Raw genomic sequence first — 72,089 nt, forward strand, 5'->3', positions numbered from 1 at the left:
TTTGAGAAACCTTGGAAAAAAGACTGTGATGGGAGAGAGTCTTTCCAAAATCTGTGTACTTGCACACAAGCATATTATACAATTGTTAACATCTTCCAGGACAGAAATCTTGCTAAATGCCAGGAAGTATTGAGGCAGCATAGGAACCTAGATATAAATGTGCTTTATAGTCATAGTATGTTTGTTTGGGGTTGTTTTTGGAAGGGCTTGTGAGGAGGTGCTGGTGAATGTTTAACAGCTTTTGGCTTCTTTGTAACTGTGTGACTTTGTCTTTAGGTTACAGTGAACTGGATCTGTAAGGCAGGCAGTGTTGGCATTTTCTTATTTCAGTTTTTCCCCTTTCTGTTTGTTGTCCCTGTAACTTCGGTAACAATTTAAAATATTATCAAAGAGAGAAACAATGAAGGCTTTTTGTTTCTCCAACAAAGATGTTGAAAACATCTCCATCTTTTGCTATTTAAGAGTTGTTAAACTACCCTAGGGAAGAAGCTTGACTTGCTCAGTATGGTTGAATCTCTTGGATTGGTTCAGTTCACAGGAGGCTGTTTCTTGCATAACATAATGAGTGATGTAATCTGTATAATTTAATTTCTTCTAGCACGGGTGTTTCTGCTCTGGAGCCAGATGTATTGGTCATAATTACATTGTTTCTGATACATGGCAGTATATCCCTCCCACCTCTTGCAGTGTTCTTGGGGTCAGCACACCTAATATAGTGCTTTCATCATCTGGGCCTTGTGTTCTCTGGATGCCAGTGAAAGCCACTGTTCTCTGGGTCTTGAGTTTTGGAGTTGGTTATGCAAGGGCTGCTTGGTGTTTGTATCTGCAGGTACAGGCTTGACATTGCTTGTCCAGGTTTAGCAAGATCTGCTGAAGAAAGGAATTGATGACTTTGTCCAAGAGGATGCATCAGATGAATAGCAGGTTCAGAGAGGAGTCATGCATCCCCAATGCTTTATTCCAATTTCTAGCTGACCTCTGTCCCTGACAGCAGTTAGGCTGTCAGCTCTAATGCAGGAAAGAGTAACTGGCATTGCACTTCATGTCTTATTTATGAACAAACCATAATAACCTGCACTGACACTTAAGAGGAACTTGAAATATCAAGTCTTTCTTCTTGTTCACAGACCCTGATATTCTCTTTTACTGGGGGTAATTTATATGTACCCTCAGTTACCCTCTTCCATCATCTTTTCTTTGTGCTGAAGCTTCTCCTTGCTGCAGCTGGCTAAACATATGGACCTTGACTGCCTTCCACCTTGTTAGTTGTGTAAGAATGCCAAAAATCAGTGACTTGTTTGAGAAACGGGTTTTCAGCAAAAGTTTCTCTTGCAGTTAAAATTTGCATGACTTTTTCTTCAATAAAATCTAAAGGGGCTTATGATAACTCATACTCTGTTTTGCTTCAGTGTTTTGGTTAGGTTTGGTGTAAAAATTTGGAGTTTGAAATGCACAGTTTCTGTTTTACTAATGGAAAAAGAACAAGTGGGCAATAATTACAAGGTATCCTTGTCTGGGCAGATAACACTTAGCCCTTTTTTGCTTCCTTGAGGTGCCCGATGCTTTGTGTAAACAGCATTAATGGCAGAGTGAATTGTCAGTGTAGCCCTGAGGGGTGCAAAGGGAGTTTTTGATTCTGAAAACGTTGTGGTAGCTTTCTTCTACAAAACAGACCTGCATTTCCCTATTTCTTTTTCTCCAGTAAGTGCTTATGTCCTCTTGCCTTATCAAACATTAAGAATTCTGATGAATAGCAAGAATGCTTTTAAAGATGGCAAGGGATGTCACATTTTCTGCTGTATTGACTAAAGATGTTGCTTAGTGTTAGAAATACTGAAACTCCAGTCTCTTTGTGATGTATTTCTTGCTTCCTTCTCCCTTTGTTCGTGATCCTGTTCTGCTCAGGTTCTTTGACCTAGTGTATTTTGACAGTAAATTGAGCACAAGAGCAGCTTGGATAACTGTTTTTGGTGTTTGATAGATCATCCTATCAATGTGGGTAAAGCCTCACTAGTGTGAGGGAGGAAAATCAGAGAAGGATGTTTATCTAAGCTGTCTTGAGATCTGAAAACAGAATCTCACAACTTGGGACACAGAAGAGAAAGGTGATTTCAAAGAACTAGAACAATAAACCCTCACCATCTTGGTATTTCTTGCTATACTTGCTGACTATGGCACCTTCAGAAGGCAGAATCTCAGAGAAGCTGGTGTTAACCACTGCAGTTTGGACACAGGAAAGGGAGAGTGGCTAAAATTTATGGAAGCCTTCGTAAAATATTGGGAATTGGTTCAAGAACAGGTGTTTTGGAGAAATGGAAGATAGGAGAAGGAAGGCAGGCTTGGAAGATTTTACTGCAGAGCTGATAAATCTTACTGGATCTTGGAACGAAGGTGGCACTTCTGACTGAACTGAAACCACTGTGCAGAGTAAACAACACTTGTAAAATACTCAAAGTTCAATCTTGAAGCCATCAGAATTTCTGATTGCACTGTGATTCATTTTCATTCACATAGCATGCACGATTTCCTCAGGATTCATGATCTTGAATTCCCCAGGGCTTGTCATGCTCAGAGCAGGTGTTTGCCAGCTGGATCTCATGCCAGTTTCTTCCATTCTGTTAAGCTCCCATGTTCCTCTTAAAGCTGAAAACTGACTTGCAGTCATGCTGCCCATCTTGCAATGTTCTTAAGTGAGTGCTGAGGAAGCCTTTTGCTGCTTCTATTGCAGGAACCTCCCATATTTTTCCCTGATGACGTTCACTACCTTCCTGTGTTGGTGGAAATAAGATATTTTCCCATAACTGATCTAATGCATTTTTAATAACCCAGAGGTGGTTTTATAAGCTGTGCACAGGACAAAATTGAAATACACGTGCTCTTAAATTTGTGTGAATGAAGCGCAGATGTGAAACTGCTGGCGTGGCAGTAGATCTGCAGAGGGGAGTTGCTCTGGCCTGTCACCAGTCTGTCAGATGTGTTTCATCCCTCAGCTGGGTATTCTACACTGCTGTGGCAGTAGGAGGGGAATTTGGTCCCACTCAGGAAGCTGGAACTGGAAAATGCTGTTATCTTCCTGGTAGCAGGGCTCATAGGGGTTGCAGTATTTTAAGGTGCTTAAGCTTTCAAATGTATGAATCTTTCAGCTGTCTTCAGTAGGGCAGAGTCTCAGATGCAAAGCTGGACTTTGCTGAGAAGCTAATGTATAGGAAACTGCCTTCCTGGTGGTGCTGAAGCAAACTGTGAATGAAATTTAGAGTGAACGTTGTGCTTGCTAGTTGAAACAAACAGTGCAGGATTTTATCGAGGCATAAATAATCCTGTAGGGGAAGTACCAAGGAGGGTGAGAATGAATATCCTTTTGCTTATCACCAGGATCTTGAATATCCTTGAAGGTAAGGGTGTAACAGCTTTTCAGTTAATTCCGATTATGCTTCAGAGGGGGTCTGTGGATTTTAACTCCTTTTCCCTGGATCATTGTGTAAGGCTAGGCTCTTTATAATTAGCTTAATTCCCGATTAGGCTTGTGTGCACTAGATAATGTACTTCCCAAGGCAAAGAATATAAAACTTGTTTGCCCACATGTCAGTTTTTAAAAAATTCATAGATTGCTTAAGTCTAAAAATACTTTGGATTTCTTATAGTACAGCAGGCTACAATTTAAACTATTGAACTTGAATCTTCTGGGATACAGAAATCATACTCTAACTGGTAGGTACAGTGCTGCTTGATAAGGGAGTTTCATTGTTAGGCTAGTGTGATCTTTCCTAGTAAACATACGTAAGGATTAAGGAGGTTTTAGAGAACTTAATAAAATTCCCCATTTTCAGGGAAGCATCTGCCAGACATGCTGTTAAGTTTTAGTGGTTTTTTTGATGATGTTGTGTTTCAGTGAAACAAATGAAACCTGGACTTGAGAAGGTGGCACAGTAGTTACCGTTAGGTAGCTAATGAAATACAGAGAAGTGTTGCTTGTCTTTTAATTTAATTATCTGAAGTCTTCTAGGCTATCAGTATGGTTTTCTTGAAGATAATGTGTTGTCTTTGCCTAATCAAGGATAAATGAACAAGAGCCCTTCCTAGAGAACTGAAAGGTCTCCTTTTCAAGTATAATTTGCAGCACTTGGTGGAGGATTAAAGTAATCTAATTAAATGGCCTCATTTAAATTTTGCAGTCACCTAAGAGATGGTAGACAGATGTGAAAAGGGAATTATCCATAAAGCATGCAAGTTAAATTAGCAGCTTTCTAATTTAACTTTTTCAATTTGGAAGATTTCTTCACAAGACTTGCCTTTTTGTTTAAGTTATCTTCTGAGGGATCTGCAGTATGATGCTTGCTGGGAATGAATTCATCAGCATGTTAAAGGCCATTTTTTATTCATGGAGTTACTAAAAAATGGTGTACTTTATTGTACGTAGTTGACATAAAGATGTTTGATGTTGCTATTAAAGCCTGATGATATTTTTCTGTGCAAGGTATGCAGGTGCTCTGTAGGTGAGAAGTCTGACATTAGACACTTCAATCCACATGCAGGCAGGTATCATACATGGGGAGTGAAATGTTCTGCTGGTCCCAGGGGGAAATACCTGTGTCCTTCTTTGCACACCTGGGTGAGGACAGTGTCTCTGGTGTGCAAGAAATCACTCAGTCTTTGCAAAGTCAGGGTCTGTGTATTTCAAAATGGAAATGCACACACCAGTTGCAGAATGTGGATTCTGATGTTTTCACAAGTTAGGAGCCCCTAAATGCCCTGTCTGTAGTACCTTTCTCTTTCTGTCTTTGTAATGTAGATCTGCTTCCAGAAGTACTGCTCTGAGGCATCCTATTCACTGACAAATCCTAAGGGTATTTCAGTTTGTATGAATTCAATGTGACTTCGATTTTATCTTCGATTGTATCACCAAGAAACTAAGTGTTTCTTAGTGAGGTCTTGCAGCTTGGGGAATGACCTGCTTTAGGGTAATGCTTGCTGTGGTTGCACAAGGTACTTTCTGTACTTTGAATAAGTAGAACTTTTGAATTTGCTTACTAACACTGACCTTATGCAACTGTTGGACTGTACTTCGGGTCTTGTAAGTGAATAATATTTTCCAAAATAGACTACAGTCTCCATACAAAGGAAACAATGACTAGGAATCTTGATTTGGGGATATTCATAAGGCCTGGGAACAAAATGTTGTGGTGAGATGCGTGATGAGTGGTTATTTCCTATATTTTAGGCATTGGGGAAACTGAAAATTATCTCAAAAAGTTAGCTTTTAGTCAGATTTTTACATTATAGTTTTTGTAGGTTTATGTTTCTGACCACAAGTTTTTGCTATGTCATATTTGTGGCTTTTTAAAAAATACTATCTTAAGTTTATAGCTTAGTAATTGTAACACAGTTGAAAAGTTCAGTTTGTTGCTGAAAATAGGTAAATGAAAAAAAAAACCAAACAAAATCATCCAACCCCTTCTCAAGTTTATTTTATAGATTACAAAGCAAAAACAAAGGAATGTGGTTTATTTAGAGACTGAAAGTTGGGGGTGGGAGCTGTGATTTGAAGGCCATATTACTGCCAAATAACTGCTGGAACTCTGGAGTTCACAAAATGTGTCTGGGTTGCTTTTTATCAGCGTGGTGCATTTAGGCACAGAAATCTAGGAAGTGTATAGCTACAAATGTATAAAGCTGTGTTTGATGTGTGGTCGATTCAAGTTTAATGTTGTTTTATTTTTCTTTCTTAGATCCAAGCACCCTTTAAGGACCAATGTACCCAATAGCTCATGGAAGAAAAAAATCAAAACAGGACATCGTTGGTTTCCAGGCTACCGAAATATGGAACGAAAACTTTAGGGAGTGTTTTGCACCCCATGCCAAATGGGACGGCTGTGAGCTTAGCAGGGAGTAATGGTGGCAAAAATTTCAGCAAGCATAATGGCACTGTTGGAATGTCTTCCTTTGCTTTCAGCTGGAAAAAATCAAATAAACATCAGCTTAATGATCAGAATGGGAGAGAGACCAACACCAAATGCAACGCTAATGAAAAATTAATCGATTCTGAGAAGTATCCTCAATATCAAGGAGCATTGGGCAATGATGAGCTCAGGGTGGCTTTGAACAGTACAACTTCTGTTGTGTCAAAAGCAGCAAAGCAAACCAATATGTTTGTATCTCCTACTGAGGAATTAAACCCAAAGTCTATACCTGGACTCTCTAGTTCAGCTAAATTCACCAAAGGTACCTTGTCAGGAAGGACATACTCTGGACTCAATGCTCCAAGATCAAATTTAAATGGATTTTGTGGAAATCGGTCGGTGGTAGGTTTGCAGAGACCTAGAGCTAATTCTGGTGCCACAAGGACAAGTTCAGGAGAAAGCCTGGCACAATCTACAGACAATAGCAAGGCTTTTTCCTGTGACAAAATGGTAAGATCACAAAGTTTTTCACATTCCATTCAGAATTCTTTCCTTCCCACTGCATCTCTAACCAGGTCACATTCCTTTAATAAAGCTGTGGATCTTACAAGGCCTTATCATAGTCAAAATCTAGCTGCCAGGACGTCTCAGAGGTCTACTCTGCTGTCAAGAGCTGCGTGTCAGTTGGATGTACCCAATGGAAACGAACCGACGAAGTATGGATTTACCAGACCGTACTCGGCTGTGTCAGCTCCTTGTTCCAAGAAACCCCCGCTGTCAAATGGATCTGGGTCAGCACCTTCCTATGGATACAGATTAAGTCGGCCTCTTCTGCTGAAGCCGACCAGGCAGAGGTTTGCCGGGAATACCGATGTGGATGGCGGCAAATGCGCGGCTGCGGACGCGCGCAGCGTGGAGAACGCGGACGTTTCAGCAAATATCAATAGAGCCCTCGAGAAAAACAGTGTTCTAGAGAGCAGGGCTCAAAGAACACGGCCTGCTGAGGGCCTGCATGAAAGTCTGGGAAAACATGGGTCAAAAGTGATGTGTATGAGCGATGATGGAGATGAAATATCTATATCTTCTTTGTCATCTTCTGAGAAAAATGATTTGAGTGAAGACTTCAGTGATGATTTCATAGATATAGAAGAGGCAAACAGACCTGTACAAGTCCAGCAGGAGAGCTGCCTTCAGGAATTAGAGCGTGGGAGCAGAACGTCCATTGAGCCATTCACATCTCTCAAGGAAGGTGGAGGATCTTGCTGTAATGCTGATGACTGGCTTGATATAAATGTGTCTGGTAAATACCTTTTTTATGTTCTGTTTGAAATTTTAGGTGCTAAATCAAAATTCTGTAAAGGTAATGAAGTTATTTAATATAATTGCCCATTGCTTATGAATTGTTTCAAAATGGAACTGCTCTATACTGGCATATTTGTTTGCTTGTACCTTTTCTGCATTACAATTTTTTTCCCAAGCATGACTTTGAAGAGCTCTTTGTGATAAAAATGAAGGTGACCTCCTTCAAATACATTTGTGATGTGGTTGTGGCATTCCCCATATCCTTGCATTGCCATTCATTTTCTGAGTTGATGACATTTTAAGAAAATTTCACCTCGTGCTCCCTCCACCTCTGTAGGCAGAGAACAGCTGTAGCTGCTTCTAAGTAGTGGAAATAAGTGTAGGATGTGTAGTTGAATTGGATCAGTTATAAACAGGATTGTTACTGGATCTTTTTAGTTTTTTCTGATGCATATTAATTCTTTAAATATTAGTTGAAGACATGAGAAGATGCTTTTGAAGGCCACATTTTCAAATCTTTGATGGGCTTTTCATGATAAAAGCATGTTTGAGAGATGTTCCAATTGAAAGACATAAAAAGTATCCAAAGGAATATATTTTTGGACCCACCTCCTAATATGTTAAAGAGATGCAGATTTATAGAAAGTAACTTCTACAGTGAGTGAATTAGGGCAGTATAAAAGATTAGCAAAGATGTAGGTTGGAAGATTCCTTGACTGTAGCTGCCGACCTAGCCTGAGCTTTTCACCCTTCTGGGATGAGGTAGCAATACTGTAGAAAGCTTTCAAGTATTTCTGTTACAATACAGCTTCAGCAAAGGTAGCACACCAGTAACAGGCATTTAAATGTTTATTTTTTGAGCAGTGGATTGTTTTTGGAGTCTTAACTGATGCTGTTTTCCTTAAGCAGTGGATGACAACAGTGAAAGCACAAAACACACCACTGAGAATGTCATCTCTTCAGAGATGAACTACAGAGCTGGCTCCTCCTTTGAGCTTTCTCCATCTGACAGCTCTGATGGCACATATATGTGGGATGAAGAAGGGCTGGAACCTATAGGAAGTGTCCATCCATGTGGAAGTTACGACTCTTCAGAAATGAACAGCATAGTATGTATCTGTATTCATAACTTGCATTATTATAGTGTATTGAGTTATTGCTTATTAAGTGTATTTTTAAAATGTTAGTGCTTTCTAAAAATGTTATAGCTGTTTCCTCTTTTCTCTGTAGTTCATAGGTCTGTGAAGGTTCTTGTTTAGGAACTCCTGTTTCTGGATAGGTGACATTGATCAGGTTGTTTGCACACTTTTTTTTTTATTTTTCCTTACTCTAAAGTCAGGACAAAACAGGTCCTTCCTTATGCAGTCTCATAGCAGTGCTCACAAAGAATAAAGGAATTTGATTTCTGCAAAGGATAGGTTTAATACATCCTGCTAATCTTTAAACATGGGAGTGAAAAAGCCAGAAAATAGCTGCCTCTGTGGCTTCTTACATCTGTTGTTTCTGTACTGTGTGTGCTCATAGGGCCCGTGTGAGCTGAAGCAGATACTTGTTTTCTCTTCATTCAATCATAACATCTTTGAGGTAGAGAGCTAGCTGTAGCTCACTGTTAGCAGGGCTCTTCATACATCTCCAGTGGGATACACAAATGCAGCACAACCTTTTTCTCACTGCTAAACTCAAACTGGTCTGCAAGAAGCATCAGTAAATATGAGGAGAACGGATAGAGAGTTGTCGCTGTTTTGTGATCCTCCACCTTAGATCAGGTACCCAGCCTTGGAATTTCAGTGGGCCTGAAAAAAATCCCGTCTGTCCTGTTCGTATTCCTTTATCTGCACAGACTTCTGAATTAGCAACTTGAATTTTATTACCATGATATTAGCAATCAGAACATTTGACAAAAGCAATTTGCTTTGATCGATGTGTTGTGCTTCGTGTGTTTAAGGTGTGTTAGGTACAGTAATGTAGATTAGTAATGTAATTATTAGTAATGTAGATACCACTTTCAAACTTGGACCCAGATACGTAATTATATTCTTTGTGTGTAACTAAATATGAATTCATGATACATTTTCAGCTGCTTATGGTATTGTTTGCTGTCCATCTTAAATTATGATGTTGGGATCTAGTGCTTGAAAGAGTTTAGCAGTGGTTATTAGCTTTTTGTGGCAATTGTGACCAGCTTGAAAAAGCTGTTAGAGATTTTTTTGTAGTATGAATTTTGTAACTTTATTAGTGTTTATGGGGAAAACCCAGTTTCGTGGAGGCCATTGCAAAAACAAACACCCTTGTCCCCAGATTCATGCATGCACATGCCAAGAAAAGAGGGAGGTTTTTAAACTTGGTCCTTGGTAAGTTTTTAAGGTTTTATATGTATTTTGATACATATTCTGAAATATAACAAACAAATGGGAGACAGTTCTTTTACTGTGCTTTTGGAGTATATATCTAGGTTTTGATACATGTAGCCCTCATGAATTAATGTGTGCATGGGTATGAGTTGCCACTGAATGGATGTGCTGCTTGACAGAAGCTGTTGTAGGCCATGTGGAACAGAGGTACATTCGAAGCCTTTGATATTCTTGTTCACAGTTTTGGATTATTTCTTTGTTTACTGAAAGTAAAGTTTTTAGAGAGTTTTAAAATGAAAGAAGGTATTTACTAGTTTTTGAGGAAGCGGAGGAAGGAGGAGATTTTAAGACTTGATGTTGAATCTAGAAGATCATGTGTTGTTTCTGCCCATTTTGATTTTTTTATCCTGTTAGTGCTCTTCCAGAATTTTAGTGCTTACTGTACTGTGACTTTTATCTAAATGAGAAAAGCATCAAGGGCATATTTTATTTTTGCAAGGCAGAAACGCATTTTCAGTAGTTTGGGTTTTGAGGGGGAAAAAGTAGCTCTAAAGTGTTGAATTGCCTCTTAGTAGTGCGATTTTTTTTTTCCAGTACTTGTTGGTTTTGGTAGAAATTATGATATAGTTAATTTATTTAGCCTGAACATTAAACAATTGTCTTTTCTAATCGGAAGATGCAGAAGAATTTCTTACGCAGTTTTTCATTCATTCTGAAAAATTGTGCTCTTGAATAGGTTACTGTAAGCTTTTGTTTCGTGTTTTTCCTTTTCTCTGCAAGCAGGGAGTATAAAGACAAAAAAAGTGAAGGCATTTGGAATAATTATTGTGATTAGTCAACACGTCAGATGTTTTGATTGCTGGGAGATACGTGATCAAATTATGCAGTTTCTATCCTCTAGTGTGGTGAGTTAGAAGCAGTTCATATCTGTGTGTCAAAATCCAGTTGATGAGAGTCAGATTTAAGAATTCTGAGTGCTAATGCCAGCTTGCCTGCCCCTTGGATTTAGTATTTCCAGGGCAGTCACCAAAGCAGTAGTTCTGGAGTTCCTGTGGCACCAGGCTGGGGTGAGTAGAAGCAATGTGGCTGAGTAACAATTCAGGGAGCTATTTGCTGAGTAGTTGGTCACGTTTAGTGCTCAGTTTGCCTTTTTCTTCCTCATTTCCATTCTGCTGTTGTTTTGTTAGTCTTTTAAGCTGTATCCTTCTTAGTATCAACAAATGCTGAATGCTTTTCCGAAGAGGTTCTGTAGATGGCAGTGCAGCTCCCATTGGGTGATCTTAGTTTGGACCATCCTTGAACGGGCAGCTTTTGCAAAGGGGAATTTAATGAGCTTCTGAAATGAGAACCAGCATAGGAAGGCAACAGCAGGAACTTGCTGGCCTCTGAACCTCATTGTTTCTTTTTATGGAGCAGAAAAGCTGATATCTTTGCTATTCTCAGTGCATCTTGTTTTTAAAGACATGGGGACAAAGAATAAAATAAATTTGGCCTCTTTCAGTGCAGTTCTTCTGTTCTTTATTACATGAACAGCTGTGAAGAAAATGTGTAATCCAGTGTTGGAGCTTTGAGTCATACAAATCTAAATAATATCATAGGGGGACTTAGAGCTTAGTAGGAAATGTGTGTGGTTTTTGTAAGGATCAAAATATTTTTGTCTAACTGCATAACAGAAAATAACTAATTCCACTATCCCTGTTGCTGTTCCATTTACCCTTTAGAAGTCAACAAATCACTTGGATAAATTTCTAAGTGCTAATTTTTTTTTTTTTTTGGTGCTCTCTGTAGTCTTTTCAACAGCTGGTCTTTGCTGCTGAGCACCAAGTTCAGTTCTGTGTGAGCAGACTGATGCTTAGCAGAGCAGTTGATGGCTCTGTAAATGAGCAGGAAGGGCAGTATTTATCTCTAGGTGTTCTCACTTGATTTTAGCTGTGCTGTTTGGGTTTTAGTTGCTGCCTGTAATACCTGGTTCCTTTACTGCTTCATGGCAGAAAGCTGCTCAGCAGTGCGAGGTACAACCCCTGGTTGTAGTTTAGTCTTGCTAGATTTTTGTTTTCATTCATTTTTGTCTGAAAATACTGTTCAGCATATGTGTAAGCAATGTAGCCTCAAACAGGCATCCTGACTGCAGTCTCATGGCTCCTTTGCTTGCCCTCTCTTGTAGCAGGGTTTGAAGTGTTTTCTCATCTCCAGTGCATTAAGTAGACACATGAGAATCAGAAGCTTTTAGTATGTTTGTTCAGAGGAAAGCTTTGAATGTTTTTGGCAGGTGCAAATCCTTATTTACATTGAGAAGGATAGGTAGTACAGCTGTGATTGCTCTGTGGTATCTGCTTGTTTTTAAAGATGCTACAGTATTCTAGTGCTCAAAGTCTGCAAGAAGTAAAAACTTAAACTGAAAACATTCCAGTAACTTTGGCTTCTTTCTGTAATATTCTTGAGAGAAGAAGTTCTTCCCTTGAGAGGTGATGTGATTTGGGGTTTTTTTTGTTTCTTTTAAAGGAATTTCATTTGGGCCAGTAGGTTTGGACAGGAAGCCTTCAGAGTGTTCCCTGTACTGTCACATTGAGTCCTCTGCTCTTTTTTTCTTGTAGGCTCCAGCAGCAGTGTGAATCTTTACTCTGTGTTAATTTTTCCTGAAGTAAATAAAGCCAGTATTTTTGGGTGTATGCAGAGTGAACATCAATGTAATTATAAGGGCATAGGATTATGGAATAATGATTGAAATCTGGCTTGAAGAGACAGATGGGTTTTAACTGTTTTGCTGAGAATTTAATTGCTCTTGGGATGAAATCTGGGTTTCACTGGGATGAATCAGTTGGACACATGGCCAGAATTTTAGCTGGAGTATGAAATAGTTACTTTCTCTCTTCTTCAGGCAATTTTTAAAATCTTGTAAGATTTCTGTTGTTGTTCCTTGTTCCATTTTTTCCCCTTTGTGACTGTAACTTGGGCAAGGCAGTTCTGAATTAGTTTTTGAGACTTGGCAGAATGCTTTCTGGTTCTTGAAGCATTGGTACTCAGTGAAATATGCTCTACTTAGAGACAATGAACTTGCTAGAATAGAATTTAGTTCAGTTATTAATTTCCTTCAGTAGTTATTTACAAGTAATTTAGTGTCAATTACATTATTTTTTTAAATAATTCACGTCTCAAAATGACTCTATAGTAAGGTTTAAATACCAATCTCATTTCTCACATGAGTAATTTATTAATGTGAATTCAGACTTGTAATGTATGTAGTTCTTATACATTTATTTCCTTAGAGTGTTCTTGTTATTGCCTTCTACCCATCTTCCTGTCTTTGGTTCAACTTTCTTTTCAGGAGGTTCATGCCAAAACCCCAATTCTTGTTCTGTGAGAAGCTGGGCTTTTTAAATGTTGCAATGTTTGGTTACAGAGTTAATGAAAATACAAGTGCAAACAAGCTTAAGATAATGTAAAATGTATGTAATCCTTTCTCAGCACAAACTTTTCTTTTTTTACTATAACTTTCTAAAAGAGTAGTCATGAAATGGGTCCTTCAAGTGCAAGCTAGTTACAAGAAGCACATATTAAAAGCTTTTCATCTAACAAGCCAGTTGAAATTCAGTTCTTTTTTCTCTTTTCTCTTTGTTCTCTTGCAAAGAACAATGAAGATCTTACTCAAATCAGAGAAGAGCATTAAAAAGACATGTATTTCTTGACAGGCTGTACTCAAACAGTGTTGACTTACTGCATTTCCTCCTTTCATAGAATATAAAAGGTGAGGTTAATAAAGAGAATTAATTGCATTTTGTGCTCCCATGATGCTTCCTAAAAGTAATTTGTGTACTTCAGTTGAGCACTTCTTTAAGAAGTATCTGAGTTTGTTCTGTGCCTGAAAGCAAAGGATGATTTCACCTTAGTGCCTTTTTGGCTAAAATTCATTATGACATCAATAAATGCACACTTCAAATTTTGTATGTGGTAGAGATCTTTTAATTATTTTTTTCTTTTTGCTAGTGAATGTGATACAGTGCGAACTGATGACACTTAGATGCCCAATACTCTAGTGAGGATGCAAGGTTGGAAAGAGAGAGAAGACATTATTCTTGTGGTATAATTATTTAATGAAGGATAATTGTTCTGGTCTTGGGAATTTTGTTAAATGCGTGTGTTGGGGTGATTTGAGTTTTGAAGTATCTGTTGCCTTTTTGCTGCCTACCAAGCCTGTAAAACCTCAGAGATTTTAGTCTTTCTTGCAGCTGCCAAGTTTTATCTGGCCACTGTTGTCACCAGGACCATGGAGGAGGAAACTGGGCAACCTGTTCCTGTAGGTGTGTGAGGGGATACCAGGATTTATCAGTGGTCAGAGGAATGAGACTGTGAGAATGTACATGTGACCGTAGTGCCAGTGGAGGGGAGGTGATTTTATCTGCCCAGGAGGTATTCAGGCAAACCAAGGTAAATGAACTTGAGAAGTCTCCTCGTGCAGGCGTGGAGGTTTGTATGGGCAGTGATGGAAGTCCTCAGTGGCAGACAGTCCTCACTGGGTGGGATAAACTGCAGTACAAAGTGTCTGTGAACCTCCTGGGAGTGACTGAGAGCAAACCCAGAGAGAGTCAGGTACTCTTCAATTTGTGTTGTCCCTCCTTCAACGTTTCCTTCCATGCCCAGCATAGTGCAGAGCACCTTTAATGGATAGAGAGCACACTGCACCACTAATGTGGAATGGTAGCATAGAGTTCAGTTTTCTGCTTCTGCTCAGAGAATTTTCATTGTTTACCTTCATCACCGAAGAAATTCTGTCCTGTAGGACAATTTGAATAGCACATTGGTCCTTCACACTCCTTCACCTGAAAACCTGACCTTTGGGTTAGGCCAAATATATCTCTTGGCAAGAGATATCACAATAGCACGGGAAGCCTTCTGTGAGGTTTTAATTTTTACTGATACGTTCTAGAAAATGGCAAGCAATGTGTGAATTTTTACTTGGGATACAGAAAGATTTCTTGGGAATACATTATCTGGGAAGCTGCCATTTCTGTGGTCAAGCTTCCTGCTTAGGTGCATATATAGTGATTCTGGGTTTGAAATCTAATACATGTATCAGCCTTGAAAGCTGTTTTTCATTGGAAGCTGCTTATTGGAAGTTGCTGTAGTTGGTAACCTCTATTTAAGCTCCTAAATTAGTGTCCAGGTTCCAGGCTCTTTTTTTGTCCCAATATCTTCATGTCATGTTCCAGAAGCAGATGAAAATTATTCTGATTTACTTAAATTGTACAGTTCTAACTTCATAGTTTTCATTTTTCCAATAATAAAAGTACAGAAATCTGTGGCATTTGTTTTTCATCTTCTTAATTTCTAAGAAACCTATGCCTAAAAATTTATGTTTGGAATACCACTAGACTGCTTGGTTCTGATTTCAAAGCCTCAAAAGTCAGTGTCATCTTTTTGCCTTTAATCTTCATTATGAACAGATAATATTTGTCAACTTACTGAAGTAATGGTATTACTTTAGTCATATGTATTACTTGAGAGATATGTCCACCATTAAGTTTTTAGTAGAAAACTGCAACTCCTATGAAAACTTCAGTCTGTATTGTTGCCTGTCAATACAGAACTAAGAAGGCAAACTGATTTCAGTGTGTTCTGTCAGCTCCTCTGCCATTCCTTTGGCAGGCAGTTTCCTGCTCATGGCAGAGAAAGGAAATGTCATTAGATTAGAGACTGATTTTAGAGTGAAAATAGCCACCATCTACTGTCCCACCTCTGCTCCAGTCTTCAACTTCAGAGTTAAACTATAACAGCAAAGGGAGGTGGTGAGAAACTGAGTTATTTAATGAGATGGCACTTCTGTCTGTCCTGTGTTATGTAGGTGTCCCTGCTGTCAAACATTATTAGGAAGTTATATGACTGTATTAAAGTTCACAACCTCTTGTGATACTGGTTGGAGAGGCATGACATTTTGTGAACAACCTTTTATAGCAAATTACCTTTTTTCCTTTAGGATGGGAAAGCTTTATATGCCTTTGAGAGATGCATCCTTCAGAACTGGCACAGTAAATTTTCTCATGCTGTTTTGGCTGGAAAAACCAAGGAAGGCAACTTCACTTGTACTTATATGTTCTGTTCATGGCATCCATTAATTGCACCTTTGGATTTGTGTTGTGGAGAGAGGGAAGAGAGCATGGCAGCTGCTGTGATGGTGTGTGAAATATGAGAGCAAACACTGATAGAAGTTAGCACTTGGTTCATTTCCTAGGCTTGTAAGGGACATTTTCTGGATGAGTTGGTAACTGCATATCCATGTGAGCTGGTTCTGAGCTTTTGTGCTCTTGGGTCACGCTGTGGAAATGTATCAGGATAATACAGCATAAATACACTTTAGCAGTAGTGTGGTGAGTGAGGGAATGCTTCCCATGTTGTTAGCAGCTCATGGAGAGATTGATCAAAATGGAATCATCCCAAAGTAGTTTGGAGGTATATGAGGATTGTTTTGGTTTTAGTTAGAAACAAGTATATTAAGCTGGCTGTGTGAGAATAGGACACATTAATGCTGTGTAACATGTCATATTCAGGTTACTCAAGAAGTCTCACTAGGGTAAAATTAAAACTCTTGCACAGAGGAAACAACTGAGCTCCTGGTACAGCCATGCTCATGCTGCTCCTCTGAGGTTATTGTTTGGTTCCTTTCTCAGCTGGGAATTATTCGAAGCATCTATATTTTCCTTGAACTGAACATTGTACATTTAATACAAGTGCAAGTCAGTGGAGTGAGACTCATTCACAATCATTTCTGCCTGTTAAGAGTAGCTGTAGGAATTACACACTGCTTAATAGAGTAAAATGCTCCATTGTTGGTCAGATAAACTGTAAAACAATGCTGAACCTCTGGTATGGGGTAGCCTTTTTGTACAGACTGGAAGCAGTGAGCAGGAAGAACTGCTTTTCCTCCTCCTCTGCTCTTCCTCTGTCACTATTTATGCTCACTGCTGACTGCTTTCTGTGATTGTGCTTAAAAGTAAACAGGAAACTCTTATTTAAATCACCAGCCTATTAAAAAAAAAACCCAAAAAAGGAAATCTTCTTACATTTTGCTGGAATTTTATAGAAAGATGGTTACAATGCTTCTTCCTTTCAGCTTTCCTCCTTGCTGGAGGCTAGGTGGCAGTCAAGGAATGCTGTTTGTGGCAGTGGGTGTAGCTTGGGCCATGTGTTTGAAAGAGCTGTTGTTTATGAATTGGTGATGTCTTAACAGAATGGCTAATATTTCTGGTTTTCCTCTTCTTTCCTTGTGTTATTGAGTTTCGGGTTTTTTACTCAGTCTGACATCTGATTTTATATTAAAAGAAAACAATTAAAACCAGCAAGTACAGATGCTTTATAAAACTTAAGGTAATAATGAATTCCTTTATACCTTCAGTAAAACTAGGTAGAACATACAATGCCTCTACAAAAGTGTTTTCAAGAGCAGGAAATCTTTAAGACCATTCTACTTAACAGTTAAACCAAAAATGTTTTGGATTTTCCAAACCAAGTTCTTGTTACATGTGTTGTCACAGAAACCTTCAGCTACAGTGCATGGGCAAAATTGCAAAATATTTGTACAGCTGTTTGGCCTAATTATCTTAATGTGACTTGTACAGTGTTACTCATTTGCCATCCTGTCTTTGGTAACCTGCAGAGTTCTATCCCACCTCTTCCCTCGATGGTTTTCTGTTTCAAGGACTTCATTTACAGTGGGTTTTTCTCTCCAGCCCTATAGTATAGTATGTGCTTTTCCCCTGTCTGCGTTTCCTGCCTTCACTTAGAGTTCTGTTCAGTTCCTGTAAAATGTTGCCTTTTTGGAGACTTCCTATTTGTTTATCTTGATCTCAGGTGTTGTCAAATGCTGAAAATAGCATTGAGAAAGACCCTGGAGTTTTCCTTCTTTTCTCCTTTCAGCCTTGACTTGTGTTTAATTTTGGTGGCTGTCCTTAAGCTGCCCCTCAGATAGCTGATTTACCCAGTCTGTTTTGTGTTTGTTTTTAAAAGTCTCTTCCTTTTTTTCATTCCTCAAGCACCTGAAATGATGGTTTGTTAGTTTCTGTGCTACTCTCAAATGCTTCACTTGAGTTTTTTGGTAAGATGCTCCTGTAGTTCTCTCCCTTTACCCTTTACACTTAGCTTCTGCTGTTTCATCCTCATCAAAAGCAAAACCTAAGTCACTAGGTCAGTAATAAAAACAATTAGTTACTTTCTTTTAGCTGTCTGCTTCCTAAAGGTGGAACAAGTGAATGAGGTCTGAGATTGTGAGTTATGGAAACAGGTGAAATGTTGTCCTAATACTCACCTCCAGACTCCCTCAGAGAATTGGCTTTTCCTGCAAAATGTCCTAACCTGGCATTGGTACTTTGAGCTCAGACTCTTCTCAGTTCTGGTAACAGTCTCTGAAATTAGTTGTTTGAGGGCTTTGCATTTCTGCACTAACCTCAATGCCGGACTTAGTTTTTTGTTTTTGTTTTTTTTTTAATTCCACTGTAATATACATTGTGTTATAAACTTCCACTGGTCAACATTTTTATGTTTAGTCTGGAGAAAATAAAAATATCTGTCTTCTATTTTTAGCACTTTATGCTTTACTTTGGTTGCATTATAGCCTTACCATGCTCAGTGCAAGAAGTGGGAAAGCTGAGAATCAGCTGTTGTGGGCAAGCTGTTGGTGTGTGCTTGCTGAACCTGTGGTAAAACACAGCATCTGAGGATAATCACTCCAGAAAGGATTTGCAGAACACTGAAGTGAACTTGCTGAAAGTGGTGTGACACACATGTGGTGTTTCTTGCCCTTTTAGCCTTTTCCCTTCTCCTTATGCAGTATGGGGGTTCCCTGCTATTGGGGTGCTCCAGTTACTCAGTTCTTACACCAGGACTCTCAGATCATCCATCTCACCTCATGCTTTCCCTGTTCTATTGCAGGAAGCCAGCAAAGCACCACTGCCCGTGTCCAGTGGAAGAACTTTGTGGAGAGAGAGCTTGGGTACTGCACTGTAGTTGGACCTGGGATTTCACAGTCCCAAACTCAATCTCTTCCTAGGTTGTACCAGCTTGAAAATCTAGTGCTGAATCAGCCTTATGAAAATTATACCCCTTTTAATATGCATTACTCTTTTCACCTATACAAATAGAAAGGGATTCTTCTTTTTCTCTAACTTGTAGTAATTGGTGTAACATGTAATTTTCTGTAGGGTTGGAGCTGATGCAGTTTGAAAGAATTTTTTTATATCCTGTCCTGTTTGAGCTCATTGCCCTGAATCACTTCATGATGCTAATTGCTGTTAAGCACACATTATTAACTATGTTATTCCCATGTAATTACCTGCAGTTCCTTATGCAGTGGATAGAATAACAATGGAAGTGTCTGATTTTATTTTTTTACTGCACTAATGTGCTGATGAAACTTGTACTTTATCTTATGGCTATTTCAAGATGACATGGCTGACATCTATTTGTATATTGTGTTTCCCAAGTAGCTCAGAGGGGGAAATACTCAAAGTGCATTCACACATGGCCCAGTGATTACAGAGTCTTGGTATTTGCAGTTGTGGGGCTTTTTTTTGTACCATGGAGTTTCCTTTCCTCAGTGTGGTGAAGAATGTGTAATTAGGGAAGCATAATGAAATGTGCTGTTGACAGGAAACTATGTCTGGAATCTCAAATACTGACCTTCTGCGACACCATTAGACTTCCAAAGTTCTGATTCAAAGACAGTAAGGTGGCATATCTACATTTGTTAGTAAACATTCTGGCATATTGTGCTTTTATACTGTGCATTTTTAAATGCATTTGCACAGCGATGGTAAAGCTTCTCCACTTTCTTTTGTGTTTGTGGCCACTTTTTCATTTTTTTTTTTGTAATGCTCATTAAAGTTCTTGCAGTAGAAGAAAGTAATGCTTGTTCACACTAATTTGGAAGATGAAAGCATGGCATAGAAATAATTTATTAAATAGCAAACCGAAACTGCCTCTCAAGCATGCCTGTATTTTGCAGAATTGTTTGAAATAATATGCATTAGTTTAAAAACACCTAGTTCCTGGAAAAATGTAAATGGTAGCAAAAGTAGCAAAAATATACAGGCATTTTGTTGTCCCAAATCTGAAATCCATGTTTCCTTTAAATGGCTTCCATTTTTTGTGAAGCTTTTCCATAGTTGGGTTTATTATTTTATTCCCAATGCCTTGCTGTGTAGGTTTTCCTGATATTTTTTTTTTCCCTGAAAATGCATAGAATGCTATTTGTGAACAAAGCAATTCAGAGAGGACTTTGAAATATGACAAAAACAGGTGATTTTTGTCCCAAGTATTCCATCTTTCCTTGATAATTGCTCATATTTTACAAAGTGCATGTTAACTATTTTCATCTCGTGCTCTCCCTCCTAAGTCAGTAAATCACTTGTAAAATGTTTAATGTTCTTTGTCACAACCCAATCCCCCCCCCCCCCCCCCCCCCCAAAATCTTGAAATATACTTAGCTCTTGTCACCATTTATAATATAATACAGTAGTGCTTTGTGAATGCTGTAGGAAGGCTGCTGAAGAGCAGCTGGAGCAACTTTCAGACAAATGCCTCTTGAAGGTCTTCCTTTTCACCTGTGCATCTGTGACAAAGCAAATCTAACAAATGATAGCCAGCAAAGGGGTGGCTTTGTAAGGGAATATTGTTGTGCATTATGTTCATAGCCTGAATGCCAGTATTCATTTAAGTATTTAATGATCATGTTACTATGACAAATAATTAAAAACACTTATTTGACTTAATATTTGGTAAATTATTCAATGTTGGTGCCAGGCATCACCTTTAGGGGTGGCTGATAGACCTAAGAAAAAGCTGTGTTTCTGCCATGAGGAAGGAGGCCAGTGTGAAGTGCCTGAGTCTGGTCTCAGGCCTTAAAAGCATGACTTTTACTGGGAACTCAGGAGCTGGAGCTGGGTATCTGTAGGAGTTTCCTCAGGCCTGCTTTGTGTGATAGTCCCTTGGTGTTAATGGGTCTGGTTTTCTTGGAGTAGTGGAGTGAAAGGGTGTCTGGGTGTTGTGCCCAGGCTGCTGTGGCTGTCCAGTGTCTGACTGTGCTGTGAGCTGGGTGTTCACAGCCTTGACCTCAGTTGCTCCTCTTGGTTTTCTTAAAGCAAGAGGGGTCATTCTCTGTCTTTTTAACACTGACTGGGCTTGCTTAAAATGTGAAGTATTGCAGTTCTTTAATATATCTGACTATATTTAATGTGTTTAATTCATTTAGCACTAACACTTCATAGCTTTTTTATTGTGCATCAGCATACCCATGCAATGTAATGGTTTGTTAGTCCCTTTAGGACCAGCTTTACATGTACCACAATCTGAAAGGCAAAAAGAAGCAGAGTTTGGTGCCCATAAAAGTGTGTTTGAAGCTTTGTTGTCCCAAAAAGTCAAGATAACACAGGTTTCCCCCACTTCTTTTCAATGATTTGATGATAATATGAGAGCTGAAATAAGGGGATTTGACATCGTCTCTTCATAAAGCTGTCTTTTAATTCCAGGTAAGCAAAGTAGTTGAGTTTCAAAATGCTTCCAGCTACGGAGAAGGCAGGATATTAATGAGTAAAAGAGTCTTCAAAGTATTCCATAGGCACCAGGCAGACAAATGTTTTAATCCATCTTTGTTTCATCTAGCACTATTACTGTGTCATATTAGCAGAGGTGTGATGATTGTTGTTGTATAGATGGTCTCAAATAAGGCTGATCTTCATCGCTGAGGAGGGGAGGCTGCTGGTAACACTGGATGTGTGCACAGTGAAAATGTAACACAACTTTTTGTGACTCTAGGGTACATGAAGTATCAGGAGCTGTATCTCACTTTTCCTTTCTTGCAGGATATCTTGAATAATCTTGATTCATGTGATCTTGAAGATGATGATCTCATGCTTGATGTGGACCTGCCTGAGGACCCACCTCGTGACAAAGGTAAGGCAGCCAGGCAATCTCACTGTGAAACTGCTTCATGGGCTTAAGAGACTTTTGAGTTGCTTTCTTCTGACTCTTGACTTAATAAGACAATGCACTCTTCAAATTGGGGTGGTGTTTTTAAAAGTAACAACTTTTGTATAATGTAGGAAGGGAGTTCTTTCTGTTTTTCCAAGTACAGCTCTTACATTTGAAAAATTCTGAATATAGAAGCGTACTGCCTTGAAAAGTGAAAACTTGTTTCACACTGTTTTTTTTCTTAAATTTTTTTCTATATAATCAATTTCAAGGTTTTAAGTTAGTCTTTCAGTCTCATGTTTCAGCTATATTTGAAAATGCTGGGACAATATTTCCTTTTTTTTTTTTTTTTTTTTTTTTAGCTTTGGTGAATGACAGTGTAATTCTTTGAGATGATTAATTGTTTTCTTCTACAAAATGACAGTGTCTCTTAATAGATACATGCACATGTCAGGGTAGCAGAAGATGTAAAATTTAAGACATATGTTTTCAAATTGTGTTTTATGTGCTCTTCCTTTTAGTGAGGTTGCTGGCAGACTTTTCACAGAGAAAGTAGAGGTACCTAGACACCCTTGAAATGGAACTAATTCAGAATAGAATGAGCTTGGTGAAGGAAATTACAGCTGCACTTTCTCCAATCTCAGACTGGAAAAGTTCGAGGCATTTGCTTTGTTTATTCCTGAGCTACTCATAGGACTGATGAGTATTGTTATTATTATGAGCTGTTAGTGAATATGGGTATTAGTTTTGCCTCCAAGTTCAGTGGAGGCCAGTCTTTTGTCAAATGAACAGAAACACTGTGGAGCACTGTCAGCCCCTAGCCAGTGCAAACGTGCACTGAAAGGAAGAGGGCTTTACTCATTTTGTGTAATGTTCAGCTGCTTCTGAAGTTAGGGGAAATTCAAGGGCTTTTGAGAGTGCCTCTGACTTACCTGCGTGAAGACTCCTGTGTGTGTGTGTCAGATATGAAGCCAGATTTACAGTGAACAGAGCACGGTGTTCCATCTGCCACGATGCTGGCACATTGGGTTTTAACCCCGTGCACGTATCAAGTGCAGTGCTTCAACTGTTAAATCTCAGAAGGACTTTTTCAAAGTGCTTGTGTGAAATCATTGAGAACACTACAAGTATACAGCTTTTCAACCCTGACAGGTATGAATTTTTTACTTTTCTTCTTCAGTTAATTTTCCAGAATAGGTAGCAAAGCAAGCCTAAGGCATATTCTTTCAGTAGGGCTAATTTAATTCTGTTGGGGAAAAACTAAGAAACTATTTTAAAGGGTAGATCAGTTTCTCCTAAGTTTCCTTGTTTATATGAAACATGCACTGCATTTGCATCAGTTAATTCCATTACAAATTATTAATGTAAAAACAGCTAGAAAGGCATGTTTTTAAATATGAACATTTGCCATGAAATCATTAAAAGTTAATTACTTATACTTCTGACTTTTTTTTAGAGGTTGGGTTTCCTTATAAAAATTAGTCTGGCATAAACTGGGTATCTCTACTTATCTTGAAAATTCTGTATTTTCAGCAAAGAGGATCTGAAAAAGAATTCAAAAGCCATCTCCAGGTTTTCCCGTATGTAAACATGACCACTTGAAAAAGGAAAACTCGGTTAATCTCCACCTGTCTTTACTCAGTGTCTCAAGATTTACTTTTCCAAAGCTGAAAATCATAATTGCTTGTACTGAGGGCTTATTTTGGTGTTAATTTATGTGTTATGACCTGTGGAAAGATGCTGCTTAAAGAAAATAAATTTTCTTGTAGTTAAGGTGAATAAGTTTATTTTATTATGCAATTTTTTTTTGGTTATTTGTTAGGTGATAAAAACTGAAATGTAATGTTCGACAACACTTTTTGCCGACGCTTTTTCCATAATTACGTGTGACTTCACTGACGTCAGCCCTTTAAGACTTTGCAGGTCCTCAGAAACTCTCCTGGTTTCACTTTGGAGCCTGGGATGCCGCTTGGCCACTATTTATAGCAGCAGTTGTAGCTGTACAAGTATGCAGGGAGCGGGGAGGGCAGTGTAAATCCCAGGGTGACGCTGGGCTGGCTCCCAGCCCCACGCAGGCTGGGATCCCAGCAGGAAGGAGAGCCTGTTGGGGAGCTCCGTGCGCAGTGGGGCCGGGGGCAAGGCAAGCACCGCTCCCTTGTGCGGAGCTGCTCCTACAAAGGACTCACAATGTCAGGGAAAACTCCTTGGGTAAGTGGAGGATCAAGTGTGGTGGCAGAATAGCAGTTTGGGACTGTTTTTGCCCGGTCTGACTGCCTGGGTAGAAGTTGTTTTGGCTTTCTCTCAGTCGTTTCCGGGCTGTTGCCAAATTTAGCGTTTGTTCCCTTAAGACGTTTGTGGAATTCCTGTGGTTTTGCAGAAGTTGGTGCTTTAAAGAGATTATTTGTTTTCCTTGTTCTAAATCATGCTGGTTTTCCAGGTAAATACAGATTAAATGTCTCTGAATCTGAAAACCAAACAGGGTGAATAGGTGAGGAGGTATATCTGTATTTTAAGTAACTAAACTGTTTTCTTTTGCAATGCAATACTGGTCTTTTTTTACCCTGCTGTCTTTCTGTGTTTGTGTGTTAGAACTTAAAGAACCTGTTAAAGGCCTGGAGGTACCATCAGTAAGAAAGACAGGAAATTGTTACTTTTAAATTCCTTTTCTTCCATAATCTCTACCTCCTCCAAATTATTTTCTATTTAAACTGGGCATACTGTTAAAGGTGGATTATTTAGTTTCTGCTGTGCTACAGGTTGCTCTTATTCTTGTATCAAGTTTGTATTTTAATAAAAATGTGCCATTGTTACAGAGGTCTGCTTGACACTTCTAAAATGCATACTGTTTTGGATCAGTTAAAAAAGAACAAAACAAGCCCTGCAGACTTTACACTGCATCTGTTACCAGCACATAGTTAATATTTTATTTGCAAAGTCCTGGGACCAAGCCTTACAATTTTTTTTAACATTATGCTCTCTGTAGAGGAATGTGAAAATATGAGCCGCTTTGACAGACAAGACAGAAATGTGAGACAACATCAAGAGGGATTCTGGAAAAGAGCACCACAACAGCGATGGAATACACAGGAGCACTATCATCTTGGCCATGCTGACCATTATATCCATGGTAAAAATGATTTGAACAGGTAAATCACTTTTGTATATCCTCACAAACATTTGAAGCACCAGTGAGCAATTCCTTTTTGGCACTAAGGGATCTCAAGTGGTACTGAGTACAAGTACAACATTTTCAGAATAGTTGTATGTCTGAGTGGATGCACCACTGAGGGTCATAACAATTTCTTTTCAAAACTTACGCTTCTGTGTTCCTTCCAAGTACTTGTTGCTTGTGTTGATACAATATTATACACGTTGATTAAAAATACCTTGTGTTCCATGGAAAACCATTGCTCTGTCTTACTATTTGCATTTTGTAAGTTTGGGCAGCTTTTTGCAGTTTAATTTGTTGGTGAAGTAGGCACAACATTATAGTTCAGCCCTTAAAGGGTGGGTTGAATGTTAGTTTATAGAAATTCTGCTGAACTAACTGGTTTTGGGGTACTGTAGTTTATAGTCTGAGAGAAGTGTCTGGGAATGGAAAAGAAAACTCTGTATTTAAGTGAAGTAGCATTGACGTTTTCTGATCTATTCATGCAAGTACGGCCCACGTTGCGTAATGCTTTCCTTTTTACCAAATGCTGTCTAGCTGCACTTGGGCATCTCTGTGTTTTCTGGTTTTGTATTTTTGTCAGGGGTTCAAGCTACCCGGAGGCTGCCGCGGGTCCCCTGCAGAGCCGCGGGGCAGGCAGCAGCGCGCGGGCGCCGGCGGAGAACGCGGTGCTGCTGGACGAGGTGACCCTGCGGCACATGGTGCAGGACTGCACCGCCGTCAAAACCCAGCTCCTCAGGCTCAAGAGGCTGCTGCACCAGGTGAGCTGTCCGCAGGGACTAAAGCAGGGAAATAAACTGGCCGCTGGACCCAGATGGGCTCATGTTCTGCTTGGCTTTACTGGGGTATTGGCATTCGTGTGTACGTTGAATGACAGGGTTCCAGAAAATGACTACACCTATTGTTGCTGTTTCCAATAGCACCTTTTCTGCCTTGTCAGCACTTTACTGACTATAAAACATGCTAAATACTACCATTTTTAATATCTATTCAATATTAAATTTTACTTCTCTGAGGAAACGCCAAATTAAAAAAGAAAATAAGTGGATGTGAAAACCAGGTTTTTTTTTCTAAATAAGATTCAAAAAAGCTGGGAGTTTAAAAAAAAATAAAAAGTATTAAAATTAATCCCATTAGTCAAACTTGCATTCAGCAAATCAATGCTAATAGCTTTTTCTTAAGGCTTTATTTTCCTCATTCTTATCTGTGTGATTTGACAAGAAGCTTAGCAAATCATACTGGGCCATCTCTATCTGAAGTGTTCAAATTTGACAAATTTCATAACAATTTCTGTGTCGTGAAATTGTCATAAGCTTTTAAGGAGCTTTTTCAATGCACCTCAGAACTTGGCAAGTTGTGGGAGTTGGTAAACTGCTAAATGACTCAGCAAAAGTATGGCATTCAAAATATGGCTACAAAAATTCCTTTGTTACCATAATAAAAAACAGTCCATGAGGCTTTCTTTGGAGGCATATACAGATTAGCATTGAAAAGTGTTTGTGTGATGTTGTCTTTTAATACCAGCTTCATTGCTCTTCTTTCCTAATAGGATAATGTAATGAAAATAACTTTGTGCCTTAAAAGTAAGGCACTAAAACAAAACACAGTGAAACAAAAAGCCAATCAACCTTGGGGCTAATTCAAAGGTGTGCCTTTTGTGCCTTTTAGAAATGTAGGAGCATTTGCTTCCTGTGCTGAGCTGTTTTCCTGATTTTGTCAGGGGAGAAATAATTGTAACAAAACTAATGTAGTGCCAGAAGTAGTAGGTCTGTTCTTAGAACCTAATATGTGAGTGGCCCCCAACAGCCCCAGGCACTAATACAGAGGTAGCAGGGAACCTTTATCTAGGGCTTTTAATGCCTTTAACACAAGGGCCATTTGGCAACTCCATGGATGATCTGTGTGTATGTGGTTCATGGTGAAAGGCTTGCACATTATAGCTAAGAACTGTGTGGCCCTGTAGAGTATCATGTGAAAATTCCTGATCTAGTTTATAATAGCCAGGTTGCAGAATAAAAACCTTGACTCGAGTAGCTCAGATTAACTTTTTTAAAAAACTTAAATGCACAGAATGAAGCAGTTAATATGTTTCAAAATTTGCTCTTTGTCTTGACAAATGCCTGATCCTTCCTCCTGTAACAGTGAGATTAGTAATAACTGGTATTATTCTTTCCTTCAAACTTTGTCAAGCATACTTGGATGTATTTTCCTTACCTAAAATGACCCTGTTTTGACTCACTGCTTCCAAAAGTCACCACTGGACTTTAGAATATTTATTCTACTCTCCTGTGTATAATCCAGTCTTTTAATCAAAGAACATGAATAGTAAAAGTAAATTAGCACACTACAGAGGGGGAAACTTCAGACCTTTATTACCTTAATTTGCTAAACAATTAGGGCAAACTTGTATGAAATATTTTTTCATTATATTGAAGTGTTAAGCCTTTACAGTAAACATCAAGCTTCTTGCTAACAGGAATGAGTAAAAATACCACAATCCTTTTGTACTTCTTGAAACGAAATGCAGTTTTGAAAACAGTTAGTAGAACTTGAATGTTCTGAACTGTGAACTAGGACTGGAACACAGGCAGCTTCTTGCAAAATATAAAAAAATCAAGGTACAAAGTCCATTGCTTTCAAACTCCAGTTTTATTATGGAAGCAGAAGTTCTTTTGTTAGTTGCACCAATATTGCATATTTGAATGTATGTGTTACCTTTCTCCAGTTGTGACATTTAGCAATAATATTTAATTTGGATAGGTAGAAATAGAGCTGTAGTCAGGACTTAGGCACAAGGTCTCAGAGGAACAGTTACAGTAAAATAGGAAGAGTTAGGAATTAAATGCAGTTTTATACAATTATCTAATCAGCCGTAGTGTGACTTAGTGTGGAGCACAGCACGTAATGAATGAATACCTAGAAGATTCCTGGGGAGACTTAATGTGCTGTACTAGATTCATTGCTGTGGCTGGAGCTCACATAACTGGATATAAATTAGCTAGAGTATTGCTAGCAACATAGCTGCAGCAGTGTGGGCTTGGTGCTGCATTCCCAGTTCAGCTTGGAAAAATAAATAACAGTGGCAACAGAACACGTGCTGACTGCTTACTCCTCACACACTGCCATCTTGCTGTGCCTTCAAACAGTGAAATCAGCAGTAGGAGTCTCTCATACAGAGTTTAGAAAATTTTCACAGTAGTGTGTATAAGCCTCTCTGACTTCTCAGTGATCTTATACTTTATATGCTCCATAATGTTATATGGAATTAAAAGTGCAGCTTGTTCTTTTACTAAATGAAGCCATGCGTACAGAGAGGTGTACTGCTGGAGAGCATTCTTTCTTTAATGCTTAACTGGAGTGCTAACTTTGTATTGTAAGGAGAGAATGTTTTGGAAGTCGAATTCTAGTAATAATTGACTTGTAAATGCTAATGCCTCTTAAACATTGACTAAGGTACTTCATTTGCATGCTTATTAAGAAATAGGTTTTCTTCTGATCTTAACAATTTCTTCCTCCTCCTCAGTTAATTTCATAAACTTGCTGCTGTGGGTGGAGGCTAATGTGTTAATACAATTGTAAATAAGACTGTTCTATTTCTGTTGCCCTGGAGCCTTTGATCTTGGCAAGGCTTGACCATCCTCTGTAGTAACCCAGCAATGGTTGCAACCACCCTGTCTTACCTCAGACCAGCACTTGCTGCTCTTTAAGGGAGGACTGAAACATGAAGTAGTTCACAGAATTGTGAGATCTGTGTAGCTCTTTTTCCTGTGGGAGGCAGGTTTTATAAAAAATGTTTCATTTCAACTTACCTTTCATGAATAGAAATCAAATTCTATTTTTCAAGTACAGATCTTCGCTATAACTTATCAAGATATGGCCTATTTGTGTGAAGAGGTGTGAATGAAAACGTGAACCATGTAGTGCAAAGTTGTTAAATGCATCAGTCCATTTTGCTGATGTTTTAGGTCAGTAAATCACTTGTGTACCTTTGAAATGTCTTCTTTTCTTTTTGCATCTGGTGAGATCTGCAAGAGAGATTCATCTTTGTTTATGAGAAGCCTGAAGCTGAGAAAGAAACTGACTTACAAAACAAAAGGATGTTTTTGTGTCAGCATTAAGTTGTATAAATTGCCCCTACAATTATTATTTTTTACTAACCACAAAATAGTTCACCTCAGTGACTTAATTGTGTTTGAAAGAAACAGAACCAAAAGAGATGAACAAACAGTAGCAAATCAAATTGGCAGATTTTAGGTTTAAGCTGTTACTTAACTGTCAGACTGTCACTGTTGACAGTGTTTGACAGTGGGCACTGAGACTGACTTGGCTTGGATGAAACTGCTCTCAGAATGCCAAGCAGGCAGCAGGTGAATAGCACCCTCTGCTTGATGGCCACTTAACTTCTGCTTGCATCATTATAGGAATGCCATTGGCAAAGGAGCCTCGTCAATTGTACTGAATAAAGCTTGGAATTGGGAATCAAAACCTAGACCTCGGTAAAAATTCGGTAAATCCTGATGAACTTGCCACTGCTCTGGATAAGTGATTATGCCAAAACGAATACTGTGTTCTGCTACTGTAAGAATCTTAGAGGGAGCAGTTTTTTATATTGCCTGTTGTAGTGTGATGTGCAATCTGGTGATACCTTTATAAAGTTAATTGTATCTTTACCAAATAATTTAAAGCATATATTCTCTCCAGGTTTCCAAATTTGATGAATATCTTGGTATACTTCATAGTACTACTTCTAGCCTACCAAAAATAGCACATGCATACAAGCAGGTGCATTTTCCTTGCTAATTCTAGTATGTTCTTTTTTGTACAAGCATGATATTTTGCTGATTTCTCCTGTTTCATTTTAGCAATATAATGAGCAAGAAACAAAAAGCACAAGAAGACAGATTTCATAGATTAATCCTAGCATGTGTTCAGATGGGGGCTTGAGTTCCCACTGATAGTGTTAGAACTGTTTCTTTTCCATTTATGCCGTGTTCTCTACATGTGTACTGAGATAATTATGACAGTGGTGAGGGAATTGCTGCTAATGACCTTTGTCTCTGCTTTGCTGGTGAATGAGTCAGGTGTAGCACAGGCCTGGAGTACTGATTTAAATCACCAGGGAGTGTGTGACATACTAACCTTCTTTGCAATTAGGTGTTAATCTGCTGATGTGGAATATCTTATTGCTCCACTTCCCTGCATTTTTATGGCAGTAAAAGGTATATTGGAGGTACAGAGCTTTGAAAAACCATGCAAGATACTTTTGCTTGAAATGGTTTGTTTTGTTTTGTATTTTTTTCCCATTCCTATGATGTCTTTTTTACAATTGTAACTGTGACCATCTGTAGCTTCACTTCTGAGTGTGTGTATTTGTTTGAATCATTGCTTAAAATTAAATATTGGTGATATTTCTTAATTTGGGAACATAAGATAAATATAAAATACAGTATAAATATGCAAGAAATAATTTGTTGAACTGTAAGTAATTCTAAGATTATAATTGCTGCACTTTTCCTCTAGCATTTTAGAAATGTTTGTGTTTTTATGGTATTATTGTGCAAATTATTTCAGAGCACTCTGTTAGAATTTGTCCCTAAGATGGAGTGTAAACTGCTGCTTCATCAGTCTTTTACTTGCTGGCCGTGGGCCTGGAAGGGACAAGCAGCTACCTGAGACCTGAATACAGCTGAGTGCTGGACATGTAAACCTGACTGTTCCCAAAAGTGCTAGTCTATAAGAAAGCCCAAGAAACAAAACAAAAAAACAAAAAAAAAACCAAACCACAAAAAACCCCAACCGAACCAAAAAAGCACCAAAAAACTGTGAGATGTAAAGTTCTGTCAAATTATGGAAATTAAATAGCATGGCCCTTACTTTGGCATTGCACACAGGCTGCAACAAGGGAGGATTTCCTATTGTGGTGGGGGGGGGGAAGAAAAGGAAACTTTCTGTTTCAACAAGTAATTCAAACTTGTGTTCTTGTTTTTGTCCCCTGGCAGAATGATGAAAATGTGTCACTCCAGGACATCACATTCTCAGTTCCATCGAGTCCAGAACCACAAGAAACTGAGTCAACTTTTAAGGTAAATGACATTGATTGACTCTAAGGAATAAGAGATGCAAACCTGTTTATGTTTAGAAAACTCACCCAAAGCTTGTGAGTTATTGAAGTACTGCTTCTTGCTTCTTTCTTTGTTTAAATGCTAAACTAGGTGAACCCCGCAAAGTGGCAAGTTTATTGTTTTAGAATGGGTGTTACAGGCAGAAGAAATCACAATAGGTTTTGCAGATGGGATCATCTTTTATATTTGCAGACTTGTGTTTTCTGTGGTGGTAAGGTTTTGTAGCATTGCTTGGCACTTACTGTGGAATTGCTAGACAAATTGATCACTACTTCTGTATTTATGGGAAGGAAACCGTGCTTGCTGGAAATGTAACAAGGCTATAAATACCTGCTGAAGTTACAGAACACTTAGAATCTAATGCTTGTTCTGAGTTCAGTAACTTCTGTTGTTGATAAAGAGGACTGTAGTAGTGTTTGCTGACTAGGCATGATCATCTACATAATGTCACTTGCTTGCACAACTGATGGATTACTGCTTCAAAAATGCAGCTGATTTACTTACCCTGGAAATTTAGTGGGTCAGCTGAATTTGGCCTATTAAAGGGACTTTTAGTCAAGTTCCTTCACTCTTTAGCCTGTGTTCTGCAGCTCCTCTCTGTGTGTGAATAGGAGGAAAGCATGTGCTGTGTCACTGCCATCCCTCCAGGCTTGTCTGATCTCATGTCTTGTAGAGGTGTTGCTTTAGATCATGCAGTCCTTATAGGAGACCACTGTTCTCTTGCAGATGGATGATCTGCTGAACGAGATCAGGCAGCTTAAAGATGAACTGAGGAAAAAGGATGAAACAATCAACCAATTAGAGCAGCAGCTTGTAAGTACAATCCAAAATGTTTAGCAAAATCCCAGGTGTGCAATGCAGAGTGCAACTTCAGTAGGCAGTTCTGATGAAGCTTTTAAGAGAGCTTAGACAGATTTATTTTTTTTCTTGCACTTCCACTGTAACAAAGGTAGGTTTGGGTTCCCAGTTGTGCTACTGTGATCTTTAATTCCATTAACCTGGTCGTGACTTTGTGTGGTTACTGAGCAAGGATGTTTATAATGCTGTTGAAAGTATTTAATTTCCTAAACAGTTTTGAAAAATAAAATAAAATAAATTCTAAATAAAATTGTAGAAGGTCCTCAAAAATAACAGTGAGGGAAAGATAAGGCTACAAGTATTTAAAAAATGGGCAAGGATTGGGCCTATTTTTCTGCTTAAAGGTTTTGTTACTGTTTTTATTCCTCCCTCTCCTTTCCTGTACTGTCCATTATCTTAATAAGGAACTATACCATAGAATTTAAAGCTGAGCAAGGCAGTGTTCTACATTGATTGTTTTTTTAGGAAACTATACAAAACAAGTTAAATAGTCAGATTAAATCTGCCAGCTAAGAGCAAATTGTGTGGGCACTTCACCATAAATTAGTTCAGGGAGACACAAGGCCTCAAGCAAAAGTCACATGCCTTTTACCTTTTTGCTCTTGTTTTGAGTTTGGATTTTGCCATGTATATCTTTGCATTTGGTCCTGGTAATTCCACCTGCTGTGACAATTCTTGTAAAATAGACCCACATTTTCAAGGCACAGCAAGATCCTACAGGCAGGGTAGATGAGATGCCAAGAGATGCACACCATACTTTTTATCATAGCTGGAGACAGTACTTGTGTGACCATAATCTCTAATGAAATGTTCAACATGTGCTTTTGTAGGTGTGTCCAGTAAAACTGAGCTGTGGCCTTCATTCTCACCCTCTGACTTGGGAACATTCCCTCTAAAACAAAACTGAAAGATGAAGATTTGGCATTTGCTCTGCTATTTAAAAGAGCAGAATCTCAAATCACAGCATACCATACCAAATTAGTTTGTTAGCATTTTGCAATAAGTGTTGGGTTTTGGGTACACTTAGTCTCACTCTTAGCAATCAGCCAAAATTCCTTGAAGGAAGTTTCTTCTCTGCTCAGTCATGTACCTGATTGCTGGAGTAACCTGTTACTGGTGCAGCAGGGGAACTCTGCTGCAGAGATGGCTAAAACTTATATTTGTAATGACTGAAAGATGACTTGAAGATCTCGATGCTTCTGAAATTTAAGTGGAAAAACTCTTTCCAGAAGTCACTATTTATTCTGGATTACTTCTCAATATCCTTTGAAAAGCAGCAGTTGTGTGGCACTGTAAATGGTGGTTTCTCCATTTAATTGTACTGTGCTCTGCAATCAACTCACGATTCGTGTTTGAACACTGGGCCTTCACTGTGCTTTTCAAGAGGCTTAGTTGGTTAAATTCTAACTCATTCTTGTTTCTTTTTCCCTTTTTGGCGGTGATTAAGGCTACCAGATGTAACTGCCAGACCAACAGTCAAAAACCTCCAGGGGCCGTGCGCGCGTGTGCCGATAAATTCACACAAACCTCCTGGAGGAGGAGTTCTGTGAGTAAAGTGGCACTTTCCTGCTCAGGAATCTCTTTCTGCTTTCCTTCCCCACTTCTATAACCTTGGCTCTCACACACGAGTCAGCCTTGTTTAAGAGATTCTGTGCTGAGCAGTGTGCTTCCTGCTGTGCAACCCTTGCATTCTTTTGCAGGCCTGTTATTTAAATAAATGTTACAAGCATTTATTTTAAAATAAATAATTAAACTTTGGAAATCTTCTCTTTGAATAAGCACTGTTTGCAGTATTTAAGTTACAGTCAATGTGAGCTGTATATCTGGTCATACTTAAGAGATTTTCTTACCTTTGACTTGGAAGTCAGGATTTATCTCTTCAGGTTTTTTCCTCGTCACATTGTCATTGTTGATGTTTTCATATTTGTGGGGGAAAAGAAACAGGGCATTCTAAGTTTCAGTGTATAAGTGTAAAAGCAAACGTTAATATTATTTATTTTTTAATAATTCATTTTAATAACTTGAATCTTTAAAAAAATAATTGTGTGGAAATCACTTTGACAAAAGACATTTTCATTTCCATATATTGTTGCGTGGATCATATTTGTTTCCACTATGTAAAATTAACATTCTTCATGGAATACAAACAGAATATTTGAGATGGGGGAGGAAGAACATATTTGATAATATATATAATAAGCAGAAATTACCTTTTCTAAACAAAGCTTTTGTTAGTTACCAGGCAATAGTATTTGGATCTTGAAGCTACTGCTCTAGCTAGAAAACGTAGGACATTTCATTAAAAGGTTAAAAATGAGTTTGATTTTTTTTTTGTTTATTTTTATTCTACCTTGAGTTACCTGATGTAAACTCGTAATAAAGATGAATCACCCCTTTTATCCTTCCAAAATTGCTCTTTTTAATATGTAGTGCTAGGAAAGAAGCGCCACCACGCTGTGTGTTCACCAGTTACTGGCAAACCACCATACCCATGTTTTCCAACCTCCTTCTTTCTGTCTGATAGGATCCCACTGTCAAAACATTATAACCTTAATTAGCTTTTGGTTTGCTTTGACACCTCTGCTCCCTCATGTACATGGAACATCTTGCTTCATCCCATTTGTTTCTTCTCCTTTTACTTTGGAGCTTCTGCGCCCTTGCATTGTTTCTTTTTCCCAATTTAATTTCCTGTGTGTGCTGTTCATTTGTTCTTTGTGCATTGATACTGTTACCATGTTAGTGTCTGTTTTTCATCTTCCTTTTTTTCTAGCTCATTTATCACATGGTTTCAGAGGCAAGATTAATACTTGTGGAAAGTTAGTTGCTAAATACACAGGTTTTAGTTTGTGCAACTTCTGGTGTTAATGGATAAGACAAAGATACTGGAGAAGATGGGGAATGTGAGTTGCTATCTCAAGCACAAGGAGTCACTCAGCACAGTTGCCTGGTTTGGGTCAGGTTGGCCAGTATATTTTTTTAAGTTATATTGTAGTTTTGATCAAAAAGACTTTAGGTTAAGGGACAACGTCTTCTAGAAGAGCTAAAGGAACCTCTGCTGTGTCCATGATTGGATGTGTGGATATATGTATATGATACACATATGCATTTCTAGGCATATGATCTTTACACACACACAGTCCAAACATCTTGCTATTTTTATCCCTGGGCTAAGTTTCTCATGAAATTGATAAAGGACTTAGGAAAATTCATGAAGTGTTAGCAAATTTTGAAACCACTCTGCTTTTCAGGACTTTTTTGATAGCTGTGAAGTTTTGGGCAGAATGTTTTGGGCATGTTTTTTGGGTTTTTTCAGTGTTTTCACGTGCATGTTTGTAAGTTACAGCTTTTCTGCCAGCCAGCAGAAACAGGAACTCCCTAATGTGGGATTTCTTCAAGGAGAATGATGGTCTGGCTGGTGCAGTCAAATTGCAGTTCTAATGGTCAGACCTCAACTTTCTGGTTTAATGCTTCCTCTGCGAACATGCATTTGGATGTTAGCTTCCCTGCATGGCTTAATACACATGTTAATGTATAAAATAATTTTTGGTCTTGGACCTAGTATCAAAAAATGTATTTTGCAATATAAAGGAGACACAATCAGCTCTTATTTTCTTGAGGCTAAGACTACAATAAATATGAGACACCTAAGGAAAACATGTTCTCACTACTCAAATCCCAAAAACCTCTTAAACAAATTGTTTTATTTTATTAATGTTCCTCTTCAGTTTAATTTGACAGACTTAAAGTGTAAAAAAATAAGAAAAATCATGTTTGTTGATCCTTTATGTGGTGCAAATAATGAAAAAATGTTAATATTTATGAAATTATCAGGTTTTTATGTAGACTAGCTTTTTAAAATATAGATTAGCTTTGTTTTTTTTTTAAACCAAAGTGTAATTGAAGTCTTGGCAATGACAAAATGTCTCCTTTGAGGCATCTTAGCTTTCTGCTTCTCTAAGCATGTTAATAGTTTTCAATGTTGATGAATCTTTAACTATTTTAGTTTTTCCTGTTAGCGTTGACTTGCCAGTCATTTTAAATTCTGGTGGATATTGGGTACTTCAGGTATCAAAATTTTAAAAATTAATGTCGCTAATTCTAAATTGAATGTATTCTATACAAATCAGGACTGATACAATGTGTTTATTCCTCAGGAGTTAGTAGCAGTCTGGGAACACAGTGATTTAGTGTTCCAAGTAATACTTTAAATGCTTACTGAAATGTGCCTAACAAACATTGTTAATGTTGTGTGTCATAAAGAATAGATGCCAGAATAAACTAGGAAACAGTGAGAGTGGAAGGAAGCTATTTCAGTTAGGAATTAAAGACCATGGGAATTGTAGCAATTCAGCTGGCCATTTGAAATGGCTGGTATTTCTGATCACTTCATGGTTCTGACACTAAATAAGTGGATATCATTAAACATACTCGTTTTTTGAAAAGTCATGTTCACACAGTTTCTTTGTTATTAAATATTTGTAGAAAATGCCCCATTGTGATGTGATTATAAACTTGTCTGGTGTTGTTCTCTCCAGGCACCACAGTTCTTCAAAGTACTTTTAGTTTTCTTATATTTAAAGGTAAATATGTTCATAAGTGAAAGTTGTGTAACTTTAAATTAATCCTTGAAACTTCGTTCTTACTAGTGCTTACATAACAAAAACTAGGGGCTGGAAAGAAATGTTTGGGAAATTCGGCTTCTTGAAAATTGGTAGGTAGCTACCTATTGCCTCTCTGCTGTGTCTGTGACATGGTATTTCTTGTAAGTGTCCTGTCAGGATGCTCAAAATTTAGGTATCTTCTTCCTGCTTGTGTTTTATTCTTGGTTAGCCATCCTTGGGACAAATGCTTGTACAAATATTTGCTGGCAGGTAGACCATGATATTTCTGAAAGGATCTTTTACAGGTCTCTAATACAGAATTCATTCCAGTTAGTGTGTCTTACAGTTTTAAGAACCAAACACTGGAAGAAGATAAAAATTACCTGAAGAAATTAATGTTAATGGTCAGCTTACAAGAAAGAAAAATTTGAACATCCATTGCCACAGTTGACTTGCAGGCTTTGCAGGATTGTTTCTCTAATAGTAAATACTGGTGTTTTTAAGACTTTGAGGTTAAAAGCGTTAGAAGTCAAGTTTTTGTTGATAAATCATTTGATTTCTTAGGCTGGAAATGATACTGGCTGATGCTGAGAAGGAAATGACGAGCAAACAAACTGCAATGCCCTGAATTTGGTAAAGGATAGCTGCAGAAGATTCTGGCCTGTGAGGACAAGTTCCTCTTAGTTTCTGGTTTCTCTTCCACTCTCTGCAAGATAGTGTGTACAATAAAAGCTGGGTATTCCCCCTGGTAACAGCTCACAGTGATGAGAATGAGCTTTGCTGCCTAAATGTGTGTGCAAGTTCATTCTTGTCTGCTAAAATGACAACAGAACCTGTCAGTTTGCATGGGAGCGTGCATGGTCTTGCTCTTTGCTCCATTTTTTCTCTGCTTTTGCACTGAGATATTCTTCACCACCCCTTTGAATTTTGTTCCAGTTTGTCATTCCAAAGCCTTTCACGTCAATAGTTTTGATGAACCTTTGTAATTCTTTGTCTGTCTTTGTGCACTGTTGTCCTTCTGGTTTTAGTATCACTTTCTGCCTTAGCCTGAAACATGCTGTGTGTCTCAGCTTCACAACCATTGATTTAAACTTGCAGCTTTTGAGGTCCAGTCACTGTATGTGTTCCTCTTCACGTCCACCTTTGGTTTCTCTCCCTGTCCAATGCTCTGCTGTTTGCTTCATGTTCTTGCACATGTACTTAGTGAAACAAAGTCATAGCTGGACTAGGTGGTCATATTGTGCACCTCTCTTGTGCTGTGACTGTACATGACATGAAGGGGCTACACAGAAGAGAGGTCCTTGCACCCTTCACAAGCAACTCCTGTTGGTTTGGTGTAAACCAGCACATAAAACTGGGTTGGTGATGTTTTCCATCTGAATACTTTCAGAAAGACTACTGTGTGTCAGAACTGCTAATTCGTGATCTCTTTCTGGCTGCTAGGCCAGTAAGAGAAGAGTGCTGCAGCAACATTTTGTTTGCCTCAGTACTGAAGTCTGTCATTCTGCTTTTGTTCAGGATGTGGAGCTCTGAGTGTGTATGAGACAACTGGCAGTGCTTGGTGAGAGGTGGCAAAAATCACCTCCTCATTGGAGTGCTCAGAGGCTTCAGTTGTATGAATTAAAAAAAGGATCTTTTCTGCTGCAGAAACAAATACAGCAAAGACTTTTAAAGCAGTAGCAGTTTTGCATGTTGGTGTATCCTTGGGAAAAGAACTGGAATATCTGGCTGTTGGGCTAAAATTACTGTGTGGTAATAGTTCAGAAATATTTTGCTTCTCCTTTTCTGGCAGAAGCAATTGCTTCATGTGATTTCTTATTCTAAAGTTGAAGTCTGCTCATAACTAACAATGGAAGATTCTGGCCCAAGTCTTCATAGTAGCATTTAAAAGAGGAAACAGCCACCAGGTTTTCCCAGTGCAGTTACAGTCAAAACTTCATAAAGCATTTAACACAACATAAAGAAGTAGTGCAATTCATCAGGATCTCAGAAGAACATTTTTCCTTATGGTTTGTAGGCTGCTTTATCTCAGCTGCTCTTATTTTTCCACTCTTGAATCTCATGTTAAAAAATTCTGATTCACTTCTCTTTGGGGATACCTTTGCTATTTCAAAAATCCAGTATCTGGAAAATAAGAGGCATGGGATTTGAGAGTAGTGGCTGGATGGACATAATAGCTGTGGGAAGGGACTGTTCAAACTGCTGTTTAACATTAAAGTCGTAGCAGAAAAAGTTGTTTCAGAACACAGAAGAATCCATTAGGTATTTTTTGTTTGCATTTGGTTTTTTTTAATAGAAGTTGAGGTAAGTCATGTTCTCATCTTTCAATTCTAGAATTCCTTGCTTATGAGTTTTATAGATATTGTAATAAATTCAGGTTTTACTTTCTTCTTACTTTTATTAAGAAACTGCCACATCATCTCTGTATTTTGAGTATGTATCATCATCATCTCAGGAGTTGTGTTTATTAGTGTGTTTCTTTCTTGCTCCTCTTTAGATTTCTTGGGAACCTCAGTGCACATATGAGTAATAGGAGATGAATATGAGTTGATGTTTAAAGGAGAAAGCTTAGTAAATTTGCTGGAGTTTTGTACCATACTTACTATTAAAAGAAAATTAATCTTTTTGTAAGCCAAGCTTATTTGCAGATACTTAAATCTTATATGCTGTATTAATGGGATTGGTACGTCCTTTATAATTTTTATAATCAGTTTAAGTCATAGCACTCATCTTAATATGTTCCTAGTGTTGTATCTGTGGATACTTACTTCTTTGATGTTGATTTTAATTACCTTATTTGATGTACGTTTAAGCAACTATCGTTTGGGGTATTTTTAGAAAATTTTTATTTATTTGCTAATTTATTACAAAAAAGAAACCTGGCATTTATTGGAATTTACCTATATGGAGCAATGTCAGCTGTAGCATTTGGGAGAAAGGGATTAAAATATGCCTGGAGGCCAGTTCAGCAGGCAAAAGATTCAAGGAAGTTACTTGCACTTTCTTCATTTACCTCTCCAGTCAGAGCAATGATAAAGTAGCATGAAGAATTATTGAGAAGATTGTACTTAGTGCTGTGCTTTGAAGTGCTAATATGGATGCTTAAAAATTTCTGGAATGTATCAAGACATGTAAATATTTCATCGCCTTTACAATAGTGTCTTAACTCTTATGTAGCTCAGATGCTTGTCCTTCTTATAATCTCTCTTTTCAGAGAGTAAAAGGGAGAGGACAAAAAATCACCTCCCCTCTTAATGTGTTAAAAATTTCTAAGAAGTCTGGAAAAAGCCCATTGCCAACTCAGATGAGTCTCTGCAACATCAGACTTGTGCCTGGTGGTAATGTGCTTTCTACTATGTGGAGATTCAGTTATGTTTAGAGAATGGAGAAAGTTTGTCTTGGTGTTCCAGTACCCTGACACAATTTTGGATGAAATGTGAGCAAACCTGTAAAATGTAGTGTTCTTTTCTACCGCACTATGAAAATCTGAAGCATTTGATAATTTTCCCATCAGTCACCGATTGATAAATCGTGTTCCCAGGACTATTTAATGTATGTACCTGTTCAGCTGATGCAGCACATGATTTTATTTTGTCACATTGCTTGACTGAAGCTGGTATTGTTCCAGTACATTCATGCAGCAGTCTAAAAATTGTGATCTTAATGACCACTGATGGAGGACTGTAAGAACACATTAGGTAATCAATACCTTCAGCCAGAGATAATCAGACTGAAGAACTTGTTTCATTTTCCCCCTTAGATTTTGCTGCAATAATTGTTTTATCTCATCTTATGAAGAGCAGTGAAGGAGTCTTGTCAGGCTTTTTTCTTTATTTCATGTTCTAGATGAAAAGTGTTCTGACTAGCAGATTCTAAGCCTTGGTTAAATGCATGTGTTAAGTTTCATCCTAGCAGTACTGAAACCTGGAATAGTGCTGGCTAAAATCTGATTAGGTAAGGATAAGTGGAAGATAAGGGAAGTGTTTAAAACTCTCCTACGACAAATTAAGGCAGAAATATTTATTTATAGAAATAATGTGATGTTTAACATTGTTTTAAAAGAGGCATGGAAGTCAAATGCTTTATTATTTGTCCAGTTGTGGCAGTATGGTTTGCAGCAGAGAATCTGGAGAGGGGAGGCAAACTGGATTCCTGTTTTCTGTCATGGGGGTGCTGTTCAGATACATTCAGCCTGAAGGCTCAGAGTAGCCACAGTTAGCTGCTGTTGGTCAGGAGGCAGAGGGGCAGTCATTATTGTAGTACCAGCGTCCCAGGACTTGGAAAAGCAGTTTTCAGCCACTTAATGGCAAAAGGATTGTAAATACTTAAACTTGTCCTGCTGAAATAGGAAATCAACGTTGCTTTGTTTAAGAGGGAAGTTGCAGCTTAGACTTGCAAATGTCAGGATGTGGGGAAAAGGAAAATTATTAAGAAAATTACTTTTTCTTGGTTTGAGAACATAGCAACCACAGTGTGTCACACTTGTGGCGATTTGAGATCTCTGACAAACCCTGCACTGCATGGATCTGCACAGTTCCCTGATCCTTTCACAGAAGACTCAAACTCCAAGAGCAAAGAGCAAGGAAAACAGTTCCAAGTTACCTCTTTTCTTCCACAATAAATAATTCTGATGAAATTGGAGTAAGGTGGCCTCTAAAGCACCAGGACTTGCTGGAAAATTTGTTTCTATGCGTTAGAATTTTATGTTGTAAACTAAAGTTGACTGGTTTTCCAGTAGATTAGAACTAAGCAAGCTACTACTTGGTGAGGCATTTTCTCAAATACTTTTGAAAGCTCTATAAATACAATTTTATAATGTATTTTTAATCATAGAGAGCTCAGCTTCTATGCTCTTCCCCTGATACTCTTGGACAGAAATGTGTACTTATATATTGAACGAAAATTGAGGTATTTTGTAAGATTTCTGACCAGTTTGGGACTTCTGGGCTTTGGTAGTGTGTAACATTTACGAAGTAGAACAACTGGAAATATAATGATACCTTTCTGGGGGAAAAAGAATGGTGTGGCTTTTTGGTGTCTTGTTTTTTTTCTCTGTTCTCTTTTTTTATTATACTTCTCCCCCTCTCTCTTTCTGCACAGGGTGGGTATTCTGCTCCCTCCTTCTCTCCCTGGCAGGGCTCATTCCAGGGCATCCCTCGGAGCGTTCCACCGCACCGCAGACAGAGTGAGTCTGTACCTCTCACTCATCTCCCTCACCGTGTTCCAGTAGAAGCTTCCCCTTTGCACGCACTGTTCATCTCGTAGTCTCCTCCTCTCAGGCAGATCTCCAGGCACACACGATAGTCTGTGGCTAACAAACTGCTTCCTTCAGCCGGCGTACGAGCAGCTGCAACTTACGGCTTTATAACAGTTATTAAATGCCAATAGACCTCAGCAGTTCTTCAGGCAAACCTGAGTAGGCCCTTGTTTCCAGTCTTGTCTTAACATCAGTCTTGCTTGCTGCATTTCCCTGTTTTCCATGGCTGTGATGCACTCTCCTGTCCGTGTGTGTGTTCTGTTTGCTCACGTGTCCGCACGCGCGCCTGTGGGTCTGTTCACGAGAACGCGTCGTGGTTGTACGGAAAAACCTTGGTGGGAAACTGTCACTTGCGTTGTCTCTCACAAAAAGTTTTAATTTTTCAGAATGGCTTCCCTCAAACTAATTTTTTTCCCCCCTCTCTCAGTATTTGTTGTAAAAATGCTTCTGTTACATTGAAGTGGCTGTTGCACAACTTGCATGATTTATTAACGTTCCTTATGTGCTAGCTTACAATGTGGGCTGATGTAAGATGCATTTGTTCACTTGGCTTGGATCTGCAAAGCAAAAGACAATTGCTGATTTTAAAACTGTGTGCTTGCATAGACGTAGAGAAATGGTAAGTCTTATTTTGTGCTTTGGTATTTCGTTTTGAACAGATAAGTGTTTGAAGAAATATAACTACTTCATAATGCTAAAGTTATATTTTTAAAATGTACTGTAATTTGCCAATTACAGTGTTTGCCTAGCAAAGCTCAAGAGTGTATTTGGAAAAGAAAAAATGGAAAAGTAAAATTATGGAAACAAAGTAAGATTTCCAGGGCCAGTGGAGATCTGAAGAGTAAAGCTGCAGCTTGGAAAATTAAGCTTACGTATTTCACACTGCAACAATCCTTACTTAAATCAATCACCAGGAAAAAAAAAAATCTAGTATTTTGTAAACTGTGCTTCAAATACTCTCTTGATGTTTCTGTGACAATGTTCATGTAAACAACTCATCAGGAATGCACAGCCTATTTCATGGGCTTTTCTCTTTGCAGTAAGGGATGTGCTTCATTTCTCTGTGGTGTTTGATGTGGGATTCTGTGTGTGTAATGAACGTAGAACCCCAAAACCTGATGATTGTGCCTTCTGTTGCTGAGTGGATGGGCCATCAGTAGCACAGCCTGGGTAATTCACTATCCTATCAACAGAGACTGACTTCAAGGAGGTCAGTTTTTTAGACCTCAGGATCATACAGATGTTATGGTTTTGAGGCTTGGTGACTGGAGAGTCAGAATGGGAGGATGATGTCCCAGCTGCCACGTGAGCTTCTGGTGTCATATTCACAGTGGCTGCTTAGCTGAAGAAGAAACCTTTGCTTGCTAATCTTGGTGTTTTTCTGAGCCTTCACCTCGTCCCTCCACTAACAAGGGTGGCCTCTTATTTGGGATTCTGTATTAAACTTGTATTATTGAGGCAGGTTGGATTTTTTAGTATGCATCTTATATATTGCATTCAATGAATTGCTAGAAAAGGAAGTAAAGTAAATGAAAATGGGCCCTTAACTAGTTAACCTAAACTAAAACTAATGTATTGTTTAGGAAAGTAAGTTTCTGCTAGTGGTGTGTTCCTAGCTTTTTTCTTTAAGCCTTAGGTTTACTCAATGGAGCAATACCAGGAATAAAAATAAAGTATAAATTAGGAGATTCTTTAGACATTTTAAGTTAAATTCTTGAAAAATCAATGATTTATTACTGTGTGAACAGTTCTGTAAAATAGAATTTTACTGGAAAGATCACTAGGATCCTTCTTTCCCACTGGGTTCAGTGTTTTCAGTGTTGAGGTTTTTGAGCTGGTATGAAATGCCAAATATGGGGTTTTAAGGCAAATGGTGACCTGGGCATCACCACTAAGTGTAGGACAGCCTGAATCATTAATGCCAGTGTTCTTTTGCAATAGTACAGAGATGTACGGTGGGAACATGAAGTGGTCTCAGGTTTTGTCTGGTTGTGTTTTCTGTATAGACTTGGATGTCAAGCACTTCTTTCCTAAGTTCTGGATCCTGAACCTAAAATACCATCTCTGCATGTGAATTCTACAGGTTTCTTCACTGTGCTGTTGATGGCTGATGGATATATAGATCACTTACAGACACTGTAGATTATGAGGGTGTCAATCTGTAAACTGTTCATATTACAGTGTATAAACAACTAAAAATAATTTCCCTCCTGCTATACAGGACACGAAATATATCCCTGCTAGGTAATATTACAGTAGTGTAGGTTTATGGTTCTCTCTAAGCACCAGTCATAATGTCAGCACTCCTGCTGCTGAACTTGCCTTAGCATATCACTGCACTGCGATACACTTCAGCATGGGATCTATGTTTTTCACTTTTAATGACAATTAGTTTTTAATATTGCCACATTTATTAATTTCATGTTTTTTCACCAGCCTTGGAAACAATTCAGCACTTTGCATTTCATAAACACTTTGATAACAGTACATTAATTTTGTCATTTGAGGAATAAGAACCATATAATTTTGTTCCAGTAATTCCCTTGTATCTTAACTAAACTCGTGTGTAATGGTAATTTATTTTTCTTTTGGTTATAGGTTATATTTTGATGACATCTCAAACTTTGTTTAATGCAGTTAAACCCTTTCCATTTGTGTTCTGGAGCTTTAATGGTGCGGCTCTAGAAACAAACGTTTAGAATACACATTGGTAAGGAAGCAATCATGAGTTTGTGTTATAATACAAAATTACAGCACCTTCTCTGGGCCCCTTACCCCAAGTGCTTCTCCACACAGAAATGCTGATCAAAAGTGCTTTGTTATTCACGCATTGCAGTTGTTACATTGCCACTTACTGTGTACGTCCTGGAAGAAGCATGTAGACTTTTTGTATGTAAGTATTACAGACAGAGGTAATCGAAGCAATTCCAGCAGGTGGCATACAGCTTATCACCAGGAAGAAAGCTACTTTATGCCCAGAGACTATAAATCAGATCCAGGCTGTGCTTTTTCATGCATTTTCTTTTAAACAAAGATATGTTGCTCAGCGCTGAAATGTTTCCAAAGCTTTATGGACCAGTACAGCTTTGTAGGGTGTACAAAGTGCTTGCGTTAGCAGAGCCAAGTTGCTCCAGAGCATTAGCTGGAAAGTTCTGTGACAAATTATTAAAAACATCCTGGAATCATTGCATTACTGCCTTTTTTATGTAACAAAGTGTGTTCAGCTATATGAAGAAGAGTCTTTTAGGAAAAACTCCTTTCCTCCCAGCTTCAGTACTTGCAGAGGCAACTACAAGAGAAATGTCTCTTGTAGCTAACTAAATTTATGTTTGCAGAAAAACACTTGATTTTTGTGTATGGTAATATTTATCTGCTTGCTGCACATATATCTATATTTGTGGATGAAATATCTGTCTTGATGTAGTTATATATTACTTGAAGTAATTTTTCTTTGAAAAAAAATAAAATTTTCCAAGTTGGGGTTTCTGTATGGACTGTGCAGGAAAAAAAATAATGCTTTGCCACATTGCCGATTATTTTATTAGCCATGAGGCTGTGGTGAATGATGCTTAAAAAATTATTTTCTGTCATTATTGGAGGTCATTCTCCATACTGAAGAATCCTTTATTTTAATGCTGAAATATGGATATAATACAGCTAGATCAAAGGGAAAGAAAAAAAGTTCAAAAAGAGGGTATTAGCCAATGCTGCAGATTGAAGGTCTGAAGTACTTATATTTTCCAGAGGTGGAAAATGAGAGCTCTCTGATGCAGCCTTTCAGCAGGGCTGTCTCTGCACAGGCCGTGGTTTGACATAACAGCTTATCCTGTGCCAAGGCAGTGAGAGGAGGGATGGCAGGATGAGGAAATGATGAGGAAATTAAAGAATTATATAGCAGGGTTTGTGACCCTTCCCTTCCACCCCTTTCCAAAAAGAACCTGCGGCAGTCGTCTCTTCCAACTCATGAGTGAGTTGTTAGGAAGATGAGTTATTAAAAATGAGGGCAATATGATCCAAGGATGGAATGCTATGCCTTTAATGACCTTGCTGTTCAGGGTTAGATATTAAACATACATGTGCGTGGATGCAAAGAGTTTTCTTTTATACAGTTGTAATAATGCACACAGGTTCTAGTTGTAATATTTGGAATGTAAGAGATTAACTCCTAAGAAAATTGAAGTTATAAGAGCAAAGGTATTCCATGCAGGTCTTGCTATAAATGTGTTTGCACTGCGTTAATTAAATACTGTTGCTACCCTTTGTTTCTTGAAGGAGGATTAAAAACCAATGGGGGACATGGTAATTGCAATTAAAATGGTGAAGTTGCAGTTCTGTCGTGGCAATTGCTCATTGTTTTGTCTTGGTCCTCTGACATCATTGTCCTTGTCTTTTTCTTGTCTCTGCTTTCCATTATGCCATTGGCAAGGAGTTGAGAAGTTAGTCCATTACTTCTGTGATAAAGCGTGGTACAGTACAACTTCAGATTTATTCCCATCTCCCTCTTGCGCATTTTCACTGTTGGGGTTTTTCTTTGCCCTATGCATGATGCATGTCTATGGGAGATGTGCATGCAGTTCTTGGATTTTCCATTGCATCGCTTGCCTCCTTCCTCAAGTTACTGCAGGGAAAAAATGCTTTTATTTCATTCTACAGAGGTATTATAAAGGGAATCAAGATGGGGACCAAGATAACCAAAGCAAAACTGAAGGGAATTTTCAGCTAATGAATGAATATCACTATCATGACCACATTTTTAACTTCTTTAACGGTCCATTTAACATCTTTTAACAGTACGACATGATGTTTCAGTTTTCCAGCCCAAAGCTAATACAACCTCAGTAGTTTGATAACTGCACAATAGTGCACAATAGTGTACAGTAGTCCTTGTCATATTTCAGAGATGTCATCTTTCTCTGGATGATGTAAAAGCCAGCTTTACTTGAGAGAAATAACAGAAAGATCTCTTTGGTTAATGAAGTAGGGAGTGAATTGAGTAATTTTGATCAGTGCATCAATGTTTGGAAGGCTTTGAAACTCTTGCCGGTACAGAAAAATCAGTTTCTTCATGCAGAAAGGAGTATGTGCACAAAGCACTTTGTCTAATGTAATTTGAGTTTGAGGAGAACTGTCTTCAGTTACAATGTACTTGAAATATTTGAGTTCAACTTTGCATTTTAGGAGCATCCCAAAGGAGTGCAGGTGTTTGTCTACCTGCACATTTTCATTATGGAACATAAATAGAAGTCTGGGTAGCATGGCAGTCTATTCCAAGTCATGGTCTGTCCCACCCCAGAAATACTGCCAGGAGTGCACTGAAAACAATGCAGATTAAACCCTTCTTTTAGGACTTAGGTGAAATAAAATACTATGCCTGGAAGGCAGAATGCTTCTTCATCTGTTTCTCCTCCTTCATGTGATGGAATTCGCCAAGTTCTTCAGTCCTTTGGCTAGCTCATTGTTTTTACCAGTAACATGATCAGAATTTCAAAGACTTTCTTCGTAAAAGGAGACCTGGTATTTAGTACAAAGATCTGAGATGTGGGTGGCAATAATGCAGTTGTCAGTATTGGATACCTTGTAAACTGTTACATGCATATTTCACAAGTGGCATTTTGCTGCTTTTAGTGTAGTTTTGAATGTTAATGCATGTAGAAATGTGATGATATTAAAATCTGTCGTTGTGATAATTGGACAGATCTTGAGTAGAAATACACAATTAGAAAGCAGTACAACGGGGCAAAGATGATACCAGAGCTTTAGTGCCCTCATAATTCTGAGCACGTAGCCATTTTCTACCTTAGTATCACTAACTTTCTGAGTAATGAGCTGCTTAGACCTTCTAAGGTTATGAAGGATAATGAGGAAAACGTGTATTTGGCTATTTTTATATATAAAGTGTAAAATTACCCAAGGGGAAGAGCTCATGTAATACCTAGCCTTTGTCAGAGGACTTTAGAATAGCATTATTGAAACCTTGACAGCTTTGTTGTACCCCAGATGTGTTTGTGTTTAACTCAACTTTCCATACAAATTTAGTTTCCTCTGTAATTTGCCAGTTTTTTAATTTTGTTGATTAGTATTGCTATAATTATTTGATATTAAGTTAATTTTTATTGATTAAATATTTAGCTGTGTTTTTGAAGACTAGCGTTTAAAAACCCTTCCTAGATGAGGGAGAAGAAATTTTCTCACAATTATTTTTCCACATTTGACACAATACTATGGGCTATAAATGCCTTAATTTTTTTACTTCAAGTGTGATTACAAAATATTATTTATTTGTTATAGTATTTATGTAGTACATATTGCTTTGGTTTCTGCATTCATTACTAGCAGTTTTGGTTTTGCAGCTGAGACCTTAAGTCAGTAAGTCATTTTGGCTAATGTCTGCTTGTCAACTCCTAGACTAGAAGGTTAATAACTTCTGTAGCCCAGATAAACCCTGGAAAATGGAAAAAATATCCGGAGGATTAATTTTATTTTAGCTGTTACTCTCTGAGTATGGAATTATTCCTTGTGTTTAGCATTTCCTTCCTGTAGGGTTGTATGGTTAAGAAGGATTCACAAAGTTAAGCTAACTTTGGGTCATGTAAGAAATAATGTTTCAGTACTCAGTTGGCACCATTTTTGGAGGCTTCTTTGCATCTTCCCTCTTTCCAAAACAATCATGTTTTGACTGCTCAGGATATATGCCTTTCATGTCTCTCACTGATAGCTGATTTCACTGGTCCAGATTTTGCCGTTCCTTATGAGAGCATATTCTAAGGGGGAAAACTGCTCATAAATAAAAAATAGACTTAGAAACCTTGATTTTCCTCTCATTAACCATTAAATATTTTTTCTTTTTTTTTTCTTTTTTTTTTTTCTTGTTTGTTTGGTTGTTGTTGTTGTTGAGGAGTTTTGAGGATTCAGTTTTCAGTAGTAATCCTGCCAGGGAGAAGATGAAAAGCCTAAAAAGTCCTGAGATGGGTTGTAGCCTTAAATACATAGCAGGAATCTGGCATGCAGAGTTACCATTGCATTCTTCCTGCTGATTCAAAGAAGAGCTAAAAAGACCAGACAAATAATGGGTTTTCTCTTTAGAACTTGTGAATAATTCAGGAGAGTGACTAAAATGACACTTCTAGTCTAATCTCCCAAACATAAACATTGCTTCTTTTTAATTTACTCTATTTCACTAGTAAACAGAATAAGCCTGTTGACTGTGTATATGCAACCTGTCATGTGGTTAGAATCCAGGTAGTTGAGTGATTACTATAATTGGTATCCAAACCTGATAAAACTGTAGTTTAGGTTTTAATAGATTTTGGGTGTTGCCACAAATTGCAGAATTTTTAGTAATGCTTCCAAGATCTGTATCCAAGTTGCAGGTCTAGGATGTATTGCGAACATAGTACACCATTAATCTGTTAAGTCTCTTTACAGGGCAGAGCAAAGAGAATAGAAATTAGCCAGAAGAGGTACTGGCAGTTCTCTTGTCTGATGCATGTCTGATTAGATTCTGTCTTCTGATAAAATGTAAAATCTTCAGTTCTCTTTATCCCATGGCTATCAGTGTGGTAGAATGTGGTCTCTGCTTTCACATGAATGCTTTGTTTCTTTACTGGCCCATTTAAAGTCAGTTGAAGATAAAACAGTTACCCTAAGCTTAGTCAGTAGCCTGATTAGCACATCCTGCCACCAGGTTCTCTGGCAGTAAAAGGGTTGGGGTAGTTGGGGTCAGTATGCAGTGAGTAGAAATTAAAGCTGAGCACAGCTGTTGCATTGGGTTAACCACTTCATTGGAATTGATCTGCACCAATGTTAATTCTTGCGCTGTCCTGCAGATTTGGGTGAAACCATCAACCATGCCTTCTTCCTGTTTCCTTTTTAAGCCGTTCGGTTTCTTTTTTGTCTTTATGTTGTTGATTTCAGTGCTGGTATATTTTTTTCCATTTCAGTTACAAGTTGCATTTGTGCACGTCCCACGACCCATCCTGTTTTGCCAAAGTTTTGATTTAAAAACCCAGATGTATAGCCCTTATCAAGCATCCAGTCAGCTCACGTTGGATTCTGAGTGTATCTGGTGTCTTCTCTGCCTAATATATTGTTGTATTATTTTCTCTTCAACAGCCTCAAGTACTACAGCCTTCCAGCAGCCTTCCCAATTCCACAGACCTCGCCCAGGGAAAACTAGTAAAAACTCCACATATCGAGGCCCACAGTGAACGTCCTAAACCAGATCTGCATGACACTAGAAATCATCAGAATCCAAATGCTGCAAATGTCTCTCTCCCAAATAGCCCGAATGACGTAAACTCTTCAATGAGCGTACAGATAAACACAAAAGATGAAAATGCATCATATTTGGACAATTTGAAAAGCAAAAACACTGAAGAGCCTGGAGAGGTGGCTAGTAATAAGGAAGGTACATTACCACCTCGTTCCCACTTTCAGACCTCTACACGAGCTGATGCTCCAGAGGTGCAGACTGGATTACCTGTGAAAGGTCAACCCTCATTCACAAACCAGGCTTCTCAGCCAAAGACTTTGAGAATCGTGAAACCCCCAACTGCTTTAGTGCCTCCTACCATGGCCGTTCCTGTACGATCTGCAGGTCATTCTGCTGCTTCCAAGGAATGTGAGCTTCTACCACTGAGTAGTTCTACTCAGCCACAGCCAACATCTGGGCAGGATAACCTAAAGGGTAAACAGAGTCAGAAGGTGTCAAAACTTCGCCCACCAACTGCGTCCTTCGTTAAATCCAAGCAAGTGAGCAGTCAGAAATCCACACCAGTACCTCCAGAGCCTCAGAACACCTCCCTAAAGTCTAACATCCCAAGGCCACCAGTCCAGAGAAAGGAAAAAGTGCAGGCACACTTCGCTGGTTTGCATCCCGGGGAGAGCATGCCCTCCGGTCGGCATTCCCGCCTTCCGAAACCAAAGACACACTGAGGCTGTTCCCACATCTCGCTGCACTGTGCCATGCCACATCCCACTTCTCGTGTTGTGACTGCCTTGGAGCCTGCTGTACCTGCAGCCTGCAAAGCCTGAGTCACTGTTCCAGATTGCATCTTCTTCAGGGTTTGTGTTCTCCATCCTGCTGTGTTCTGAGGCTGATGTTACGAGCTGTGCAGTTGCTCTTGAGAGCGCTTTATTTTATCGTCGGTCTTTAATAAAGATGGTATTGCAATCCTAGTAATTAAGCAAATACTGAAGTCTGTGGTGACCACAAATGCCAGAATGCTTCACTATTTATTTCAGGATGGCAGAAATTATTTCTTACCTCTGTTTGAGTTATTAGACAATGAAATTACTGTTCTGTTTAAATTCTTGGTTCTGAGTACTCGTTAGGTCAGAGTGGTAGAAAATTAGACTGACTAGCAGATGTTTTATTGGCCATAATTCTGACTCTGTATTCCAGAGGCCTATGCAAAAATCCTTGTATTTATCATTCTCTCAAGACTGACATATTTAATGTTATTTAATCTGATGGGTTGGGTGGGTTGTGTTGTTTTGTTTTGCTGTAACCTGAAGTTGCTCTGTTCTTTATTTATCCCGTTTTCACTGTTCACAGACATTAGGCAGATTTCACAGGGTGAAACAAATCTCACTTAAACATCCTCATTTGTTAAATGACTGTGGTATGTTTTTATTGTGTTGAATAGACACATTACCGGGTAGATTCTTGAAATGCAGTGCTGAGGATGTTTGTCCAAACCTTCCAATGCAGGCTCTTAGGAATTGGTAAGTAGGGAGCCTCTGGGAATAAGGGGTCCAGAACACCTATGTTGAGGTTGCACAACATGCATTTTAATTAGTATTTTAAACTTTTATTGTTCTGCTTGTATTTATTGATTTCTGTTAAATATTGAAAGGCTCTGAAGTACCTGACTTGAAATTTTGCACAAACTTTGCCATATGTGTAAGAATTTGAAACTATTTTACAGAATAAAACTTATATTTAAAAAATGCAACTATTTTTTAAAAAGGAAAAAAAATTAACCCCACTTATTTGCTTTGAGCAATCTTATTATGTCCTAATCCAGAGCTGGTACTCTTAAGAGTGTTTTGAAGATGTGTTATTTTGGTTTTTTTTTTTTTTTTTTTTTTTTTTTTTTTTTTTTTTTTTTTTTTTGTTTTGTTTTTTGTTTTGGGCTTTTTGGTTGTTTATTTTCGTAATTTCTGAAGAAGTACATGATAACTGGTAAGGAGCTTTTTGGGGAAATTAAGCAGGAAAAAAACATCTTAAGTTTTTGTGCTCACTAGGAGAAGTATACTTTTTTCTGAAGGTAGTCTTGGTGCACTCTGGGACCATGACACGAATGATGCAAGTTACATGTGCGCATGTCCAGTGAAGCTTTCCAGAATTTTGATCCTATGTCCTGTCTCCAATTCTTCCTGTTTTTCCTGTGACTCTCTTGGGTGTTACTGGTTGTTTTTTGGTTTTTATTCCCTGTTCTCAAGTTCATTTTAAAATCAGCAGCAGAAGGCTGCTGCAACAACTTGACTCATAATCTGTTCCTGAAGAGCACATAATGTCAGTAAAATGCAACACAGTGTTAGTTTGTTCTAGGCTCTGGCTGTAGGACATTGACTTATTGCAGTATTTTCTTTGAGAGAATTAAAGTGAGTAGGTGTAGACATTTCATAAATGAATTCAATATTCAGCTTCTGTAATATAAGCCCTTTAACTGGGGGTATCCTGATGGATACCTCAGTTGGGTGAAGGAAAAAAGAATCATCTCACTTGAGTTACACTGTTGATATTCAAGAATTATTTTGGATTTCTTACACTATAATTTTATTTAACTGAAGATGAAGTGGAAAAATGAAAAGCTTGGGGGGGGGGGTTAAGGGAGATGGGTAGGGGGAGATTCTTTGTCTGAGTTACTTGTATCAATCTGAAATAAAGGGCCTGCAGGACTTTCTGTGAACTGAGGTGATGACAATGTAAGCAAGACATAACGAGATAAAGAACATTAATTGCTATAGTTGGTATAGGATCAGAAACCACAACTTGAGATTGCAGTAACAATTATGCTCTGGTAATAATTTATTTCCATGAAAAGCATTGGATTAGTGGTATTTTGTGTACGTATTTACTTTCAATAAGAAAATAAACCTCACTTTTTATGTTCCCCAAAACTAGCTCCTGGCAGCTAACTGTTTCTCAGGAGTTTAAAGACTGCTGAGGGAATGATCAGATTCCTGGTTCATTTTCTGGTCCATATAGATTTCTATGAAAGGTGTGTTTTTTAAGTTTACTTTCCTTGAGGAGAAGCTGATTTTATTGTTAGTTGCATATTTTGTGTAAAAATACAATTTTCACTAATGTTATTGACAGAAATTTATCATCATCTGCTTCTTATTCTGGAGGTATCGCCAGCCTGATTTAGTGATGTTTCAATTTTTATGTTTACATTTAAAGTATAGATATCTATACCTTTATTCATATCTGCACCTTTACTGAAGATTAAAGAGATGATCAAAGCAAATTAAGCAAAGAATATCGAGATGATCAAGGTTTTCATTAAAATGACAGTTCATAATTTTTCATTCTGGAAGAAAAGGTTATATTTATATGAGTGTGTGTGTGTATATATATATATTAAAGGAACATAAGTAGATTATAGTCCTTTTTTATAGCATTTCCCCATTTTGTTCTGACAGGTTAGTGAGATACTGAGCTGGAGCCAGCAGGATTTGATCATGGATGAGACAGATGCTAGCCTGGCTTGTGTTTGTGTTCAGCTGCTAACCTTGCATCCCTCTAAGACAACTGCATATTTGGGCTCTTCAGACTTTACCAGGGAAGGCTCTGTTGCACGTATAGTAAGTCCAGAGTATGGCAAAGCCTGTCAGGAGATGGGCAGCTGGGAGAGAAGAGGTGAAGTGAGGTTTGAAGCTTCACCTCATTGAATGATGGGGTTTTGGGGAGTGATGGATGAGAGGGCACTGTGAGTGCTTATCAAATGGGATTAAGTGAGTATTTTCAGGTATCATATCTACCTTACGGAAGGTGCAGATACATCATCAGTACTGGTGCAGATTATCAAAAATGTGTACATTTAACTATTTGATATCTTCAGGTTTTTTTTTTTTTAGGTTTATAAAACTGACTTTTTGCCATTTTTTTGGTTTTGATTTCTCATTCTTTTGTGCAATATTCACAAAAGTATTAAACTACTGTTCAGTACGTGTGTGCAGAGTCAATTACACGTTTTACCAAGTGAATAAACACAAAAGAAAAGAACAGAATTGCACTTTAAATGAGCTTTATTGCTGGAGTTGTGCCTAAAATAATCTAGATGCCTCCCGCTGTGTGTGGCTTTTGTTTGAAACAAATTTCCCTGGTAGTGTTGCTGTTTCCAAGGTATTTTCACATCACTTGCACAGGATCGATATGCACTCTAGCATGTTTAAAAGTATTCATACAGTGTACTGAGTTTTTGTTGTGCAATGACTTTAATTTAACCGTGGAATTCTAACACTGATGATGCAGCCAGATCATTATTAACTTCCCCTTCCCTGAAGCTAGCACTTCCTACTGCCAATCAAAGCCAATGGCAAAATTTCCCTAGGACTAGCATAGCTCTTAAAGAATAATGGTCCCAGAATATTATTTTGAGAAAAGAAGTGCAATATTCTCTCTCCAACTTTCTCGAAATAATTATGAAGGCCCTGAAAATCCAAAACGACACAATTTTGCTACAGTTCCAGGAAAAAAAAAAAAGGGATTCCTCAACTTTCCATCTTGTAGCAGTGAGAGCAGGCATAGCAACTAGACTGCATCATAGGTCAGTACGGTTCATTTCATCCTTGATCTAAATGCTGGTTTGTTGTAATGATGCCTGAAAACTGAATACCATTTGCGTGATTACCTTTGTTTGCATGTCACAGCCATGTGCACATTCTAAAGTGTCATACTGGGGTAGGTTGCATGTTGGGGGGGAGAATATTTCTGGTTTTGCACAGCACACAATCCTCTTAATATGGGAATTTTCTTGCTGTACAAATGGAAATCAGTTCTGGAATCGGGCTTCCGTAGCTGTTCCTTATCTCATTACAGAGGCTTTTTCTGAGCAGAGTGGATTTAATGTGACCCTGGTGGTAGGGCTCAGTATAGTCATCTTACTGTGCTTATCAAGGAAATTCAGTCACTGTTATGGTAAAGCTGCTCACTGCCTACTTAATTGTAAAAGCACCATCATAAAACCAACATAATTCCTGTGTAGCAAAATCTTCAATTCAATACTAGCTAAAACAGTACCCTTACTATCTGCTTTGTTGTTTTTGGTTTTTTTTAACCCAGGCCAGAGTAAATACTGTATATTGGAATTTGCTTGTAAAGTTGATTTAAAAAACTGTATGTAAAAATTCTTTCCTTAATGTTGCTCTAGTAAATAAAAATAAAAGTCATAATTCTAATAAGTATCTCTGTCTCTTGACTTGTATGTTTTTTCGAGTCGCTGTACAAAATGTAGACAGAAAATCTGCGGGGACAGGGAGATGAGGTTTATGTTGACAGTGGATTTTTTTCCTTGGAATTGTCTTTCTCTAACAGAAAATAGGCTTTTAGCATAACAGCATGAGACTGTTATTAAAGGAAAAAAGAAAAGGAGGGAGAAAAGACATAGAAAAGCAAAACATTTTAATGTATTGCTTGAAGATGAACATGGACTGATGTGGCTAGTTCTTAAAGGTATGTTATGGTACCTATAGTTCAGTTAGGAAGAGTATTTATTAGTTGTCTTACATATTTAATGAGTTAAAATCATTATTGTAAGATAGTTTGAGAGAGTTATTTCCCCACAGACATCTAAATGAATTCAGTGTGTACAAATATGCAAGTCGTAATTATCAGTATTTTGCCCATGGTTTGAATGGTTTGCTATTCTTCAGATGAAAGAAAATCTGCTCCATGAATTAATCTGACCTATTTCAGTAGATAGAAGTTCAAGTTTGAAATTATTATTGAAGAGGGAGGAAAGTCCTGCAGTTCAAAGTTAAGAGTATTTTAAATATACTGCAGGCAGGCACTTGTAATCTTTAACCTAATGGTAGCTTCAAGATGGCCTTGGAAAATTTGCATGGGTTTTGGGGGTGGAAAGAACTGCACAGGGCTTCCAAGTTCAAACCAGGAAGGTTTGAACTTCCTTCCCAAGAAGGAAGAAAGATAGTATGAATGAATCCTCCTGCACTGCAGTCCTCCTGGGTAAGTGTGCCCTTTGTTACTTGGTGGACCGGACTGTGTTACAGTGATGTCTAATCCTTACCAATGTGGTCATCAGGTGTTAAACAGCTGATGCAATGACTGTGGAAATAGTATCCCTAAAAGCTGTGGTTGACAGCTTCCCTGTCTTCCTCATCCAGAGGAAAAGGCTTCCTGGCTGTGGTGAGCAATTGCTGCTGTCCAAACTGAGAGCGGGGTTCTCCTGACTGGAGCAGAGCTGCTTTATTGCTGTTGGGCAGAATGTTACACGTGGGGAGAAGGTGAGAGAGGGTGAGACATTTCAGACATTTCCCTTCCTTTGCAACCCAGAAGGAGCACCTTCCCTTTGACAGAAATGTCTGGGGGTTTTCTGAGCACAACTGAATACAGCTGAACCACAAGACAAGTTAATATCAAATTATTTGTAACATCAACTAGATTTGTGCAGTTGCTGCTTGCTGTGGATTATGGATATTAGCTGCTGTTTTGAACAAGAATTTAAAAGCTTGTAGTAGAAGGCGCTGAACATAAATGCTCCACCTCCAAAAATTAGGTACTCAGGTATTTAGTGCTAATCAGTCAATCAGAAAGCTAAAAGGGTGGGTTTCTGTTAGGATTTCTAATAGTTTTCTCTGAAACCACAGGCAGTAAGAGCCCTTGGGTCTCATACAATATGTGGGGTACCCTGCAGGCTTGCTCCAAGTCCTCATTGAAAATCCAGTATGAGTTCTTGGTAAGGTGCTGAAGGCAGAAGTAATTGACAGAAACTCTGTTTTAAGAAGGATTTTGAATTTGATTATTCCAAGCAGAGCACAATCTGAAAACTTCTGAGCTGTTTAAAATGCTTGCCTCCATCACAGACTCGGAGAATCACTTCAATTGTAAAAAGCATTTCATGACACAGGTTGGCTTTTAGAGCCCATTGCACTGCAAGTCCCTGAAATAATCCAAGATGAGAGGAGTTTAATACTAGTTGAAGACATGGGACATTCCAACGTTTACTTCACTTGGGTTTTGGGTTTTGGTTTTTTTTGTTTGTTTGTTTGTTTTGTTTTGTTTCAAAAATTCCATAGAGATGCAGCAATTTGGGAGAAATCAGAAATTTAGATTTCACTGCAGCTTCACATTCTGACATGTGGTTCTCAGCACTTCTCCAATCAAAACAATTATTTAGATTTTATTTTGAAGAGACCCAATAACATCATTGTCTCGGGTGCTAAGGCACCCTTGAAAAGCAGCCTGTGCATTTCCTCATGATCATCAGAGCACCCTTTGTGTGCACAGTGGTCAGTCTAGGGGTGGCAAATACACTAATTTGGCTATATCAGAAGCATATGCATATAAAACCTTATGAGCCTTTAAAGACTTGGATCATTTGATGTGATAGATTTCAATGCTTAGTAATACAAAAAATCCAGCTATTCCCACAATTCCATTTTAATTGCTACTCAGTTTGACAAACTATACTAATTATCCCACACTTACTTTAATCTCTCTGCCTTAGTTTCCTCATAAATAAATTCAGAATTGCACCAGTGTTAGCAAAGTCATCACTTGCAATATTCTATGCTGACAGGATGAAAAGAATTCCCTGAGGGAAGGGATCCACCCTTATTTTCTTGAACACTTTATTAATCTTCCTGCGTTTGTCTGCTCAGGAGTCTTTAAAAAAAAAAATTAAGTAATTCCTTGCATGAAAGGTTTTGTGGACCTTGTTGAGACTCTTAGATCCAACGAATTTCCATATTTTAAGAGTTCCAGGGCAGTTATTTGCAGGAATTCATGAAGTGTAAATGAAAGGGAATGGTTTCTCTGTGTGAGGTACATGCAGCACAGAGAACAAGTTCTCTGAAGCTCTGTAAGGAAGTCCTCATGGAAATCTGTATCCCAAACAGCACGCTGGCAGTCTCATGGGGTGGCAGGAACCTGTGGCCCCATCTTCCAGGCGGATCCCCAAGGTGTTCATCACGTTGATACAGCTGTGAGTTTGTGGGATCCTTCCTTTTTAATTCCCCTCCCCTTTGGCCAAGTGGTTGCGTGTCACTGAGACTGCTGCAGGCAGCCCTGGTTTATAATTCTGCTGTGTAGCTTCTGTGGGTTGTTGCTGTGTTTTCCTGTCCCCCAGTGGTGAGGCAGCAGCCCCCAGTCACAGGGGACAGCTCCTTGTGCGAGCTGCTGGCTGAGGCAGGAGTAGGGAAGCAGTTACTGCCGCAAGACACAGCAGAAGGTTGTCAGGCTCAGCTGATCTGCCAGCATCTGAGCTTATGTTTCTAAGAAAGTCTGATGTTCAAACCATATGCTTATAAGCTGTTGCGGATTTGGTATTCCCAAGCAGGAAGCCTAATGATGCCCAAGCTCTCTGCCAATCACGCTCCCGTGCTTTTCATCCCAACATTCAATTCCTGACTTCAAAGGAATTAGTTAGACCTGCGTGTGAGTATTATATTAATGGCTGTTAAAAGCTCCGTGTGTGGCATTTCTGGGACACACAGTGCACTGAAAAAATACTGTATGTTTGGAGTTTGTATTTAGGCATAAAAAAAATCGTATTTCCTTTAAAATGTGCTTCTAATAGCACATCTTTGAGCTGCTTTGAGGGTGTTCATTTTCTCGAGGGTTCATCTTTTTATTATTCTGTGAAGTAATATTGTCCTGTTTCATAGAAACGTACTTATTTTAAAGGAAAAAAAAGGGTAATCGAGGTTATTTCACAGAGCTGTATTACACTTCTTATGTTGCTGACACAGAAGAAAACGGGATCATTTTTCAAATGTGTTTTCTTGTGTCCCATCCTGCAACATGCTAGTGCAGGAACAAACTAGCAAATTTGAGGAGCGGTGTTAGAAATACATTTACGGCTACATGATAAATGTTATAGAAGGGCTTTTCAGCTGTTAAATGTTATAGAAGGGCTTTTCAGCTGTTAAATGTTATAGAAGGGCTTTTCAGCTGTTACTGTAAGTAGGAGCACGGGTCTCTGTCTTGTGCTAAGTGCTCTGAGATCAGTACCAAACACCCAGGCCTTAGCAAACATGTTTTAGACAGTGTCTGAAGGGTAAACCCCAACATCTGATAGTGTATCTTTCTCGGTAAAGCACTTGGAGCTTTACTAATAGAAAAATACAAGAATCAGGATTAGTACTTTAATTAGAAATTCATAGCAGGCAGGTGGATAACAGCGAGCAAGAGGAAATACTCTGTGTGGGGAAAACCCCGTGTAGAAATAGTGCCGTGCATTGCCTGTCTTTGTCTCCTTTGGCTCGGAGCGGATCGGTGTTCACAGCAGTTCTGTTCCTGCGCTGCTGCTGTGACAGCAGAGGGCAGTGCGATGCAACGCAATGCAGTGAGATGTGATGGGATGTGACGATGTGATGCAATGCAGTGAGATGTGATGGGATGATGTGATGCAATGCAGTGAGATGGGATGTGACGATGTGATGCAATGCAGTGAGATGTGATGGGACGATGTGATGCAATGCAGTGAGATGTGATGGGACGATGTGATGCAATGCAGTGAGATGGGATGGGATGGGATGATGTGATGCAATGCAGTGAGATGTGATGGGACGATGTGATGCAATGCAGTGAGATGTGATGGGATGGGATGATGTGATGCAATGCAGTGAGATGTGATGGGACGATGTGATGCAGTGCAGTGAGATGTGATGTGACGATGTGACGCAATGCAGTGAGATGTGATGGGACGATGTGATGCAATGCAGTGAGATGGGATGGGACGATGTGATGCAATGCAGTGAGATGGGATGGGACGATGTGATGCAATGCAGTGTGATGTGATGGGACGATGTGATGCAATGCAGTGAGATGGGATGGGACGATGTGATGCAATGCAGTGAGATGGGATGGGACGATGTGATGCAATGCAGTGTGATGTGATGGGACGATGTGATGCAATGCAGTGAGATGGAATGTGACGATGTGATGCAATGCAGTGAGATGGGATGGGACGATGTGATGCAATGCAGTGAGATGGGATGGTGCAGTGCAGTGAGATGTGATGGGACGATGTGATGCAGTGCAGTGAGATGTGATGGGACGATGTGATGCAATGCAGTGAGATGTGATGGGATGTGACGATGTGATGCAATGCAGTGAGATGTGATGGGATGATGTGATGCAATGCAGTGAGATGGGATGGTGCAGTGCAGTGAGATGTGATGGGATGATGTGATGCAATGCAGTGAGATGTGATGGGATGTGACGATGTGATGCAATGCAGTGAGATGTGATGGGATGATGTGATGCAATGCAGTGAGATGGGATGGTGCAGTGCAGTGAGATGTGATGGGATGATGTGATGCAATGCAGTGAGATGTGATGTGACGATGTGATGCAATGCAGTGAGATGGGATGGGACGATGTGATGCAATGCAGTGAGATGTGATGTGACGATGTGATGCAATGCAGTGAGATGGGATGGGACGATGTGATGCAGTGCAGTGAGATGTGATGTGACAATGTGATGCAGTGCAGTGAGATGTGATGTGACAATGTGATGCAGTGCAGTGAGATGTGATGTGACAATGTGATGCAATGCAGTGAGATGTGATGGGACGATGTGATGCAGTGCAGTGAGATGTGATGGGACGATGGTTTCCTATCCAGTAGGTAACACTTCCTTCTCAGACTTTCAGCACAGGAAGTCATCACTTGTGCTTGGGGTCAAAACTTCATTCAGATTTTATTCATAAGAAAGATGAAGTCTGTTGTGATCAGATTTAATTTAAAGAAAAGATTTCTTTAAGTAGAGAAAGTATTAACTAAAGTTAGAAGAACTTACCAATTATACATTACTGACCTGAATTGAGCTAGATATTAGATAGATGTACGCAAGCAATTTCTCAGGGAATTAAATTAGTGATGTATTAGACCTGGGTCTTTTCATTGGGAATCTCTTGTTTGCTTGACCTGTAGCTCTGTGAAACCTTGGAGTCAGCCTTTTTTATTTTTCTACCAGTTCTGTTCTAGTACACAAGGAAAAGATTCTTAATAACCCCTGAAGTGCAACTGTTTGAAAATGTCCCTCTCACCCTTCAGATAAACTGGGTCCACATTAGCCTGTCCCATGTTCACATACAATTTTTCCTTTATAGTGTTTATTCACAAAATTTTTCCTTATTTCACAAAAATTTTTATTATCACTTTTCTCAGACAGAAACTTTATTTTAACCGATAGCAAGCAAATTACACTTAAACGACAACGTATGTTAATTTTAGCAGTAAGCCACCAGGGCTTTATTTATGTTAGCTCTGTAGAAATAAAACATGGTACTCAGCAAACATGCTGCTGCTGGATCTGTGTCACCTTTCAGGACAGTTGTGCTTTGTACCATTCTGTAAAATAATTAATTTTTCCTGACTGAATCCAGCAGGGGGAGTTTTTTTGGGTTTTGGTTGGATTCCTTTAAGCAGTGATGGCTTTTTATCCTACGTTCCACAGATACTCTAGTATGAGTTATTGTTGGTATCTACCACCAATCTGAAGAGCAGGAAGGTGGTGCTGCCTTATGTCAGTGCAGAAGGTCTGGCAGTGGCTGTTGAGGGGCAGAAGGATGCTGCTTTAGTGGAGGTGTGGGAGAAAACTGTAGCATCAAATCTTGTAAAAGCTCTTGGAGGAAGGACAGGGCAGCAGATCCAGTGCAGACTTACCTGAGACTGCAGTAGCTTTCAGACCAGCAGCAGAACAACTGAGTTAATAACTGTCCCTGTCCCAGCTCGATGACAATGTGCAGTAGCTGAACACAAACATGCTTTTTTCTTTTTATTTTTATTTCCCTGGGATGCTTTCATAAGTGTCTGCATTCTTTCCTGTCATGCATCTACACAGTGTTCTAGATATTTACATGTGTGTATTCCTTCTATTTGTAATTATAAGTGTATCAGCTCAGTAACTTAAATAATTATGAATCTTTCCCCTTCATTTCTGTTTTAAAGCCATTTGCAGCTAATTTACTCAGGCCAGCTTTTGATCTCTGTGTCACCTTGCCTGCTTTTCCTGTCAGTTGTAGATTACATTTGGTCTTTGTACTTTGTGATTTGATTATTGGTAGCTACTTCTTTGTTCCTGTCTTCTCTAGTGAGCAATGGGCATTACTGAGTTTGTCTTTTCATTGTCTAACTAGAGAGGACACAAACCTTTCAACAGCAGAGTGCAGACTGACAGGGAATTAACCTCTTACTTGTGGAACCAAGGAAATGTCCTGAGTCTGCTCCCAGAGATGTTTCCTTGCTGTCCAAAGTCCTACTGTCAGTCTCTGTGCTATCAAAGGTGTGAGAATAATTAATTCTCAGCTTTGGGGTTTGGGTGGTTTTGTGGAAAAATGAAGCACGCACTGTCTGAATTCATTTTAAGTAAGCAATTTATAAGTCTCTGAAGCTGCAGCTTTGATAAGGATTCCACCCCTATTTTCTTCCTTTAATTTGCTCCATTAAAACATGCCTGACTTCTCAGCACACCTTTGGCACTTGCCTGTGTTCTGACTGGCTGCAGCTGAGCCTGCTGCCACAGCATGGCACCTGAGTGGGATCTGATGGAAATGCACAGCCCTCACTCCCAGAGCAGCTGGCCCAGCTGCTGACAGCTCTGTACAGAGCTGTCTGTGCCTTGTCTTTCTCTTTTCTTTTAGAAGTTAATGGCCATGGCTCAAACAAGACCATTTCCCAGAATGGACCATTTATTCTAACATGGTCTCTGTGGTGGATTTTTTTTCTGGGGTTCCTTGGGTTCTTTTGTTGTTTTTTGGGGGGGTTTAGCTGTACAACACTAAGGTGCCTTCCTGCCATGCTGGAAGGTACATGGAAGTCTCTGGCCACTCGCCCAGTGTTGGATGTCTTTGTTACTTGTCTGTTCAGCAGTTGTAGAGTTCAGGTTGGATGCATACCAGTGCCTTGGTTCTCTGGTGACCACAGCGATCACTTGTTACAACTGACCTGATGGATCTCAATGCTCAACGTGGCCAGCAGTACCAGTGCCAGGGATTAAGGAAACTCACTCCTTCAACCCAGGATCTCTCTTAATTTTGTGCTCCTCTGGCATGTTTTGTGGTCTGGGGGCCGATGCTTTGCAGAGGCTGTGACTTTGCTGAAGGCAGCCCTGAGATTTCTGTGAACCTGGGAGTGTGTTAGACTAAGAGGGCTGCACATTGCAGCCAGGTCAAGGCAGCACTGTTCTGGTGCAAAGATCCACATCTCTGGAGGTTTCTGGAAGGGCAATTGCCATTGGTAGGCATCATACTGGTGGGTGACAGGCCCCAGCTCCCTCCTCTTTGGCTCCTTCACATGTGTGACACAGGGCACTCCAAGGGACAGGAGCCAGGATTCTCAAGGTGCATGGGAGAGCGGGGGAAATCCCTGCACTGCACTGAAACAAGGCTGTGAATAACCAGCTGCTGGGGAAGTTTCTAGAAGAGATGCTGTAGCCTTGTGGTCTTGAAGTGCATGGTGCTTTGTGAGGGGTTTCTTTTGCTAAAAGGTTGCAGCACCTGGATTTGGACCAGATTCATGGAAAGGACTAGCAATGTGTGTTAGTGTATGTGGGTGTGATTCATGAAGGGTTTGAAAGGTACAGAGGGTTTCTTTGCAGTTTGAAATGGCTGTAATTTTCCCCCTCTAAATAGGAGGATTGAAGATAATAGTTGCTCAGTTTGAAAAGAGGAAATTGTTCACCTTTCTTAGTCTTGGTGCCTCAGATGCTCTGTGGAAGCCAGTTCAGTCTCTGTTCACTTTGCACAGCATTGGACATTCAAGTGACATTTCCATTTTTTTCACTGCCAGCTGAACAACACCTTATGGTCTCTCAAGAAGCTGACTGAGTGCCCTGACTACAAGATGCTCCTTTTCCCTCTTTGAGTGCCAAAACTTTAAGCCAAGCAGGCTGCTGAATGTCAGACTCGGTGGTAGACTTGCAGTTCAGCTGGTGTATTCCTGAGGATGGAGCTGGGGACAAAATTCTGACCTGGCATCACCATTTGTGCTTTAGTGGATTTAATTCTGCAAGCAAGTGATCTGCTGTGTGCTAATAGCTGATGCTGGGTGTCCTAAACCAAAGTGGAGTGATTCCTGCCTAGCATGAGCATTCAGAGGACTTGCTGTCTGTATTTGTGTGTAAATGCTTTTGCACCATGTTAATGAGTCATGAATGGCCACAGTTTTTTCCTCTTTTGCAGAAGGCTGTGCCATAGAAAAACAAATGCATTTTATTTCTCAGGTACAATGAGCTTGCTCACCACTCTCTGATAGCTTATTAACAAGTTGTGGTGGTGAAAATTAGGGATACAGCCACTTTCAGGCAGTTCATGAGCTGTGGTTCTTTGCTAAAGCCTAAGAAGATGTTATTTTTGGCAATGCTAGAGACATTATGAAAGAACATCAGAGATCATTAATACATCTTTTGTAAACACCATCTCTTACTAATCTCTGTGCTTGTGCTTCTGCTTCTGGCTGGATGAAAGCTGCCCACTGAGATTCCTGCTTCAGCTGGTGCCCCTTTGGGGTCTGAGGAGTGTGAGGCTTCTGAGCTGGTGCTCATTACTATTAATTAAGGAGCAGCTCTGTTCTTGGCAGCCTGAAGCACATCTTCATGAATCAAATGCAAACTGTTCTGAACTGATCAATAAGGGTCTGTTGCTTTCTAAAACTGGAACCATGGGTTTATAATATAGTGATTTTGGGTTACTTTATTTGTAAGTTAATTGTTATATGATCAGCCATAAAAAGTGGTCCAGGAAGATCCCTTTCTCTTGACAATCATTGCCCTATAATTGTCCTTCACTTTCCATTTGACTGATTTGGAGGCAGATGTGTGATTTTTAATTGGTTTTTAATTCTCCTCAGCTCTGGGAGGTGGTGACTGAACGGATCTCCAATTTATTTATTGATTTGAGTTCACAGCTCTAAATTATTCTTTTATCAGCCTTTATTGCTGGTTCTTCTCCTTACTCATGCAGGAAGCTAACACTTGTGGGTTTTTTTTCTTTTTTAAAGAAAGAATTAGTAAAAAACAGTTAAGTAAAGCAGCAACTGAAAGTTTTGAGCTGGTGCTCAGCTGAGTTCCTGTCTGTCTTTTCCAGAAGCCATACTCAGGAATGAGCACAGCTTGTATGAAAGAGCCAAGGGCAAGTCACTTCTGGAGCCAAGAATTGAAGGATCAGATCATAAATTCAGGCTGACTAAGTGTTTGCTGAAGTTCTTTACCAGAAGGTCTTAATATCCTTCCTGAAAGCCTGTGGTGGCTTCTGTACATGCTGTTTATCACGCTGCTGTTTATCAAGCTGCTACCTGAAGCTCACTTTGAACTCAACTCCTGCAGAGCAGAGTTTTCTCAACACAACTGCAACTGGACTGGAGTCACTGTCCAGAGGGGCTGAACAGTGTTGGGGCCCTGTTTCAATCCATACTATTTATTCCCTGCCTTTTATTTGGGGGCTGTTACTGCTGACTGGTCTTGCAGAGTGTGCATGCTGTAAAGGTGAAAGTAAAATTTTTTGCATGGTTTCTGTTTTCTGCATGCCTTGCTATTTTTGATGTGGACTGAGATGGTCCCTCTTCTCCGGTATTTAACACTCACAGGTTGTTTTGAGTCAGGGCAGCTGGACCCACCAGGGCTATTCATTCTTCTTCAGGGCTCTGGGCATGATTTCCTCTAGTGAAATGGCTGGACCCTAGAGATGTGTGGGTTCCTGTCTGCCCCCCTTGCAAATATAACTGCTTCCAGGGGGCTCAGGTCCCAGTAGGTGTCTGGTCTTGCCCAAGCCCACTGTAGACACCAGCCATGGGTGTGTTTCAGGAGGGGAAAAGCTCACTCCTGGAACATTTGAACTTCCTGCCCTACCTTTTGGGGAATTAGGAGATGAAATTCTGAGGAGTGGGGGATAGAGAATCAATATGGACATCATCCATCTGGAAAGTTGCAAGGGTTTTCCTTGCCATCAGCAGCGTTCCAGCTGTGGGGTGACTAGTTTTGCCAACCCCTTGCTTGAAAAGGAAGAGGAACAAGCAGAAAGATCTCTCTGCTTCCACCAGCAGCTGCAATCCTGGGTTGTGTGCCAGAAGATGATGCTGCTGAGCTGGAGACCTGCCGTGTCATTGAACAGCATTTTGTGAGAGCTCCTGCTGCAGTGGCCAAGCTGGGTCACTCTTGGTGGGAGCTTGGTAATTAAATCTTGTTGTTTCCACCCCTCACATGCATGTAGTAACTAAAAGAGCTTGTAATTAACGGGGACTAGAGTGGGAAATCAACTGGAACTTGTCAATTTGAGCTCTGTTCTGATCGTGAAGATTTACTCAGCCAAGTAGCTGGTTTTATTTTACAGCGTTCATGGGTCACAGCTGTACCTGGCCCTGTGAATGGCCTGTGAGGCTTTGCATACTCCCCTTGTCTGACCAGGGGGAAAAACCTGAACTCATTAAGGATTTTAACTATCCCAGACATTTAATTTTACCTGTAAGTCTGAGACTGCCACTCTAGAGATGTAAGAGCATTTAGTTTGTGAGAGGGAATCCTTGATTTAAACACAGGTATTTTTCCTTTAACAATGAGAAAAGCTATGAAAATAATAATTAAAATATAATCCATTTGTGTTCTCAAAGGGGTACATATATGTGATCCCGAATGGTGCCAAGGGTCTTCAGAAATCACTGGGAAAAAAACACCCCAAAGAATTTTTCAGCTGTAAAATAACTATGAAAATGATGCCTAATTTTTAATATTTTGGTGGTTTTCTTCCCTTTTTGCAACAGATTTAAAAAAAAAAATCTCCATATTTGTAGGAGCCACAGCTAGCAGATTCAAATGGCTCCTGTGTTTGGAATCATTCCTGGCCCCCTCAGTAGTCCTTGAACAGCTGAGTAACCAACCCTCTCAGCAGGAGTAGCCATGGTGGGGTCTCTGCTGCTGCAACAACAACCTGAATTTGTGCTTCAACACAAATTTTACAACGTTGTTCCCAGCATCCAGAAGTCTGCATCAATCAGGAGAATTGATTTACAAATAGGTTAAGAAAATAATTGAACTGTATTGGCCAGAGACAAATCAGGCTCCAAGGTAATGGAAGGAGGAATGTAGGTACTGCATGGGAGTGGACAGACTTGTCTATAACTGAGATAATTGCCCCACTGAAATGACACGTCCCCTCTCTGGGATTTAGGAAGCGTTACATTGGAAGGCATCCTCCTTTCTCTAAGTGGCCCAGAGCCCCAGCTCACAGGATGGCCTCAGCCATGCCATACACTGCTGATTCCTTCCAGCTGCTGATTTCCTGACAGCGATGTTTGGAGGATCCACCCTGCCCTGGAAGCTGCTTAGGCAGTTCTACAGGCTCGGTGTCAAATAGCAGGGTACAGTGGGCAAAAAGCCCAAGCCAAACTGCAGAAAGCCCAAATCAAACTGCCTTGGAAGAGCAGAATAAACTGCTGCTTCAGAAACCTCGGTAACTTTTCCCACATCTGGGAAGCCCTGCAGAAGAGTAGTGCTCTGTGTCATGAGGTGTGAAGAGGGAGCTGCCAGACTCTTCCTCAATGTCTTTTTAGAGCTGCTGGTTTTACAACAGCCAAACTTAGCTCATGTATTCCTCCTGTCCCCTTTCCTACAGTAGCTGCTCCCTCATTGCTCCGCCTGCCCTCCCTCCTGCCAGCTGCTGAACCGCAGAGAGACGCCTGAACATTTAGCAGGGAGCTTTCAAAGCCTTTTTTAGGGGTTTTAACTGCTCACTTCCTGCTGTTCCTAATGGAGCCAAGCGGTTAAATCCTGAACTTGAAAACCCGAAGAGGTCAAAGGCAGTTAAATTCCAGGTATGTGGTGCCCTGAGCTTGGCCCTGTGCGCGGTACGAGCAGCGGTGATGGTGCTTGGCACACAAGCTGCCTGTCTGCTGAGCCCTTCCCCAAGCCTCTGAGACACTCATGTATTAGCAGGGCCATCAGTCATCCTGCTGCTCAAAGTGCCAACCTTGCCCTGACTGCTGCGGGAAGAGAATACACAACACGAATTTATCCAGGTAGGAGTGGTCCTAGCAGGTACGACCTTTTGAAAATTGAATATGGACTTGCTTTCAGTTAGTTTCTTAATTGGAAAGTGTCTTAACCAAATATGAAGTGAACTGGAGAGATCTCAGCTGCTGGACGAATGGCAGAGAGGCTGTTTTGTGGTATAAGCTGGAAAACAACTTTTCTAGGGGAAGAATATTTACAGGCTAAATCTGTACCTTAATGGCATGGACTCACTTAATTGCAGAAGTGCTTGAATAAATCCCCTAGGAATTTATGTGAAAGGGTCAAATAAAGAAGATGGCTTTAGTGAAGAATTTATGTCTTTACGTTTTTTAATTTGCTAAGTGGTGGGTTATTTTTTGAAGAATTGCCTTTCAATTCTGCTCTTCCTATGGAATTTCTCTCCAAGGTTTTTACAAGTAGTAATGTTATCTCAATTTCAGCCAGCTACTGCTTTTAACTGGCTGAAATGTGTATTGCCTTGTGATGTATTCCTTGTTTTGCAGTCCTAATTAGACTATTGAAAGAGTTAATAGATGCTCATTTCAGATGCTGCTTTTGACGTCTTAATTGCAGCGTAACTAATTCAAGCCTGTGTGAGATATATTTATCAATGTAAGATAATAAAAGCAGCCTGAAAAGTGCTAGCAAATGCTTAAAGGATTCTCCCTCTGATAGATATTATGAATCTTTTCAGTTTGTGCAGTCATTTGTGATCAGTTCTGTATTGGCAGGTCAAATCTTGTGATTGACACTGTGTGACCTTCCTAGCTCCAAAAGCTACTCAATTTCCTTTTGGATTTTGAATACCTGGGTACCTCCAGTGAAGTCTTTGTTTGATTTTGTTATTATTATCAGTTCTGGAATGAAAAGAAGTGCTAGAATCTTATTCCTTCTTATTTGGCATTATTTTTATGTGTATACAGTTTGCTCTGTTCATGGTCTTCACAGAATTCAGTGGAAGTAAGATGATATACCCTTTCATACATGGGGATGTTTAAAGGAGGAGGATGCTAAAGCACTTCAGTTACCACCAGTATTTCAGACTTTTCAGGTATTTTATCACTGGATTTCATTGCATATTTCTTGCCATTTTGAAATCATAAAGAGAACTTCTATAAAGAACGATAAGACAGGAGATAGCAGCTTTCTTTAGCCTTTCAATCATGCACATTTCTTAAAAGAAAAAATGTATTGCTGCTGGTTTTAGCTTTTCCAAGCTTGATGGTGGGTACAAATAAGATAGAGATTTAATACTGTGTCGAAGTAAAATGACTGAACAAGGTTAAAGGGTCAAAGGGAGAAATGTTAATTTTCAGTATTCAATTAATCACCCCTTCACAGGAAGTTGAAGATATGCTCTTTCATTCACAAGACATCGCTATTCACCTGGAGGGACTCAGGGCTGAGCATCCATCCAAACAAGAGGATAGGGCTTTACACCTCTGCCACTCTCACTGTACCACCCTGGGCAACAACTGGGTGTACCTGACTCTGTGTGAGCTGCTGCATATGTGAGCTTCCCATTTGCCTCTGCTTTTAGTCCTGGATTTGGTTGAAGGTACTGACTATGGCCTAAACTGGCTGTCCTCCAGTCTGGGAAGTACTTGTTTCTGTGCTTTTAACTGCTGCCACTGCTGGCATGGCTGAACTGTGTCTCAGGACTGACAGCACTCTCAGACCCGTGTCTGAAATGGCATGGATCTGCTTTCCCTTTTCCAGATGTGTTTTACCAGCCCTCAGCCAGTGCTCCCTATTTTCCCCTAGTTTTGTTTCTGCAAACTAAATTCACAAAAGTATGCTCAGGGATTCAGGCTTGCTCATTGGTTTTAGATTGTGAAAAGCTGGCAGCTGAATAAAAGCCTTAACAGCATTTTAGGCCATTCTCCTGAATTTAAATCTTAACTGTGGATTAGCTGCCTTAGAGAATTAGCACTGTGATACACCAAACTTGCCACCTTTAGATTCTTACCTCAGTTGGTTATGAACTGAGCTTGGGTCACTAAGGAATGTCTTTTGCTTCATGAGGCTGGGGTCCATATGCTGATCCATCACTGTGCCAGTCCTTTCATGAAGAGTTGTTTGCAGTTTAAACCTCTCTTTCTGATGAGTGAGAGTGCTGCCAAATGCACAACATCTCTCAGTCTGTAGCATTTATGCTGCTGTGATGAACAACATCCTTAATTCCAAGTTAATGAATCGATGTTAATGAGCACTCATTGTCCACAGACGCCCACACTCCTTCAGAGGGTGGAGGGAACAGTCACTCAACATCCCAGCAGCCACAGGAGGCACAAGGGAGTTCTGCTTGTTGACAGCTTTTGGCTGGAAGCTTCTCAAACTGCTCTTTTCCCTTACCTTGAGCTGACTCTCCAGCATTTCTTTGTTGTGCCTTCCTTGAAGCACTTTCAGCTGGCATGGGCACGTGGGCATCTAACACACATCCAGCAGTGGCCTCTGTGCTTTGTGAGGGCTTTGTGAGGCTGTGGAGCTGCTCTGTGCCTGAGGTTGGCTGTCTGACTTCTGCTGTGGTCTGATGATCCTGGTGAAGAGAATACACAAGCGAGCTCTGCAGGCGGCTCCGGATTTGATGGAGAGCTTTGTGCAGGAGCTTAAAACTGCTTTCATAGCTTTGGTAATGGGACTCTGTGGCAGGGGCTGCCAAAAGAGATGAGAAATCTGCACCCAGAGCTACGTCTGGAGGATTGGAAGGAGCGGCCCAGAAGACTTGGGCTTGTGCAGCTGAAGGTTCAGGAGCAATGTGGCACAGTGTGGAAGGGAGTGACCCTCAGCGTGTTTCAAACTCTCTCCTACAACCTAATATGTCATATAAGAAAGTACTCTGGAGAAGTTAGAAGCGCAGTATATAAAACAGGAGAGCACTCTGGTTCTGGCTAGTATGATACAGCTTCTACAAGCCTTGTCTCAAGCTTTTCATGAAGGTTTAGTTCACATCTTAACCTGTGCTAGGACTGATAGTGCTGACTGTTTTGGACACTTGCATCTCTTTGTTTTAGCAGTGAGCATTTCCTGGAGTAAGGGATTCTTTTGTTTCTCCATGAAAACAATATTTTCTCTAACAAAAGAGTTCTTTTTATAAAAGGCAAATCTCCCTTGGTTTTATTCTGATATATTTTGGGGCTTGTGCTTTTCTGTCCTAATATCCTGGGCTGGGGTTAATCTGTTTAACTTTTTTTCTCCTTTCTGAGCTCTATTAGCAAGTCTGAATAATTCTACAGGTTTTTCCCCATTTTGCGTACCCCAGGATCTTTGCAAATCACCTTAGAGGAGACTTCAGACAGGCAAGGTTAAGAACTCCCTGGTAAGTGAAAGTGTGTAGTCAAAGGCTGTCTCAGTCTGTTCACTTTTTCTTCTCTTTTAGGGAAAGAGAACAGAGCTGAGCTCCAGCAGTGATGGAAACAAACACTGTTAAATGAGGGTCCATTATAAACATCAAGTACTTAAAGGAAGATGGACAGTGAGACTTGACTATCTCTTATAGACCACAATTTTATAGGCTATTCAGAATGTATTGATTGCCAAGAAGTAGTCTCTGAGCCAAGTGGATTTCTTTTGCTTTCTTATTTTCCGTTCCATATTTATTGTTGCAGTAACAGAGACTGTGAGAACAGCTAGTAATCTTGCTGTTGCACTGGAGTAAAGCCAGAAGGGGTCTTTATTACTGTTTTTCTGCTTGCTCAAGTGGCAGAGAGGCTGTTTCCAGCAGGGCATATCCATATCTGTCTCTTTTCTCACTTAATGTTTAGTGCAGTTTTTAATTGTGACGTTGCAATGTTTTTGCAACGTGAGGTAGGTCATGTATTGCTGTAGCTCTGCTGGTTAGACCTGAGGTTGTCTGAGCAGTCCAAAGGAGCAGGCCTTGCCTGCATGTGCAGTGGAAAAGAGACACATTAGAGACAGGATGCTGGTGATGGGATGGCAGTCTCACTGTGAGGATGGAAGTGGCACTGAGGGTTCTTTCAGTCTGCCTTGCTGTGGGCTCACCTATGAAAAGATCATCTTCCAGTGTAATGGCAGGGAGAGTGTTCAAAGGACAGAGCCAACGTCTTCCTGGAGGTGTTTAGGAAAAGGATGCATAGACACAAATTGCAGCAAGGGAAATTCTCATTAGTTAATTAGGAAAGAAAAATTGATCGTGAGGGTGGTGGAATATTGAAATAGATTATCCTGAGAGCGAGCTCAGCTGACTACCCTCACCTCAGAGCACCTTGCACTGAGGGGGAGATTGCTCTTAGAGGAGCTCAAGACTCTTCCTGTACTTATTTTTTTCTATATTTTTTGCTTTTGAATTTGAGTTCTTGCACCTTTTGAAGAAGTAGCGTGAAAGCTCAGTTGAAAAAAATCACTTATCTTTAATG

General features: G+C 39.4%; 1 protein-coding gene across 3 annotated transcripts; it reads left to right on the forward strand.

The window, feature by feature from the left end:
• Positions 1-5,765: 5,765 nt before the first annotated feature.
• On the forward strand, positions 5,766-50,559 carry CCSER2 (coiled-coil serine rich protein 2). Of its 3 annotated transcripts, XM_062496331.1 has the most exons (11): positions 5,766-7,197; positions 8,106-8,308; positions 21,397-21,487; positions 24,489-24,651; positions 25,258-25,435; positions 30,674-30,757; positions 31,523-31,609; positions 33,102-33,200; positions 41,356-41,440; positions 45,939-45,978; positions 49,625-49,688. In XM_062496331.1, the coding sequence occupies exons 1-11, from the start codon at positions 5,766-5,768 to the stop codon at positions 49,686-49,688; spliced, it is 2,526 nt and encodes an 841-aa protein (XP_062352315.1). The 3 variants fall into 3 exon arrangements, with proteins under 3 accessions (XP_062352315.1, XP_062352314.1, XP_062352313.1); XM_062496330.1 differs by lacking the exon at positions 45,939-45,978 and having other exon boundaries at positions 49,625-49,719; XM_062496329.1 differs by lacking the exons at positions 41,356-41,440; positions 45,939-45,978 and having other exon boundaries at positions 49,625-50,559.
• The last annotated feature ends 21,530 nt before the right edge of the window (positions 50,560-72,089 follow it).

Source organism: Cinclus cinclus, chromosome 7, assembly GCF_963662255.1.
Source record: "Cinclus cinclus chromosome 7, bCinCin1.1, whole genome shotgun sequence".
In the NCBI taxonomy this organism is placed as follows: Eukaryota; Metazoa; Chordata; class Aves; order Passeriformes; family Cinclidae; genus Cinclus; species Cinclus cinclus.

Excerpts from the sequence above, each read along its gene's own strand:
- CCSER2 (XM_062496329.1), top strand. The coding sequence starts at position 5,766 with ATGGAAGAAAAAAATCAAAACAGGACATCGTTGGTTTCCAGGCTACCG. Across the intron at positions 21,488-24,488 it reads GGACCCACCTCGTGACAAAG|AGGAATGTGAAAATATGAGC; the intron begins GTAAGGCAGCCA and ends TGCTCTCTGTAG. Across the intron at positions 24,652-25,257 it reads GGTAAAAATGATTTGAACAG|GGGTTCAAGCTACCCGGAGG; the intron begins GTAAATCACTTT and ends TATTTTTGTCAG.